Source organism: Salvelinus fontinalis, chromosome 33 (assembly GCF_029448725.1).
Source record: "Salvelinus fontinalis isolate EN_2023a chromosome 33, ASM2944872v1, whole genome shotgun sequence".
Classification (NCBI taxonomy): Eukaryota; Metazoa; Chordata; class Actinopteri; order Salmoniformes; family Salmonidae; genus Salvelinus; species Salvelinus fontinalis.
In genome coordinates this window covers 4,123,207-4,195,295 of record NC_074697.1, presented here as the reverse complement: position 1 = coordinate 4,195,295, position 72,089 = coordinate 4,123,207, and the positions used below count along the sequence as shown (strand labels likewise).

The 72,089-nt window shown below is 43.8% G+C and overlaps 2 protein-coding genes across 2 annotated transcripts in view; one reads left to right on the top strand and one right to left on the bottom strand.

Moving 5' to 3' along the window:
• Positions 1-3,194, bottom strand: part of LOC129831669 (extracellular calcium-sensing receptor-like) — a 3,526-nt gene extending 332 nt beyond the window's left edge. The window contains exons 1-6 of the mRNA XM_055895034.1: positions 2,983-3,194; positions 2,508-2,796; positions 1,568-2,326; positions 1,250-1,477; positions 736-859; positions 1-570 (exon numbers count right to left, since the gene is read on the bottom strand). The exon at positions 1-570 is cut by the window's left edge and continues 332 nt beyond it. Coding sequence (XP_055751009.1) covers positions 1-570; positions 736-859; positions 1,250-1,477; positions 1,568-2,326; positions 2,508-2,796; positions 2,983-3,194 — 2,182 coding nt within the window. The remainder of the gene's footprint in view (positions 571-735; positions 860-1,249; positions 1,478-1,567; positions 2,327-2,507; positions 2,797-2,982) is intronic.
• A 52,335-nt stretch (positions 3,195-55,529) lies between these two features.
• On the top strand, positions 55,530-69,270 carry LOC129831666 (extracellular calcium-sensing receptor-like). The gene is made up of 11 exons (XM_055895031.1): positions 55,530-55,759; positions 55,872-56,163; positions 56,346-56,588; positions 56,742-56,837; positions 57,005-57,320; positions 57,408-57,580; positions 57,755-57,985; positions 59,099-59,222; positions 60,361-60,554; positions 68,362-68,640; positions 68,758-69,270. Exons 1-11 carry the CDS (start codon positions 55,530-55,532, stop codon positions 69,184-69,186), a joined length of 2,607 nt encoding a protein of 868 aa, XP_055751006.1. The 3' UTR covers positions 69,187-69,270.
• Positions 69,271-72,089: the final 2,819 nt, after the last annotated feature.

The window sequence follows — 72,089 nt, the reverse complement described above, 5'->3', positions numbered from 1 at the left end:
CCACATCACACTCTAGAATGATCTTTTCCTTGTAGGTTTTCATATTATTGTAGGGGAAAGGAGGGGAGACTGTTAACCAAAGAGCACAGATCAGGACCTGTATGAGAGTGAAAGCCAGAACACTGAGTCTCTGCTGTGGAGGACCAAACCATTTCATGACATTACTGGCTGGAAGTGTAGCCCTGAAGGCCATCAACACCACTATTGTTTTCCCCAGAACACAAGAGATGCAGAGGACGAAGGTGATCCCAAACGCTGTGTGGCGCAGCATACAGGACCACTCAGAGGGCCGGCCAATGAAAGTAAGAGAGCACAGAAAACACAGAGTCAAGGAGAAGAGAAGCAGGAAGCTCAGCTCAGAGTTGTTGGCCCTGACGATGGGAGTGTCTTTCTTTATCAAGTAGAGAATAGCCACAAGCACAGTTAGAAACACTCCAAACAAGGAGAAAAACATAAGTACAATCCCCATGACCTCAGTAAAGGTCAGGAACTCAATAGCTTTAAATATACATTTGTCTCTGCCAAGATTGGACCAGTACACATCAGGGCAGTGTATGCAGCCATTAGAATCTGAAAGGAAATCATGATTAGTATGATGAGTAGTAAAGTAGAACACATGATGTCATAATCTAGACATTACATTGACCAAGGACTGAACTCTGAAAAACTGGATTAGGACACACATCGCGCAATTTGTGTAAGTTCTGTGTAGAATGAATGTTGGGCTTGTGGTACCTGTAGCGTTGCTGATCTCTCCCTCTGAACATGGGACACAGTCATAACAGCATACAGGCTTTCCTTTCTGTACAGCCTTACGAGTGCCTGGGGGACAGCTCTCACTACACACTGACAAGGGCATCTTTAGGGGTACAGAGAGCATACACGGTTTACTGTAAATGTTACATGTTTCACTCCAGCAGGGTTTGTTACGTAAATGTTTTCAATTGTAATAATGAGCCACGCAATAAGGAAGGAAAGGATGTTTTATATTCACGTTCACCAGATAGGTGGAGTGAAATGTGTTGTTTTACAGGGTCAGTCATAGTAGTACCGAGCCCCTGGAGCTAATTAGGGTGAAATGCCTTGCTCATGGGCACATCGACAGATATTTAACCTTGTACGCTTGGATTTCTGAACCAGCAACTTTTCAGTTACTGGCCCAACGCTCTAACCGCTAAGCTTCTGTTATTCAGAAACGTTGTGTTTGTAAATTAGTTCGTTTTACTCTGTTGGCACCTATTTACTGTACCTGTTGGAGCCCCCCAGGCCAAATTATGTCCTCTGTCCTGAGGACAAACTGTTGTCCAGGGGGTAGGGAGGCATCATAGTAGCCCACTGGTTTAAACTGGACCCCTCCGTCTGGCCCACGCTGCCAGTTCACCACCTCATACTTGGCTGCTGCAGCACCTGTACTGTCAAACCACACCTGGTCCCCTGTCTTTATGGTGAAATTCACCTGCTTCAGAGACTCCACTACCTGGGGAAAAAAGGAACAAGTATGAGCTTTTTTATTTTGACATATACTGGCAGTGAGGAATAGAGAATGGATGTTTTTAGTTGCTGTTACCTGCCAAGGTTCAGTTCTCACATTTTGATCACATCCGAGTCCCTCTTTGCACTTCAGCAAGCTGTGCATGGAGTGGGCCACTGCATATATGGCTTTATAGATATTACTAGAGTATCTGAGCTCTTCCACGTCTGCATTATAATCTCTCAGCTCTATCAGATCCTGATTCTCACTACAAGGACTACTCACTGTTGCATTCTCCTGGTGGCTTGTCTCTGTGCATTGAAAGGCCGTGTCCCAGAACTGCTTTATCACAAAGTCAGAGAAGCCGCTGATGTTGGCCTTCTGGACAGCGAACCCCAGTGAACCCCCCAGCACACTGTAGCTAGTAGGGGTGACCAGGCTGTCTGCAGTGATCCAGGCCTCCACACCAATAAACTGTAGGCCAGTGATGTTCTGCAGACTGAGCTCCTCCAGCAGGTTGTTCATCTCCACGTGGGCCAGAAAGCCTACGATCACCTTGGCCTTCCCACCTCGGATCACATTAACCACCTTTAACAGCTTCTCTGGCTCCGTCCGGCTGAACTTCTCTGAGTATTCCACACAGACACCCTCCTCCTGGGCTGAAGCCAGGAAGATAGCCATGCCGCTGTTGCCATAGTCACTATCACTGTTGACCGCTCCCACCCAGCTCCAGCCGAAGTACTTGACCAGCTGGGCCAGGGCTCTGCTCTGATAGAAGTCACTGGCGATGGTTCGGAAGAAAGAAGGGTACTCCTTCCTGCTGCTAAGGCACTCACATGTGGCAGAGTGGCTGATCTACAGAAGAGAGAGAGGACGAGAGAGACATGGAGAGAGAGAGAGAAAGGGAGAGAGACAGGGATTGGGAAAGAAAGAGAAAGGGAGAGACAGAGGGAGAGAGAAAGAGACGGAACTGAATACACTAATACAAGATAGATTTAAATTCTCGTATAATTGCTTGTCCTATAGGGCCACCTACCACAGGTATTTGGAATGGACCGGTGGTGCGTGACATCACTATAGTGGAGGAGGACTCTGACTCTCCGATGATGGCGTGAACTGCTGTTTGGCCGAAGCAGGTCTTTCCCACCGTCCTCTCCTGACCGTTCATCAGGGCCATGGCCGCACGTATAGAGTACAGAGTCGAGCCGCAGTTGTCATAAATACGATATCCAATAGAGACATTCGGAAGCAGAGTGTCACTGCTGTTGATCTCCTCGATGGCGAAGATCATGGTCTGAGCAAACCGGAACTCTCTGAGGTTTACACTAGAGGAAAGGTCAAGAAAGAGATCAGTTGAAGTTTTACCAATCATGAGCATACAACCACAAAAGTTGTGTTTAATTTGATAATTTTTTAAAAACTTACAATATTAAAATAGCCAAATATTCAATAAACTGTAACCAAGGAGGAGCTTGGAGAATTTGAGAGGTGGTGTCTGTGAAGGAGCTTACCTGGAGCAGGTGAGAGGGGGTGGTGTTTCTGTGAAGGAGAGTGGGGGCTGTGTGGTTTTGCTGTGGATGGAAAAGGCTCCTCCTATAGTCACGTCTCCTTCCTTGGACAGCAGAGGGAACTCTGGGCTCCCCAGCATCCGACAGACAGCCTCCGTTCCCTCTGCCCCAAAGACTCCTAACAACCCCACCACTACCACCCACAGCAGCTGCATCACACTCTATCACACACACTCTGAAGGGGTTTCACTCCCTGACCTGAGACCTGAGCAGACACCTACACTGAGTTTTATACTCACAAAGACAGCTGCAGGGCATGGTGGACTAGAGTTATCCAATCAGAGACAGGTGTAATGGGACGGTCTCTACGGGCCACTGTGGATATTATTGCCTCTATTGTAATAAGGTATCATCACTGTGCTGCTTTAAACACATGACAGCAGGATGATATTTCACTGCGCTGCTTTAAAGACAAGTTAGCAGGATGACATTTCACTGTGCTGCTTTAAACACATGATAGCAGGATGACATTTCACTGTGCTGCTTTAAAGACAGGTTAGCAGGATGACATTTCACTGTGCTGCTATAAAGACAGGGTGGCAGGATGACATTTCACCGGCCTGCTTTAAAGACAGGTTAGCAGGATGACATTTCACTGTGCTGCTATAAAGACAGGGTGGCAGGATGACATTTCACTGAGTTCAGCTGAGTGGTAGAGCTCCAGGGACTCAGCTGAGTGGTAGAGCTCCAGGACTTCAGCTGAGTGTTAGAGCTCCAGGACTTCAGCTGAGTGGTAGAGCTCCATGACTTCAGCTGAGTGGTAGAGCTCCAGGACTTCAGCTGAGTGGTAGAGCTCCAGGGACTCAGCTGAGTGGTAGAGCTCCAGGGACTCAGCTGAGTGGTAGAGCTCCAGGGATTCAGCTGAGTGGTAGAGCTCCAGGGACTCAGCTGAGTGGTAGAGCTCCAGGACTTCAGCTGAGTGTTAGAGCTCCAGGGATTCAGCTGAGTGGTAGAGCTCCAGGACTTCAGCTGAGTGGTAGAGCTCCAGGGATTCAGCTGAGTGGTAGAGCTCCATGACTTCAGCTGAGTGGTAGAGCTCCATGACTTCAGCTGAGTGGTAGAGCTCCAGGACTTCAGCTGAGTGTTAGAGCTCCAGGACTTCAGCTGAGTGGTAGAGCTCCAGGGATTCAGCTGAGTGGTAGAGCTCCAGGACTTCAGCTGAGTGGTAGAGCTCCAGGGATTCAGCTGAGTGGTAGAGCTCCAGGGATTCAGCTGAGTGGTAGAGCTCCAGGGATTCAGCTGAGTGGTAGAGCTCCATGACTTCAGCTGAGTGGTAGAGCTCCATTACTTCGGCTGAGTGGTAGAGCTCCAGGGACTCAGCTGAGTGGTAGAGCTCCAGGGATTCAGCTGAGTGGTAGAGCTCCAGGGACTCAGCTGAGTGGTAGAGCTCCAGGACTTCAGCTGAGTGGTAGAGCTCCAGGGATTCAGCTGAGTGGTAGAGCTCCAGGGATTCAGCTGAGTGGTAGAGCTCCAGGGACTCAGCTGAGTGGTAGAGCTCCAGGGATTCAGCTGAGTGGTAGAGCTCCAGGGATTCAGCTGAGTGGTAGAGCTCCAGGGACTCAGCTGAGTGGTAGAGCTCCAGGGATTCAGCTGAGTGGTAGAGCTCCAGGGATTCAGCTGAGTGGTAGAGCTCCAGGACTTCAGCTGAGTGGTAGAGCTCCAGGACTTCAGCTGAGTGGTAGAGCTCCAGGGATTCAGCTGAGTGGTAGAGCTCCATGACTTCAGCTGAGTGGTAGAGCTCCAGGACTTCAGCTGAGTGTTAGAGCTCCAGAACTTCAGCTGAGTGGTAGAGCTCCAGGGATTCAGCTGAGTGGTAGAGCTCCATGACTTCAGCTGAGTGGTAGAGCTCCAGGGACTCAGCTGAGTGGTAGAGCTCCAGGGATTCAGCTGAGTGGTAGAGCTCCAGGACTTCAGCTGAGTGGTAGAGCTCCAAGACTTCAGCTGAGTGGTAGAGCTCCAAGACTTCAGCTGAGTGGTAGAGCTCCAGGGACTCAGCTGAGTGGTAGAGCTCCATGACTTCAGCTGAGTGGTAGAGCTCCAGGACTTCAGCTGTGTGTTAGAGCTCCAGGACTTCAGCTGTGTGTTAGAGCTCCAAGACTTCAGCTGTGTGTTAGAAATCTTGGGCTTCAGCTGAGTGGTAGAAATCTAGGGCTTCAGCTGTGTAGTAGAGCTCCAGGACTTCAGCTGAGTGGTAGAGCTCTATACATAACTGAGTAACCTCTGGTGGCAGAACATTCCTTGATGAGATGACTCTATACATAACTGAGTAAACTCTGGTAACAGAGCATTCCATGATGACATGGCTCTGTACATAACTGAGTAACCTCTGGTGGCTCTGTACATAACTAAGCGACACATAAAATCTGTTTTTGGTTTGGGATCCGTAAAGAAACCCATAATGTCTTGTCTGGTGGGGTATATGCAGTATGTCTGTTTGAAGTGTATGCAAATAGATTCTACAAGTGGCGTAAAAAAATAAAACAAAGTTTTTTCTGAAGTGTCTATCCTATATACTGTTGAAGTCGGAAGTTGACATACACTTTAGCCAAATACATTTAATCTCAATTTATCACAATTCCTGACATTTAATCAGAGTAAGAATTCCCTGTCTTACGTCCGTTAGGATCACCACTTTATTTTAAGATCGTGAAATGTCAGAATAATAGTAGAGTGATTTATTTCAGCTTTTATTTCCTTCATCACATTCCCAGTGGGTCAGAAGTTTACATACACTATATTAGTGTTTGGTAGCATTGCCTGTATATCGTTTAACTTGGGTCAAACATTTCGGTTAGCCTTCCACAAGCTTCCCACAATAAGAGCAACAATGAGCTGGTGTAACCCAGTCAGGTTTGTAGGCCTCCTTGCTTGCACACGCTTTTTCAGTGCTGCCCACACATTTTCTATAGGATTGAGGTCAGGGCTTTGTGATGGCCACTCCAATACCTTGACTTTTTTGTCCTTAACCTGTCTAGGATGAGAGTGCCGCTAGCGGCACTCCCCCCCCACCCCCACTGAAAAACCAGTGCCGCGAAATTAAAAATATATTTTTTTTTTAAATATTTAACTTTCACACATTAAAGTCCAATACAGCTAATGAAAGACACAGATCTTGTGAATCCAGTCAACATGTCCGATTTTTAAAATGTTTTACAGGGAAGACACAATATGTAAAGATGTACATCTATTACCTAAAAACACATTAGCATAATCCACCATCTTTTATTTGTCCACCAACACCAGTAGCTATCACCAATTCGGCTAAACTAAGATATTTATAGCCCCTAACCAAGAAAAAAACTCATCAGATGACAGTCTGATAACATATTTATGGTATGGGATAGGTTTTGTTAGAAAAAAGTGCATATTTCAGGTAGATGGCATAGGTTACAATTGCACCCACCGTCACAAATGGAATAGAAAAACTACTTAGAGCAACGTGTTTACCTACTTACTAATCATCAAACATTTCGTAAAAATACACAGCATACACGAATCGAAAGACACAGATCCTGTGAATACAGACAATATTTCAGATTTTCTAAGTGTCTTACAGCGAAAACACAATAAATCGTTATATTAGCATAGCACATAGCACATAGGAGCCCAGCATTGATTCTAGCCAAAGTGAGCGATAAAAGTCAACATCGCCAAAATATATAAATTTTTTCACTAACCTTCTCAGAATTCTTCAGATGACACTCCTGTAACATCATATTACACAATCCATATAGAGTTTGATCGAAAATGTTTATATTTAGCCACAAAAATCATGGTTAGACAATGTGAAATGTAGCTCAGCTGGTCAGAAAATGTCTGTGCGCCACTTAGACAGTGATCGACTCTTATACATAAATACTCATAAACGTGACTAAAAAATATAGGGTGGACAGGGATTGATAGACAATTTAATTCTTAATACAATCGCGGAATTACATTTTTTAAATTATCCTTACTTTTCAATACAATTTGCGCCAAGCGAAGCTACGTCAAAAAACATGGCGTCCTAAGCCACTAACATTTTTCGACAGAAACACGATTTATCATAATAAAAATGTCCTACTTTGAGCTGTTCTTCCATCAGTATCTTGGGCAAAGGATCCTTTCTTGGGTCCAATCGTCTTTTGGTGGAAAGCTGTCCTCTTGCCATGTGGAAATGCCAACTGCGTTCGGGATGAACTGGAAGCGTGCCCAGCAATTCACAGCGTTTCAGAAATAAATGTCCCAAAATCGCACTAAACGGATATAAATTGCTATAAAACGCTTTAAATTAACTACCTTATGATGTTTTTAACTCCCATAACGAGTAGAAACATGACCAGAGTAATATTACTCCCTCCACTAATGCTTGGAACAAGTGCGGGTCGATGTCCTCCAGGCGCATTACGCAGCAAGAAAAGACTTGCTAGCTACAGTTTTTTTTAATTTATAGTGCCTGTGAACGCGCAATCGACCCCATTCAAATCGTCATCACGTAAAGACATCCAGGGGAAGACGTAAGCAGTGTCCGTATAGTCATAGCAATAACAGTGCCCTTTTAACTGACTCCAGAACAGTGGCCAAAATTTCTGAAATCTGACTCCATGTCAGGGAAATTGCTGTAGAATGGGCTCTGTTCCACTTAGAGACAAAATTTCAACTCCTATAGAAACTATAGACTGTTTTCTATCCAATAATAATAATAATATGCATATTGTACGATCAAGAACTTTGTGGGAAGCCGTTTCAAAAATTACACGATTAGCATAAATAGTCACAACAGCGCCCCCATCCTCAACAGGTTTTAAGCCATTTTGCCACAACTTTGGAAGTCTGCTTGGGGTCATTGTCCATTTGGAAGACCCATTTGCGACCAAGCTTTAACTTCCTGACTGATGTTTTGAGATGTTGCTACAATATATCCACATGATTTTCCTGCCTCATGATGCCATCGATTTTTTGAAGTGCACCAGTCCCTCCTGCAGCAAAGCACTCCCACAACATGATGCTGCCACCCCCGTGCTTCACAGTTGGGATGGTTTTCTTCGGCTTGCAAGCCTCCACCTTTTTCCTCCAAACATAACGATGGTAATTATGGCCAAACAGTTATATTTTTGTTTCATCAGACCAGATGACAATTCTCAAAAAAGTACAATCTTTGTCCCCATGTGCAGTTGCACACCGTGGCTTTTTCATGTTGGTTTTTGAGCAGTGGCTTCTTCCTTGCTGAGCGGCCTTTCAGGTTATGAAGATATAGGACTTGTTTTACTGTGGATATAGATACTTTCGTACCTGTTTCCTTCAGCATCTTCACAAGGTCCGTTGCTGTTGTTCTGATATTGATTTGCACTTTTCGCACCAAAGTACGTTCACCTCTAGGAGACAGAACACGTCTCCTGACTGAGCGGTATGACGGCTGCGTGGTCCCATGTTGTTTATACTTGCGTACTATTGTTTGTACAGATGCACGTGGTACCTTCAGGTGTTTGGAAATTGCGCCCAAGGATGAACCAGACTTGTGGAGGTCTACAATTATTTTTCTGAGGTCTTGGCTGATTTCTTTTGATTTTCCCATGATGTGGACGGCACTGAGTTTGAAGGTAGGCTTTGAAATACATCCACAGGTACACCTCCAATTGATTCAAATTATGTCAATTAGCCTATCAGAAGCTTCTAAAGCCATGACATATTTTTTCCAAGCCGTTTAAAAGCACAGTCAACTTAGTTAATGTAAACTTCTGACCTACTGGAATTGTGATACAGTGAATTATAAGTGAAATAATCTGTCTGGAAACAATTGTTGGAAAAATTACTTCTGTCATGCACAATGTAGATGTCCTAACCAACTTGCCAAAACTATAGCTTGTCAATAAGAAATTTGTGGAGTGGTTGAAAAACGAGTTTTAATGACTCCAACCTAAGTGTATGTAAACTTCTGACTTCAATTGTATGGGAACAGACAATGCATTTGCATTGCTTGCTGTTTTGGGTTTTAGGCTGGGTTTCTGTGTAGCACTTTGTGACATCGGCTGTGTAAAAATGGCTTTATAAATTCATTTGATTGAATTTGATTGACAATAGAAAGATCAGGAAACATTTGTCATTTTTTTGTACATGTATTTAACCCCTTATTTGTGACTCTTAACAGTCTCCATATATTCAGTACTTCTATAATTTTTTTCAACTGGTACCAGGGGACCTTCAGACAAGTCTTATGAGGCCTCCGGACGTCCTAGAGCAAAACAATGTAGGTGTTTGTGAGAGTCTCACCTTTCCACGGAGGGGTCATAGTGTTAGCCCAAACTGTTAGGAAGTTCGACTTCGACCTTAGGAGGTTAACCCTCCTGTTACGTTGTTGGTCAATTTGACCCATTTCCACTTTTGATTTGTCTAAAATACTAGTGAACCTCTTTTTCTCCATGAAAATAAATTACCTTTCCTCATTTAGGGTCATGAACCTGCACTACCATTCAAAAGTTTGGGGTCACTTAGAAATGTCCTTGTTTTCCATGAAAACATCCATGAAATGAGTTGCAAAATGAATAGGAAATACAGTCAAGATGTTGACAAGGTTATAAACAAGGATTTTTTATTAAAATAATAATTGTGTCCTTCAAACTTTGCTTTTGTCAAAGAATCCTCCATTTGCAGCAATTACAGCCTTGCAGACCTTTACATTCTAGTTGTCAATTTGTTGAGGTAATCTGAAGAGATTTCACCCCAAGCTTCCTGAAGCACCTCCCAAATGTTGGATTGGCTTGATGGGCACTTCTTACGTACCATAGGGTCAAGCTGCTCCCACAACAGCTCAATAGGGTTGTGATCCGATGACTGTGCTGGCCACTCCATTATAGACAGAATACCAGCTGACTGCATTTTCCCTAAATAGTTATTGCCTAGTTATTGCTGTGCTTTGGGTCATTGTCCTGTTGTAGGAGGAAATTGGCTCCAATTAAGCGCCGTCCACAGGATATGGCTTGTCGTTGAAAAATGGATTGATAGCCTTCCTTCTTCAAGATGCTTTTTACCCTGTGTAAATCTCCCACTTTACCACCACCAAAGCACCCCCAGACCATCATATTGCCTCCACCATGCTTAACAGATGGCGTCATGCACTCCTCCAGGATCTTTTCATTTTTTCTGCGTCTCACGAATGTTCTTCTTTGTGATCCGAACACCTCAAAATTAGATTTATCTGTCCATAACACTTTTTTCCAATCTTCCTCAGTACAGTTTTTTAAAAATGTTACCTTTATTTAACTAGGCAAGTCAGTTAAGAACAAGTTTGCTGTAAGTTTGCTGTAAGACAATGGTACAATGCTACAGTCTTGGTCTTCTTATTTTCAATGACACTCTAGGAACAGTGTGTTAACTGCCTTGTTAAGGCGCAGAACGACAGATTTTTACCTTGTCAGCTCGGAGATTCGATCTTGCAACCTTCCAGTTACTAGTCCAACGCCCTAACCACAAGGCTACTTGCCGCCCACAGTGTCTGTGTTATTTTCCCATCTTAATCTTTACATTTTATTGGCCAGGCTGAAATATGGCTTTGCAACTCTGCCTAGAAGTCCAGCATTCTGGAGTCGCCTCCTCACTGTTGACGTTGAGACTGGTGTTTTGCGGGTACTCTTTAATGAAGCTGCCAGTTGAGGACTTGTGAGGCATCTGGTTCTCAAACTAACAATCTAATGTACTTGTCCTCTTGCTCAGTTGTGCACCCGGGCCTCCCACTCCTCTTGCTATTCTGGTTCGAGCCAGTTTCCGCTGTTCTGTGAAGGGAGAAGTACACAGACAAAATAAAGTTTGGTCTGTTTTTACTTGATTCTTTGATTGTCTTGAATCGTGTTTTAAACTGTGTGGGTCAAACTGACCCATATCACAATGGACGTCATTTTTCAGCAAAGCACAAGAGTTAAAGGTGAGTCTAGACTGACTGATCTACAAATTACCTTGCATCATAAATGACTATTGAATAGTATGTGTAGAACAGTCAGGCAGTCACAATTGACCCATGATACATCACGGTTTAAACTGCTCTTGAACAGAGCCACTGTGTGTGAGTCCGTGCGTGAGTCCGTGCGTGAGGACTTGTGTGTGCACATGTTTGGCAGACAACTTATTTGTTTATGTTTGTGTGATTTTGGCAGATTGCTGTAATTTTAATTTGATGTATTCACTTCCATCATCTATCTTTACATAACCTCATTCTTCTGCAATTTAGGCCCATCATAATCATCTAGATGTGGGTATTAAAATCAGACTTTTGACAGCCACACTATGTAAACAATTCATTCAGTGTGCCTGATTTAGAGAGGCGTTGTCGCTGTGTTCAATGTGTTGTTATTATGTTTCCCTGCAGATGTTTAATGATCTTCTGATATTTAATTAAAACCTGTGTTGTTTGTGTTGTGTGTTTGTGCAGACGCCTGTCAGATCGTTTTCCAGGCGAGTGATCTTCTGAGGGCCGTCCATAGGGGAGTTAGATCTGAGCTCAGGAACACGTGTTGAGGAGCCTGAGGCCTGCCCCCTGGACTCCCGTGGTTCTTCCTGGTTTCCCTTTGTGTCTTGCACCGGGCTAACCTTCTGGCTCTGAGCTGATGAAAGCATGGCCTGCCCCCTGGACTCCTGTGGCGTTGAAAGTGGTCAACACAACCTGGCCAATAAAGAACGGACAGAGGAACAGCACTTTCTAATCACAAATGCAATGTTAACTTTCAAACGTTCAGCCTCCCTGCTAAATAACACTGAGCCCACTGTAAGGCTCACATAGAGTTGTAATACATAGAGTTGTAATACATAGAGTTGTAATACATAGAGTTGTAATACATTGAGTTTCAATACATAGTTTCAATACATAGATCTGTAATACATAGAGTTTCAATACATAGCGTTTCAATACATAGAGTTTCAATACATAGTTTCAATACATATAGTTTCAATACATAGAGCTGTAATACATAGAGTTGTAATACATAGAGTTGTAATACATAGAGTTTCAATACATAGAGTTGTAATACATAGAGTTGTAATACATAGAGTTTCAATACATAGAGTTTCAATACATAGTTTCAATACATATAGTTTCAATACATAGAACTGTAATATATAGAGTTTCAATACATAGCGTTTCAATTCATAGTTTCAATACATAGATCTCTAATACATAGAGTTTCAATACATAGCGTTTCAATACATAGAGTTTCAATACATAGTTTCAATACATATAGTTTCAATACATAGAGCTGTAATATATAGAGTTTCAATACATAGTTTCAATACATAGAGTTTCAATACATAGAGTTTCAATACATATTACCTCAATTACGTCGACTAACCGGTGCCCCTGCACATTGACTCTGTACCGGTACCCCCCTATATATAGTCTCGCTATTGTTATTTTACTGCTGCTCTTTAATTACTTGATACTTTTATTTCATATTCTTATTCATATTTGTTCTTCTTTTTTTATAAACTGCTTTGTTGGTTAGGGGCTCATAAGTAAACATTTCACTGTAAGGTCTACAGCTGTTGTATTCGGCAAATGTGACTAATAACATTTGATTTGATTTGATTTGAACACATAGAGTTTCAATACATAGAGTTGCGATATCTATAAAAAAAAATGATGTTTCCAGAATACTTTCCACAAGCACGTACTGTGGCTATGTCATCAGATAAGCAGATAACAGCAGATAACCTATTGGGACAGTCTTGGACTGCTGTAAGACAATTGGACAGTCTTGGACTGCTCTAAGACAATGGTACAGTCTTAGACTGCTCTATGACAATGGGACAGTCTTGGACTGCTCTGAGACAATGAGACAGTCTTGGACTGCTCTAAGACAATGGTACAGTCTTGGTCTGCTGTAAGACAATGGTACAGTCTTGGACTGCTGTGAGACAATGGGACAGTCTTTGTCTGCTGTAAGACAATGGGACAGTCTTGGACTGATGCGAGACAATGGTACAGTCTTGGACTGCTCTAAGACAATGAGACAGTCTTGGACTGCTGTGAGACAATGGGACAGTCTTGGACTGCTGTAAGACAATGAGACAGTCTTGGACTGCTCTAAGACAATGGTACAGTCTTGGTCTGCTGTAAGACAATGGTACAGTCTTGGTCTGCTGTAAGACAATGGTACAGTCTTGGTCTGCTGTAAGACAATGATACAGTCTTGGTCTGCTATAAGACAATGGGACAGTCTTGGACTGATGTGAGACAATGGGACAGTGTTGGACAGCTGTGAGACAATGGGGCAGTCTTTGACAGCTGTAAGACAATGGGACAGTCTTGGACTGCTGTGAGACAATGGGACAGTCTTGGACTGCTCTGAGACAATGAGACAGTCTTGGACTGCTCTAAGACAATGGGGCAGACTTGGACTGCTCTGAGACAATGGGACCGTCTTGGACTGCTCTAAGACAATGGGACAGTCTTGGACTGCTCTAAGACAATGGGGCAGACTTGGACTGCTCTGAGACAATGGGACCGTCTTGGACTGCTCTAAGACAATGGGACAGTCTTGGACTGCTGTAAGACAATGGGACAGTCTTGGACTGCTCTGAGACAATGGGACAGTCTTGGACTGCTCTGAGACAATGGGACAGTCTTGGACTGCTCTAAGACAATGGGACAGTCTTGGACTGCTGTGAGACAATGGGACAGTCTTGGACTGCTCTGAGACAATGGGACAGACTTGGACTGCTCTGAGACAATGGGACAGTCTTGGACTGCTCTAAGACAATGGGACAGACTTGGACTGCTCTAAGACAATGGGATAGTCTTGGACTGCTGTAAGACAATGGGACAGTCTTGGAGTGCTCTAAGACAATGGTACAGTCTTGGACTACTGTAAGAAAAGGACTCCTTTGTGGATGACTTCTCTATTGCCCAGTCCAAAATCAACCAATCAAATTGATGTGTGTGTTTTCTGTAATTTATATAATTCAGGGCTCATCTCTAATACCGATATTGGTCGCAGTGTGACTCCCTTGTAAAATAAAGGTTAAATACAAATAAATTAAAAACTCCTGCCACTATCCCTGGACTGTATGAAAGGAAAATAGATGAGGTATAAACAACATGAAATACCCTTCAGTAGGCCAGATGGAGATTCCACGATATTACTTATACCTAACCCATCCTTTCATATGTCCATTCTGGCATGGGCTAGGGGTTAGGTGTTGCTTTCAGAGTATGTGTCTCTCTGCCCAGACACAAGTGTTGACTACTAACTATCTCAGTGAGACAGAGAGGCACAGAGGGCCATGTCATGGACTCTGTCTCCCTCCACTGACTGTGTTGACTGAGAGCAACCTCGCTAGATCACTAGTAGTGAATGACAACATGCAGGAGCATCCTCTCTGTCAACACGATGTTGACTGCAGGTTGTGTTATATGGCATGTTATTCAACAGGGGTTGTATAGTTTCCTGATAGTGTGAGATTATTACTAACTTGACTATTCAAACAAATTATTATGTTCTCCCAGTGGTGTAGCTTCTCTAGATGGACTCTCATGTGTGCACCAGCATTCTCAACATTATTTGCCAAATCTCGTTTATTAAAGGGGAAATCTGCATTTGAAACGTCCATTTCTGAAATCATAATAATTGTAAATATTCTAAGGATGTATGATTCACCTATACACATTGGTCCCTGGTTCAAATGTTAAGATATGAGTGCATTGGGTCGTGGGGATCCAAAACTAATCCAAATGAAGCATGAATCAGTCAGAAAACCGATTCAAATGTTAAAATAGCTCACTTTTGTTTTTTTTTACTTATTTGTTTTATACCTCTTGTCTGTTGAAATGATGCGTTCTCTCCTTCAGTTCGGTAGCCTATCGAACTTTTATGCTTGTAACTGCATATGACTGTCAGATAGCAGGTGTGCAGGACACACAGCTGCTGGCGCCAAAGACAGGCATCACTGTTCTTCTAATAGGCTAGTCGTAAATCTGGCGCCTTCAGCATTCAGATGCTGCAAAATAGATTTTGCGATGTCAATTCATAGGCTTTATTAGTTGAGTGACAACCGGTGTAATTTGCTGGGTCCTTGTTACCAAATGTGCAGTAGAAAAGTGTGTTTTACAGGAGTTATGTAGCCTACCAGAGTGGACGCAACTCACATTTTCAGTCATGCAAACTTTATTTAGATTTTACAGGTTCACCGTAATAAATAGTTTGGCTAGTTTTGCTTAAACAGTCAGTGTATTTGGTAATTTTTTGATGAACAGGGTAATAGGGACAGCAATGATTTCGTATTTACTTGTCAAAGTGGAGAAGCTCTTCTTAAATTCCAAATGGGCTAAACCACTTGCTTTCGAGACGGGGGGGGGGGGGGGTAAAATTCTAAGCATGGCATTATATATTAATTGGCTGAATGCCAATGCTAATTTCTAAATATAAATATATACAGAGTACTAGCTCAAAACATTTTCAAATGTCCAAAAATGACTAACTGGGTAACTGAGTCCCCAACAACTGGATGGTCCAGCGATGAAGGGCAATGGAAAGACAGTTTGTGACGAGACATTAACGAGGCCACACTCCATTTTAACTCCTCCTCAACATCTACTGGATTGGTTGAACAATCTTTTTTTTTTCATTCTCGTCAAGACCAGTATGTTGAGAATCTAGTTCCAGGCCTTTCTTTTACACCTGCTACAATACGTTAATCAGTGGCTGATGGGGATTTCAGATCATATAAAGTGGGGGGGGGGGCATACATTTCCCCCCCACCCTAGTCTGATAGTGGGATGGTAGATTCTCAGGTAGCTGGTCTCAGCGCAGGTGCCTACACACCATTGACATTGTCACGCACGAATACACACACACACACACACACACACACACACACACACACACACACACACACACACACACACACACACACACAAACAGAGGGCCAGTCAGTTTAAAGAAGTAATCTCAGACAGACACAGCTCAGAGAGGCCCAGCTCAGACAGACACAGCTCAGAGAGGCCCAGCTCAGACAGACACAGCTCAGAGAGGCCCGTCTCAGACACAGCTCAGAGAGGCCCAGCTCAGACAGACACAGCTCAGAGAGGCCCAGCTCCACCAGCAGCAGACACGTATTTGAAATGGAAAATTAATGTGTTCATCCAAAACAAATCGTATCGAACCGTCGATTCGTTCTCTAATCAAACCGAATCACATCAAATCGTTTCAAAAACTAAAACTTATCGTTCCTGTATCGTGTCGGAGACCATGTATCCAGATGCGTGTTGAATCTTTCATGAAAGGAGAGACGCTAACATCACTAATATATACCCATTGATTGTTGAAGATTATAACTCAGAAATGCCTCAGGAGCTCAGTTCAACTGTCAAACTCCATCAGAACCCAAAATATCAACTTGTTTTACTCCAATGTTTGTAAACAAAGTAAAGGTTAAACAAACACTGTATAGCCTTAAAACATGGTTTGAACTAATATTTTTATATCATGGATGGTCAGTCCTTGCATCCATATTTCGGTCTATGAATTTGAGAGTGGTTATATTTCTCCAGACCTATCCCTCAACTTTTTATCAAAACAGAGGCGGGGTTCCCTCTTTGTTATTGCTTTAACTGCGGATTGGCCCTTTTAAGATAGAGTGGGCCAATTACTAACTAGATAAATTAGTGAGTAAATAATGTACTGATGTCAAGGGTAGATTTATTTGAAACTTTGAGATGTGTTCTGATACAGCAGGCTACGTCAGCCCATGTTGATTGTCCTGGATCCTGGAAAGACCCTATCTGTTACACAGGCCCATCTGTACATCAGCCTAGCACAGTCATTGTGATCGATCATTACACATCTGTGACTGTCATCCTCACAGTATTGTTCTATTAACGTTCAACATGTAAGGATAGGCTTATATCTATGTCTTCTGAAAGGTTTCACTTTATCTCTCCATTTCTACGGGACATATAACATTGTTTATTGTATTAATAGGTCTACTGTGGTCTGTGGTGTGCGCAGCCCTTCCCAGCCCATAGATAATAAGTGTTTTTTGATCATTGGACAGAGCCACAGTTACCCCTCTGAGTGCAGCTTGCCAGCCTGTAGCATCTCCTAATGCATCTCCTAATCACGTCCCCTTATCCCTCTGCCAGACCTGGAGACTAATTATGTTTCCACGCCACACCTGGTGAACTCTCGCCTCATCGCCTCCGGGTCCTGATGTCATCACCTGTGTATGAAACACCTACCTGCCCCCGCCTGCCCGCCCGGCCTCTCCGTTCCTCCTGCGTCCCCAGGGCTTACTGTAAATTGGCAGGTCTGGGGCAAGGTTTCCTCACCGTTGCCCATCCCTAAGCGCCACGTTAAACCGGTTCAGCGAGTCCTTGTCATGCTTCGTTACATCTGGTCTAAGATGGCTCGTTAAAACAGAGCTCCAGGCAAGGCTGGGACGTTGCGCAGGTGATTTTCCGGTGCTCTAAGTTCACAACAACCCTCCCTGTCTCCGGGGAAGTCTCTGTGTAATTGTTTTTCTTCGCCAGTCTGCTACAGTTAGTGGTGTTTTCCACTTCGAGGCACCTCAGCTGAAACTATGGGAGCTCAGGGAGAGAAAACACCCACATGCTTTTCATTAAACAGTAGGGGGCGGGGGGCCGGGGGCGGGGGGGGCGGGGGGGCGGGGGGCGGGGGGGGGGGGGGGTTGAACATTAAAAAGAATAATAGCTCGTCCATAAAATAAGTTGGGGCCTGTTTGACTACCTGTACTCTACAGCTAAACTATACAGCTGTATATGTACAGTGTATTGTACTGAAGTGAATGTACAGTGTTACAACGCAGTCTGAAAGAACTCCATATCCACAAAGAACATGACTATCATATGAATCACCCTACCTTCTCTCTCTCTGTCTGTCTCACTCTCACTCTCACTCTCACTCTCACTCTCTCTCTCTCTCTCTCCCACTCTCTCTCTCTCTCTCTCTCTCTCTCTCTCTCTCTCTCTCTCTCTCTCTCTCTCTCTCTCTCTCTCTCTCTCTCTCTCTCTCTCTCTCTCTCTCTCTCTCTCTCTCTCTCTCTCTCTCTCTCTTTTTCAAACTACTGAAAGAGCTGCTTCCCTTGAATAAGAGTTTCAAATTTGGGAAAATGACACTCTCTAATTGTTTTATATTTTTGCCATTTTGTCAGGAAATGCAGCTCCGTCTCAGGTTCTGCTGTTGTGCAGTGGTTGCACAGCCTTTCCTCTACAGGGAGCTCGGTTTTCCTGTGTCTACCCTTCTCAATGGCAAGGCTGTGCTCACTGAGCCTGTACTTTGTCAAGGTTTTTCTAAGGTTTTGATCAGTAACCATGGTCAAATATTTAGCCATGGTGTACTGTACTGTCGATTTAGGGCCAAATAGCACTGCATTTTTCTTTGTGTTTGTGCTTGTGTTTCCCAATAAGCAATATAGTTTTGTTTTGACTGTGTTGTAATTTGGTTTATAATGATTGATTGGATGTTCTGGTCCTGAGGCTTCAGTGTGTTAGTAGAACAGGTTAGTGAACACAGCCCCAGGACCAGCTGGATGAGGGGACTCTTTTCTTTGCTCAGCTCTTGGCATTTCAGGGCTTGGTAATGATATGAGAGGGGGTCACTGTATTTTAGATGTTTCCAAAACTTCATTGCTCTTTTTTTAGTTTTTATTATTAGTGGATATTGGCCTAATTCTGCCCTGCATGCATTGTTTGTAGTTTTCCTCTGGACATGTAGGAGAATCTTACAGAACTCTGCATACAGGGTTTCAATGGGGTGTTTGTCCCATTTGATGAAATCTTGTTTTGCAAGTAGACCCCACACCTCGCTGCCATAAAGTGCAATGGGTTCAATGACATATTTCAATTAGTTTTAGCCAAATTTTAATAGGTATTTCAATTTGCTTTTTAATGGTGTAGAATGCCCTGCGTGCTTTCTCTCTCAGTTCATTCACTGCCTCATTAAGGTGTCCAGTTGAGCTTATTTTTAAACCTAAGTAATTGTAGTGTGTACAGTACTCTATATATTTCGTACCAATAGAACTTTGGTCTAATTCTCTCTCTCTCTCTCTCTCTCTCTCTCTCTCTCTCTCTCTCTCTCTCTCTCTCTCTCTCTCTCTCTCTCTCTCTCTCTCTCTCTCTCTCTCTCTCTCCCTCGCTCTCTCTCTCTCTCTCTCTCTCAGACCATGAGGATGGCTTTCACTTCAGCAGTGATAAATTCATGAACTTCTTTGAGGAAAAGATCATGATCATTAGAAAGCAAATTAAATCTGAGTATTCCTCCAAAGCTCAGTTGTCCTGAGTTGGCACAACTCTGCCAGGACCTAGGATCAAGAGAGACACTCAAGTGTTTTAGTACTATATCTCTTGACACAATGATGAAAATAATCATGGACTCTAAACCTTCAAGCTGCATACTGGATCCTAATCCAACTAAACTACTGAAAGAGCTGCTTCCTGTGCTTGGCCCTCCTATGTTGAACATAATAAACGGCTCTCTATCCACCGGATGTGTACCAAACTCACTAAAAGTGGCAGTAATAAAGCCTCTCTTGAAAAAGACAAACCTTGACGCAGAAAATATAAAAAACTATCGGCCTATATCGAATCTTCCATTCCTCTCAACATTTTTAGAAAAAGCTGTTGCGCAGCAACTCACTGCCTTCCTGAAGACAAACAATGTATACGAAACGTGTTCGACAAAATAGAGATTCTTGTTCTAGGTCCCAAGAAACAAAGAGATCTTCTGTTGAATCTGACAATCTTGATGGTTGTACAGTCGTCTCAAATAAAACTGTGAAGGACCTCGGCATTACTCTGGTCTCTGATCTCTCTTTTGACGAACATATCAAGACTGTTTCAAGGACTGCTTTATTCCATCTACGTAACATTGCAAAAAACAGAAATGTTCTGTCCAAAAATGATGCAGAAAAATGTATCCATGCTTTTGTCACTTCTAGGTTAGACTACTGCAATGCTCTACTTTCCGGCTATCCGGATAAAGCACTAAATAAACTTCAGTTAGTGCTAAATATGGCTGCTAGAATCCTGACTAGAACCCCAAAAATGTATCATATTACTCCAGTGCTAGCCTCCCTACACTATCTTCCTGTTAAGGCTAGGGCTGATTTCAAGGTTGTACTGTTAACCTATAAAGCGTTACATGGGCTTGCTCCTACCTATCTTTCTGATTTGGTCGTGCCGTACATACCTACCCGTACGCTACGGTCACAAGACGCAGGCCTCCTAATTGTCCCTAGAATTTCTAAGCAAAGAGCTGGAGGCAGGGCTTTCTCCTATAGAGCTCAATTTTTATGGAATGGTCTGCCTACCCATGTGAGAGACGCAGAATCGGTCTCAACCTTTAAGTCTTTACTGAAGACTAATCTCTTCAGTGGGTCATATGATTGAGTGTGGTCTGGCCCTGGAGTGTGAAGGTGAACGGAAAGGCTCTGGAGCAACGAACCGCCCTTGCTGTCTCTGCCTGGCCAGTTCCCCTCTCTCCACTGGGATTCTCTGCCTCTAACCCTATTACAGGGGCTAAGTCACTGGCTTACTGGTGCTCTTCTATGCCGTCCCTAGGAGGGGTGCGTCACTCGAGTGGGTTGAGTCTCTGACGTGATCTTCCTGTCTGGGTTGGCGCCCCCCCCCCTTGGTTTGTGCCGTGGCTGAGATCTTTGTGGGCTATACTCGGCCTTGTCTCAGGATGGTAAGTTGGTGGTTGAAGAAATCCCTCTAGTGGTGTGGGGGCTGTGCATTGGCAAAGTGGGTGGGGTTATATCCTTCCTGTTTGGCCCTGTCTGGGGGCATCATCGGATGGGGCCACAGTGTCTCCTGACCCCTCCTGTCTCAGCCTCCAGTATTTATGCTGTAGTAGTTTATGTGTCGGGGGGCTAGGGTCAGTTTGTTATATCTGGATTACTTCTCCTGTCTTATCCAGTGTCCTGTGTGAATTTAAGTATGCTCTCTCTAATTCTCTCTTTCTCTCTTTCTTTCTCTCTCCCAGAGGACCTGAGCCCTAGGACCATGCCTCAGGACTACCTGGCATGATGACTCCTTGCTGTCCCCAGTCCACCTGGCCGTGCTGCTGCTCCAGTTTCAATTGTTCTGCCTGCGGCTATGGAACCCTGACATGTTCACCGTGCTTCACGTGCTACCTGTCCCAGACCTGCTGTTTTCAACTCTCTAGAGACCGCAGGAAAGGTAGAGATACTCTCAATGATCGGCTATGAAAAGCCAACTGACATTTACTCCTGAGGTGCTGACTGTGATTATTATTATTTGACCATGCTGGTCATTTATGAACATTTGAACAACTTGGCCATGTTCTGTTATAATCTCCACCCTGCACAGCCAGAAGAGGACTGGCCACCCCTCATAGCCTGGTTCGTCTCTAGGTTTCTTCCTAGGTTATGGCCTTTCTAGGGAGTTTTTCCTAGCCACCGTGCTTTTACACCTGCATTGCTTGCTGTTTGGGGTTTTAGACTGGGTTTCTGATGTAAGAAGGGCTATATAAATACATTTGATTTGATTTGATCACCTTTCATATATTAGATTCGTATCTCTCAGATCCCCATCTCTGTCACAAGGCAAGAAGTGCTATCATGTTATGGGACCTCTACACCAGGCGGTGTCAGAGGAAGGCCCTAAAAATTGTCAAAGACCCCAGACACCCCAGTCATAGACTGTTCTCTCTACTACCGCACGGCAAGCAGTACCGGAGTACGAAGTCTAGGACAAAAAAGTCTTCTCAACAGTTTTTACCCCCAAGCCATAAGACTCCTGAACAGGTAATCAAATGGCTTCCAGGACAATTTGCAATTTGCATAGTGATTGTGACGTTCAAGGTGCGGGTTATTGTCTGAGTTGTTGTCACTAGTGCTGGATTTTATGGGTTATTATCATGTCTATTGATAGTGATTGACGCCAGACTGGAAGTACAAGGTTTCCATCTAACCAGGTTTCCATCATCATGCAGATAACTTAAACATGAAAAAAGTAATGACATTGCTGCTGGAAACACGAAATCCCAGAACAATTTCATGAATGTCGAACAGACAATTTCTTCGTTGGACATGGTGGGGTGTTTTTGTGTCAGCAAAATGTATTATGCGAGTGTCACGCCTGCTCCCGCTCTTCTCCGTTTGAAAAATGTGCATATTGTTTTCATTAAGATTTTAGAATAATCACATAAAAAACTTCACCAATCACATCCCTCCCTCCTTCCTACAAACCTCTGGTGCTGGTGTTTACAGAACATTTGGTTTGGCTTCCTACAAACCTCTGGTGCTGGTGTTTACAGAGCATTTGGTTTGGCTTCCTACAAACCTCTGGTGCTGGTGTTTACAGAACATTTGGTTTGGCTTCCTACAAACCTCTGGTGCTGGTGTTTACAGAGCATTTGGTTTGGCTTCCTACAAACCTCTGGTGCTGGTGTTTACAGAGCATTTGGTTTGGCTTCCTACAAACCTCCGGTGCTGGTGTTTACAGAGCATTTTGTTTGGCTTCCTACAAACCTCTGGGGCTGGTGTTTACAGAACATTTGGTGTGGCTTCCTACAAACCTCTGGTGCTGGTGTTTACAGAACATTTGGTTTGGCTTCCTACAAACCTCTGGTGCTGGTGTTTACAGAACAATTGGTTTGGCTTCCTACAAACCTCTGGTGCTGGTGTTTACAGAGCAATTGGTTTGGCTTCCTACAAACCTCTGGTGCTGGTGTTTACAGAACATTTGGTTTGGCTTCCTACAAACCTCTGGTGCTCGTGTTTACAGAACATGTGGTTTGGCTTCCTACAAACCTCTGGTGCTGGTGTTTACAGAGCACTTGGTTTGGCTTCCTACAAACCTCCGGTGCTGGTGTTTACAGAGCAATTGGTTTGGCTTCCTACAAACCTCCGGTGCTGGTGTTTACAGAGCATTTTGTTTGGCTTCCTACAAACCTCTGGGGCTGGTGTTTACAGAACATTTGGTGTGGCTTCCTACAAACCTCTGGTGCTGGTGTTTACAGAACATTTGGTTTAGCTTCCTACAAACCTCTGGGGCGGGTGTTTACAGAACATTTGGTGTGGCTTCCTACAAACCTCTGGGGCTGGTGTTTACAGAACATTTGGTGTGGCTTCCTACAAACCTCTGGAGCTAGTGTTTACAGAACATTTGGTTTGGCTTCCTACAAACCTCTGGGACTGGTGTTTACAGAACATTTGCTGCGGCTTCCTACAAACCTCTGGGGCTGGTGTTTACAGAACATTTGTTTTGGCTTCCTACAAACCTCTGGAGCTAGTGTTTACAGAACATTTGGTTTGGCTTCGTACAAACCTCTGGTGCTGGTGTTTACAGAACATTTGGTGTGGCTTCCTACAAACCTCTGGGAATGGTGTTTACAGAACATTTTCTGCGGCTTCCTACAAACCTCTGGGGCTGGTGTTTACAGAGCATTTTGTTTGGCTACCTACAAACCTCTGGGGCTGGTGTTTACAGAACATTTGGTGTGGCTTCCTACAAACCTCTGGTGCTGGTGTTTACAGAACATTTGGTTTGGCCTCCTACAAACCTCTGGTGCTGGTGTTTACAGAACATTTGGTTTGGCTTCCTACAAACCTCTGGTGCTGGTGTTTACAGAACATGTGGTTTGGCTTCCTACAAACCTCTGGTGCTGGTGTTTACAGAGCATTTGGTTTGGCTTCCTACAAACCTCCGGTGCTGGTGTTTACAGAGCAATTGGTTTGGCTTCCTACAAACCTCCGGTGCTGGTATTTACAGAGCATTTTGTTTGGCTTCCTACAAACCTCTGGGGCTGGTGTTTACAGAACATTTGGTGTGGCTTCCTACAAACCTCTGGTGCTGGTGTTTACAGAACATTTGGTTTAGCTTCCTACAAACCTCTGGGGCTGGTGTTTACAGAGCATTTTGTTTGGCTTCCTACAAACCTCTGGGGCTGGTGTTTACAGAACATTTGGTGTGGCTTCCTACAACCCTCTGGTGCTGGTGTTTACAGAACATTTGGTTTAGCTTCCTACAAACCTCTGGGGCTGGTGTTTACAGAACATTTGGTGTGCCTTCCTACAAACCTCTGGTGCTGGTGTTTACAGAACATTTGTTTTGGCTTCCTACAAACCTCTGGAGCTAGTGTTTACAGAACATTTGGTTTGGCTTCCTACAAACCTCTGGGACTGGTGTTTACAGAACATTTGCTGCGGCTTCCTACAAACCTCTGGGGCTGGTGTTTACAGAACATTTTGTTTGGCTTCCTACAAACCTCTGGTGCTGGTGTTTAGAGAACATTTGGTTTGGCTTCGTACAAACCTCTGGTGCTGGTGTTTACAGAACATTTGGTGTGGCTTCCTACAAACCTCTGGGAATGGTGTTTACAGAACATTTTCTGCGGCTTCCTACAAACCTCTTGGGCTGGTGTTTACAGAGCATTTTGTTTGGCTACCTACAAACCTCTGGGGCTGGTGTTTACAGAACATTTGGTGTGGCTTCCTACAAACCTCTGGTGCTGGTGTTTACAGAGCAATTGGTTTGGCTTCCTACAAACCTCCGGTGCTGGTGTTTACAGAGCATTTTGTTTGGCTTCCTACAAACCTCTGGGGCTGGTGTTTACAGAACATTTGGTGTGGCTTCCTACAAACCTCTGGTGCTTGTGTTTACAGAACATTTGGTTTAGCTTCCTACAAACCTCTGGGGCTGGTGTTTACAGAACATTTGGTGTGCCTTCCTACAAACCTCTGGTGCTGGTGTTTACAGAACATTTGTTTTGGCTTCCTACAAACCTCTGGAGCTAGTGTTTACAGAACATTTGGTTTTGCTTCCTAAAAACCTCTGGGACTGGTGTTTACAGAACATTTGCTGCGGCTTCCTACAAACCTCTGGGGCTGGTGTTTACATAACATTTTGTTTGGCTTCCTACAAACCTCTGGTGCTGGTGTTTAGAGAACATTTGGTTTGGCTTCCTACAAACCTCTGGTGCTGGTGTTTACAGAGCATTTTGTCTGGCTTACTACAAACCTCTGGTGCTGGTGTTTACAGAGCATTTGGTTTGGCTTCCTACAAACCTCTGGTGCTGGTGTTTACAGAACATTTGGTTTGGCTTCCTACAAACCTCTGGTGCTGGTGTTTACAGAGCATTTGGTTTGGCTTCCTACAAACCTCTGGTGCTGGTGTTTACAGAGCATTTGGTTTGGCTTCCTACAAACCTCCGGTGCTGGTGTTTACAGAGCATTTTGTTTTGGCTTCCTACAAACCTCTGGGGCTGGTGTTTACAGAACATTTGGTGTGGCTTCCTACAAACCTCTGGTGCTGGTGTTTACAGAACATTTGGTTTGGCTTCCTACAAACCTCTGGTGCTGGTGTTTACAGAACAATTGGTTTGGCTTCCTACAAACCTCTGGTGCTGGTGTTTACAGAGCAATTGGTTTGGCTTCCTACAAACCTCTGGTGCTGGTGTTTACAGAACATTTGGTTTGGCTTCCTACAAACCTCTGGTGCTGGTGTTTACAGAACATGTGGTTTGGCTTCCTACAAACCTCTGGTGCTGGTGTTTACAGAGCATTTGGTTTGGCTTCCTACAAACCTCCGGTGCTGGTGTTTACAGAGCAATTGGTTTGGCTTCCTACAAACCTCCGGTGCTGGTGTTTACAGAGCATTTTGTTTGGCTTCCTACAAACCTCTGGGGCTGGTGTTTACAGAACATTTGGTGTGGCTTCCTACAAACCTCTGGTGCTGGTGTTTACAGAACATTTGGTTTAGCTTCCTACAAACCTCTGGGGCGGGTGTTTACAGAACATTTGGTGTGCCTTCCTACAAACCTCTGGTGCTGGTGTTTACAGAACATTTGTTTTGGCTTCCTACAAACCTCTGGAGCTAGTGTTTACAGAACATTTGGTTTGGCTTCCTACAAACCTCTGGGACTGGTGTTTACAGAACATTTGCTGCGGCTTCCTACAAACCTCTGGGGCTGGTGTTTACAGAACATTTTGTTTGGCTTCCTACAAACCTCTGGTGCTGGTGTTTAGAGAACATTTGGTTTTGCTTCGTACAAACCTCTGGTGCTGGTGTTTACAGAACATTTGGTGTGGCTTCCTACAAACCTCTGGGAATGGTGTTTACAGAACATTTTCTGCGGCTTCCTACAAACCTCTGGGGCTGGTGTTTACAGAGCATTTTGTTTGGCTACCTACAAACCTCTGGGGCTGGTGTTTACAGAACATTTGGTGTGGCTTCCTACAAACCTCTGGTGCTGGTGTTTACAGAACATTTGGTTTGGCCTCCTACAAACCTCTGGTGCTGGTGTTTACAGAACATTTGGTTTGGCTTCCTACAAACCTCTGGTGCTGGTGTTTACAGAACATGTGGTTTGGCTTCCTACAAACCTCTGGTGCTGGTGTTTACAGAGCATTTGGTTTGGCTTCCTACAAACCTCCGGTGCTGGTGTTTACAGAGCAATTGGTTTGGCTTCCTACAAACCTCCGGTGCTGGTGTTTACAGAGCATTTTGTTTGGCTTCCTACAAACCTCTGGGGCTGGTGTTTACAGAACATTTGGTGTGGCTTCCTACAAACCTCTGGTGCTGGTGTTTACAGAACATTTGGTTTAGCTTCCTACAAACCTCTGGGGCTGGTGTTTACAGAGCATTTTGTTTGGCTTCCTACAAACCTCTGGGGCTGGTGTTTACAGAACATTTGGTGTGGCTTCCTACAACCCTCTGGTGCTGGTGTTTACAGAACATTTGGTTTAGCTTCCTACAAACCTCTGGGGCTGGTGTTTACAGAACATTTGGTGTGCCTTCCTACAAACCTCTGGTGCTGGTGTTTACAGAACATTTGTTTTGGCTTCCTACAAACCTCTGGAGCTAGTGTTTACAGAACATTTGGTTTGGCTTCCTACAAACCTCTGGGACTGGTGTTTACAGAACATTTGCTGCGGCTTCCTACAAACCTCTGGGGCTGGTGTTTACAGAACATTTTGTTTGGCTTCCTACAAACCTCTGGTGCTGGTGTTTAGAGAACATTTGGTTTGGCTTCGTACAAACCTCTGGTGCTGGTGTTTACAGAACATTTGGTGTGGCTTCCTACAAACCTCTGGGAATGGTGTTTACAGAACATTTTCTGCGGCTTCCTACAAACCTCTTGGGCTGGTGTTTACAGAGCATTTTGTTTGGCTACCTACAAACCTCTGGGGCTGGTGTTTACAGAACATTTGGTGTGGCTTCCTACAAACCTCTGGTGCTGGTGTTTACACAGCAACTGGTTTGGCTTCCTACAAACCTCCGGTGCTGGTGTTTACAGAGCATTTTGTTTGGCTTCCTACAAACCTCTGGGGCTGGTGTTTACAGAACATTTGGTGTGGCTTCCTACAAACCTCTGGTGCTGGTGTTTACAGAACATTTGGGTTAGCTTCCTACAAACCTCTGGGGCTGGTGTTTACAGAACATTTGGTGTGCCTTCCTACAAACCTCTGGTGCTGGTGTTTACAGAACATTTGTTTTGGCTTCCTAAAAACCTCTGGAGCTAGTGTTTACAGAACATTTGGTTTGGCTTCCTAAAAACCTCTGGGACTGGTGTTTACAGAACATTTGCTGCGGCTTCCTACAAACCTCTGGGGCTGGTGTTTACATAACATTTTGTTTGGCTTCCTACAAACCTCTGGTGCTGGTGTTTACAGAGCATTTTGTCTGGCTTACTACAAACCTCTGGGGCTGGTGTTTACAGAGTATTTTGTTTGGCTCCCTACAAACCTCTAGGGCTGCTGTTTACAGAACATTTGGTTTGGCTTCGTACAAACCTCTGGGGCTGGTGTTTACAGAACATTTGGTTTGGCTTCGTACAAACCTCTGGTGCTGGTGTTTACAGAACATTTGGTGTGGCTTCCTACAAACTTCTGGGGCTGGTGTTTACAGAACATTTGGTGTGGCTTCCTACAAACCTCTGGGGCTGGTGTTTACAGAACATTTGGTTTGGCTTCCTACAAACCTCTGGGGCTGGTGTTTACAGAACATTTGGTGTGGCTTCCTACAAACCTCTGGTGCTGGTGTTTACAGAACATTTGGTTTAGCTTCCTACAAACCTCTGGGGCTGGTGTTTACAGAGCATTTTGTTTGGCTTCCTACAAACCTCTGGGGCTGGTGTTTACAGAACATTTGGTGTGGCTTCCTACAACCCTCTGGTGCTGGTGTTTACAGAACATTTGGTTTAGCTTCCTACAAACCTCTGGGGCTGGTGTTTACAGAACATTTGGTGTGCCTTCCTACAAACCTCTGGTGCTGGTGTTTACAGAACATTTGTTTTGGCTTCCTACAAACCTCTGGAGCTAGTGTTTACAGAACATTTGGTTTGGCTTCCTACAAACCTCTGGGACTGGTGTTTACAGAACATTTGCTGCGGCTTCCTACAAACCTCTGGGGCTGGTGTTTACAGAACATTTTGTTTGGCTTCCTACAAACCTCTGGTGCTGGTGTTTAGAGAACATTTGGTTTGGCTTCGTACAAACCTCTGGTGCTGGTGTTTACAGAACATTTGGTGTGGCTTCCTACAAACCACTGGGAATGGTGTTTACAGAACATTTTCTGCGGCTTCCTACAAACCTCTTGGGCTGGTGTTTACAGAGCATTTTGTTTGGCTACCTACAAACCTCTGGGGCTGGTGTTTACAGAACATTTGGTGTGGCTTCCTACAAACCTCTGGTGCTGGTGTTTACACAGCAATTGGTTTGGCTTCCTACAAACCTCCGGTGCTGGTGTTTACAGAGCATTTTGTTTGGCTTCCTACAAACCTCTGGGGCTGGTGTTTACAGAACATTTGGTGTGGCTTCCTACAAACCTCTGGTGCTGGTGTTTACAGAACATTTGGTTTAGCTTCCTACAAACCTCTGGGGCTGGTGTTTACAGAACATTTGGTGTGCCTTCCTACAAACCTCTGGTGCTGGTGTTTACAGAACATTTGTTTTGGCTTCCTACAAACCTCTGGTGCTGGTGTTTAGAGAACATTTGGTTTGGCTTCCTACAAACCTCTGGTGCTGGTGTTTACAGAGCATTTTGTCTGGCTTACTACAAACCTCTGGGGCTGGTGTTTACAGAGTATTTTGTTTGGCTCCCTACAAACCTCTAGGGCTGCTGTTTACAGAACATTTGGTTTGGCTTCGTACAAACCTCTGGGGCTGGTGTTTACAGAACATTTGGTGTGGCTTCCTACAAACCTCTGGGGCTGGTGTTTACAGAACATTTGGTTTGGCTTCCTACAAACCTCTGGTGCTGGTGTTTACAGAGCATTTGGTTTGGCTTCCTACAAACCTCTGGGAATGGTGTTTACAGAACATTTGGTGTGGCTTCCTACAAACCTCTGGGGCTGGTGTTTACAGAACATTTGGTTTGGCTTCGTACAAACCTCTGGGGCTGGTGTTTACAGAACATTTGGTTTGGCTTCCTACAAACCTCTGGGGCTGGTGTTTACAGAACTTTTGGTTTGGCTTCCTACAAACCTCTGGGGCTGGTGTTTACAGAACATTTGGTTTGGCTTCCTACAAACCTCTGGGGCTGGTGTTTACAGAACATTTGTTTTGGCTTCCTACAAACCTATGGAGCTAGTGTTTACAGAACATTTGGTTTAGCTTCCTACAAACCTCTGGGGCTGGTGTTTACAGAACATTTGCTGCGGCCTCCTACAAACCTCTGGTGCTTGTGTTTACAGAACATTTTGTCTTGCTTCCTACAAACCTCTGGGGCTTGTGTTTACAGAACATTTGGTTTGGCTTCCTACAAACCTCTGGTGCTGGTGTTTACAGAGCATTTTGTCTGGCTCCCTACAAACCTCTGGTGCTGGTGTTTACAGAACATTTGGTTTGGCTTCCTACAAACCTCTGGGGCTGGTGTTTACAGAGCATTTTGTTTGGCTCCCTACAAACCTCTAGGGCTGGTGTTAACAGAACATTTGGTATGGCTTCCTACAAACCTCTGGTGCTGGTGTTTACAGAGCATTTGTTTTGGCTTCCTACAAACCTCTGGAGCTGGTGTTTACAGAACATTTGGTTTGGCTTCCTACAAACCTCTGGGGCTGGTGTTCACAGAACATTTGTTTTGGCTTCCTACAAACCTCTGGAGCTAGTGTTTACAGAACATTTAGTTTGGCTTCCTACAAACCTCTGGGGCTGGTGTTTACAGAACATTTGGTGTGGCTTCCTACAAACCTCTGGTGCTGGTGTTAACAGAGCATTTGGTTTGGCTTCCTACAAACCTCTGGGAATGGTGTTTACAGAACATTTGGTGTGGCTTCCTACAAACCTCTGGGGCTGGTGTTTACAGAACATTTGGTTTGGCTTCGTACAAACCTCTGGGGCTGGTGTTTACAGAACATTTTGTGTGGCTTCCTACAAACCTCTGGTGCTGGTGTTTACAGAGCATTTTGTCTGGCTCCATACAAACCTCCGGTGCTGGTGTTTACAGAGCATTTTGTTTGGCTCCCTACAAACCTCTAGGGCTGGTGTTAACAGAACATTTGGTATGGCTTCCTACAAACCTCTGGGGCTGGTGTTTACAGAACATTTGTTTTGGCTTCCTACAAACCTATGGAGCTAGTGTTTACAGAACATTTGGTTTAGCTTCCTACAAACCTCTGGGGCTGGTGTTTACAGAACATTTGCTGCGGCTTCCTACAAACCTCTGGTGCTTGTGTTTACAGAACATTTTGTCTTGCTTCCTACAAACCTCTGGGGCTTGTGTTTACAGAACATTTGGTTTGGCTTCCTACAAACCTCTGGTGCTGGTGTTTACAGAGCATTTTGTCTGGCTCCCTACAAACCTCTGGTGCTGGTGTTTACAGAACATTTGGTTTGGCTTCCTACAAACCTCTGGGGCTGGTGTTTACAGAGCATTTTGTTTGGCTCCCTACAAACCTCTAGGGCTGGTGTTAACAGAACATTTGGTATGGCTTCCTACAAACCTCTGGTGCTGGTGTTTACAGAGCATTTGTTTTGGCTTCCTACAAACCTCTGGAGCTGGTGTTTACAGAACATTTGGTTTGGCTTCCTACAAACCTCTGGGGCTGGTGTTCACAGAACATTTGTTTTGGCTTCCTACAAACCTCTGGAGCTAGTGTTTACAGAACATTTGGTTTGGCTTCCTACAAACCTCTGGGGCTGGTGTTTACAGAACATTTGGTTTGGCTTCCTACAAACCTCTGGTGCTGGTGTTAACAGAGCATTTGGTTTGGCTTCCTACAAACCTCTGGGAATGGTGTTTACAGAACATTTGGTGTGGCTTCCTACAAACCTCTGGGGCTGGTGTTTACAGAACATTTGGTTTGGCTTCTTACAAACCTCTGGGGCTGGTGTTTACAGAACATTTTGTGTGGCTTCCTACAAACCTCTGGTGCTGGTGTTTACAGAGCATTTTGTCTGGCTCCCTACAAACCTCCGGTGCTGGTGTTTACAGAGCATTTTGTTTGGCTCCCTACAAACCTCTAGGGCTGGTGTTAACAGAACATTTGGTATGGCTTCCTACAAACCTCTGGAGCTGGTGTTTACAGAACATTTGGTTTTGCTTCCTACAAACCTCCAGTGCTGGTGTTTACAGAGCAATTTGTTTGGCTCCCTACAAACCTATAGGGCTGGTGTTTTCAGAGCATTTGTTTTGGCTTCCTACAAACCTCCGGTGCTGGTGTTTACAGAACATTTGGTGTTGTCTGATCAGGATATTAAGGGCTTCCAGTTAGACATGTTTTCAAGGTGATTGTGATGTATTCTATATGCCTAGTCCATATCAGTGTTCTGTTGATAATATGACATTCATGGTGTCTGATCAAGTCAAGTTCAGTTTTATCTAAAACTCTTATATCAGTATTCCGGGTTTAGACACAACAATATTGGCCCCCTTGCACTTTACAAAGCAGTGCAATGAAGTATAATGTTCTGTATAATGTTCTGTTTTCTATTTAAAACTGGTTGAATTACTATTTTTACCCTGTAGGCACCTGCAACTTCATACAGGTGAGTTAAATTACACAGAAAATGATCATCATTACCTCCAACCAAATTAATTCGAATTTTGAATAATTTAGTCCAGGCCAATTTAATTCATTTTAAAATAATTGTATTGGTCCTTTGCAGTTCTAAATCAAACAAATATATGTGTAAACACCACATGTTATTTTTTTTTCCATTGTCAACTTTAGAAGAAACAGTGAATCATGCAAGAGTGCCAATACACAAGTATTTGATTGCATTTGTACACTGCGTGATTAAATCTCTCCGCTCTGTGCCTCCTGTCTCTTCCCTGGAGGAGCTCATTGACACTGTAACTGTCTCAGTGTTGTTCTCTCTCATCATGTTGTCTTCATTATCACCTGAACAGGTCCTCCTCTGAGAGAGGTGCACCCTGGGACATCTTGTTATGACCCTACTTACTAAGCAGAGGTAGTCTCTCAGGGATGTATTAGAGGAGAGGAGGGGAAACTGTTGCCTGGAGCGCCACAACACACCTCTTTATTGCCCTCCTCCACCCCCCTCCCTCCCTCCCTCTTTCCATCCCTCCCCTTCCCTTTCCCACAAGGGGAGATATTAGTTAAGAGGAGACAAACTATAGCCTGGGGCAACATAACACTCATTCTGTTTATCTCTCTCTCTCTCTCTCTCTCTCTCTCACTCTCTCTCTCTCTCTATCTCTCTCTCTATCTCTCTCTCTCTCTGTCTCTCTCTCTGTCTCTCTCTCTCTCTCTCTCTCTCTCTCTCTCTCTCTCTCTCTCTCTCTCTCTCTCTCTTTCTCTCTCTGTCCTCATCTCTCATGTAGTCTGCAGCGTTCCCCAATGGCACTGCAGGTTATCACACAAAGTGGGCCTTTATGAGTCATTACTCCATAGGTTTACAGTAGAGTCATGTGTCTAGAGAGTTGGGCCAATAAGGTTTTCTGCATTATGATTCATTTGAATGACTACAACATTCTATGGCAGCCAGGCTAGCTCCCCGTTAACACTACATGGGGAATATTTCAACAATGTATTGTCACGGAATGTCTAGAAAAAGAACAATATTCAAAATGATAAAAGTTGGCTCAACTCTGTACATATATGATTCCCTTGTTCACAGCTGCATTACTCCACAAAGACACTGAGATCTGGCATGCAGGGAAAAGAGTAATACGGTGCCCTGAATGAATCCCCTACAACATGTATGTATATATTAAAACTTCTATACTGTACATCACATGGAAGACTTAGCTCTATACTGACCATTATGCTCATATTCTGCCCTGACAACAGCTTCCTTGAGGAGTGTGTAGATTAGAGGTCTGAGACTTACAGCAGGTACCTGTCTGCAAGGAGGTGAGCCCTCTGCCTCTTCACATCGTTGTAGGATGCGTTGGTGCTCCACTCAGGCAGAGTGGTGAGTGGTGTTAGTCGCCTGTCTCACTCCATTATGGTCCAATGTGCATGGCCGTTGTGTGTTGTTGTCACTGTGTTGCTGTGAAACTGGCAGATGCTCTCGACGTTCTATTGACCGGGATCCCGTGGGGAGATCGGACCTATCAGACAGGAGGTGATCTGAGAGGGTGGTCAGTCAGCTAGACAGCATGGAAAGAGGCCTCTTGCCTTGACCCAGAATGTGTGGGTGTGAGGGTCTACAAGCCCTACTGTCTGTGATTGTTCAGCATGGATGGATCTCTTTGGCAGTTGGACAGCTGTATTCTGGGACGAGGGCTTCATGAGGATATGGATTATGGTACAGTTCAGTAGGGTGTGCTTTCTAAAACTAGAGGCAACTCTCCTTATGTGGAACTTGAGGCAACATGCAGGTGGTGCAGTTTGTTAACACACTACACCACCCTGCATGTTATTACATCTACCACAAATCACTGTAGATGAAGGGGAAGAGACAGCATGAACGATTACTAATCAGCCTTCTGTGTACTGCTTGATTAATTCCAGTATTTACTTGTTTTACCAAGATGTGTGCAGATAAGTCAAATGTTAATACATAACTCCTCATAAAATCTCATGAAGATTGTCTGGTTTTATTTCAGAATAAAGAGTAACATGTATATGTATTCAGTTTCATATATTGTTATGCAACTTCTTCCTAACCTTAGATAAATATTTAACATATCATACATGGTCAATATTGCACATAACTCAGTGGCAAATATATTATAATCTTGTATCATTTTTATTACTAATAAAATAAACCATATATTAAAGAAGGATTTTTAAGCCTTGAGACAATTGAGACATGGTGTAACGATTCTCATCTGGTGAAGGAGAAGAGGACCGAAAATGCAGCGTCGTAAGTGTTCTGTCACGTCCTGACCAGAGTTCTTATGTGTTTTGCTTGTTTAGTGTTGGTCAGGACGTGAGCTGGGTGGGAATTCTATGTTGTGTGTCTAGTTTGTCTGTTTCTGTGTCCAGCCTAATATGGTTCTCAATCAGAGACAGCTGTCAATCGTTGTCCCTGATTGAGAATCATATATAGGTGGCTTGTTTTGTGTTGGGGATGGTGGGTGGTTGTTTCCTGTCTCTGTGTTTGTATTCTGCACCAGATAGGACTGTTTCGGTTTGCCACATTTTGTTATTTTGTTCGTTAAAAGTGTTCACTGTTTTTGTTTAATTAAACATGTTGAGCACTGGCTACGCTGCGTGTTGGTCCGATCCCTGTTTCACCCCCTCTTATAGTGAAGAGAGGGAAGGCTACCGTTACATGTTCGTCATAATTAAATTGAAAACTGAACACTACACAAAATAACAACGAGGAGAAAACGAAACAGTTCTGCAAGGTTAACAGACACTACACAGAAAATAAACACCCACAATCAAAAAGGGGAAAACAGGCTACCTAAGTATGATTCTCAAATCAGAGACAACGATCGTCAGCTGCCTCTGATTGAGAACCATACCAGGCCAAACACAGAAAATATAACAACATAGAAAAAAGAACATAGACTACCCACGCCAACTCACGCCCTGACCAACCTAACACAAAGACATAAAAAAGGAACTAAGGTCAGAACGTGACACATGGATTGTGTATGTTTGCCAATCAGAGGGTGAATGGGCAAGACACAATATTTAAGTGCCTTTAAACAGGGTATGGTAGTAGGTGCCAGGCGCACCGGTTTCAGTGTGTCAAGGACTGCAGCGCTGCTGGGTTTTTCATGTTCAACAGTTTCCTTTGTGTATCAAGAATGGTCCACCACCTAATGGACCTTCAGCCAATTTGACAGTCAACATGGGCCAGCATCCCTGTGGAATGCTTTCGAGTCCATGCCCATAGGCATTGAGGCTGTTCTGAGGGCAAAAGGGGATGCAACTCAATATTATGACGATGTTCCTAATGGTATATATTTGTCTAGGTTAATTTTTGTGACTGAGAACACATTCTCGATTACAGCTCATTTTGAATCTCATTTGACTTTGGAAATAACTGTCCACACTTTCTGCGCTTCTCCACAATCCAGTAGGCACATTTCAGCACACAAGCCTCCCTTTGTAATGCAGGAAACGTTGCATTACAGAGCTTGTAATGATAACTTTCTGAATAATCTAGCAAAATGTGAAAGGAGACATGTATCGCGCTAGTTACTTATTCTTGTCAATAGGGGGGGCGCTGTTTTCACTTTGGAAAAAATCGTGCCCAAATTAAACTGCCTCGTACTCTATTCTAGATCGTAAAATTGGCATATTATTATTACTATTGGATAGAAAACACTCTCAAGTTTCTAAAACTGTTTGAATTATATGTGTGAGTAAAACAGAACTCGTTTTGCAGCAAACTTCCAGACAGGAAGTGAAAAATCTGAAAACGAGTCTCTGTTTCAGGGCCTGCCTATCCAATTGCCTAATATTTATCGATATGTATGCACTTCATACGCCTTCCACTAGATGTCAACAGGCAGTGGAAGGTGGAATGGGGTGTCTAGTTTGATCTGAGGTCAAACAAGAGCTTTTGGAGTGGCAGGTCAGGAATTTCCTTTCTCTACCTAGGCGCGCGAAGCACCTCCATATTGTCTTCTGATAAGCGTTCGGTATACACGGCTAATATCTCCAGCTCTGATTTTATTTGATACATGTGATAATAACATCATAAAGTAGGTTTTTTCAACCGAGTTGTATCAGTTTATTCAACGTTTATTGGGACTTTTGGGTTTTTCCGTTCTTTGCGTCAAGAGAAGATGGACATGTTCACGCCACATGGCTAGCTAAGGTTGCTAATTCGACAGGAGAAAAGGACATTCTAAAACCAAACAACGATTTATTCTGGACCTAGGACTATGTCAAGTTTATGATGAGTTATTTGGTCAGATTAGGTGAGTGTCCAAAATAGCTCCGGACATTCTGGTGAATCGGTGCTACATATTCACAATGTATAACCACGGTTTGCAGCTCTAAATATGCACATTTTCGAACAAAACATAAGTGTATTGTATAACCTGATGTTATAAGACTGTATTCTGATGAAGTAGGTCAAGGTTATTAATTTTATATCTTTTGCTGGTTTTTGCGAATGCTATCTATGCGGTGAATGAATGCGGTTGTGTGTTTGGCTATTGTGGTAAGCTAATATAATGCTATATTGTGTTTTCGCTGTAAAACACTTAAAACATCGGAAATATTGTCTGGATTCACAAGATGTTTATCTTTCATTTGCTGTACACCATGTATTTTTCATAAATGTTTTATGATGAGTATTTAGGTATTTCACGTTGCTCTTTGTAATTATTCTGGCTGCTTTGGTGATATTTTTGAGGGTAGCTGCAATGTAAAACTATGATTTATACCTCTAATATGCACATTTTCGAACAAAACATACTTTTATTGTATAACATGTTATAAGACTGTCATCTGATGAAGTTGTTTCTTGGTTAGTGACTAATTATATCTCTATTTGGTCGGTTTTGTGATAGCTACCTATGCGGTAGAAACATGGTGGAAATATGCGGTTGAGTCTTTGGCTATTGTGGTTAGCTAATAGAAATACATATTGTGTTTTCGCTGTAAAACATTTTAAAAATCGGAAATGATGGCTGGATTCACAAGATGTTTATCTTTCATTTGTTGTATTGGACTTGTGATTTCATGATATTTATATGCTATTATTTACTTGTGGCGCTATGCTAGGCTATGCTATTCAGCTTTTACTGATGAGGATGCTCCCGGATCCGGGATGGGTGTTAAGTAAAGGTTAAAAAGTTAACATTTACATCAAAAGAGGTACGTGAAAAAATGTGTATCAAACAACTATTAATGGTTAGTTTTTCTTTACAACTATTAATGGTTATTAAAGACACAACCCAGTTTGTTTGACTGTAATTGAAGAAAATAATTAACCTGTCTAGGACAGGGGTTCCGCTAGCGAAACTCCTCCCACATTCCAGTGAAAAGGCAGAGCGCGAAATTCAAAAAATATTTTTTTGAAATATTTAACTTTCATAAATTAACAAGTCCAATACAGCAAATGAAAGGTTCCCATCTTGTGAATCTAGTCAACATGTCCGATTTTTTTAATGTTTTACAGCGAAAACAGCACGTATATTTATGTTAGCTCACCACCAAATACAAAGAAGGACAGACATTTTTAACAGCACAAGTAGCATGTACAAAGCCAACCAAACTAACCAAGAACCAACCAAACTAACCAAGAAACAACTTAATCAGATGACAGTCTTATAACATGTTACACAATAAATCTATGTTTTGTTCGAAAAATTTGCATATTTGAGGTATAAATCAGTTTTACATTGCAGCTACCATCAGAGCTACTGTCAAAAATAGCACCGAAGCAGCCAGAGCAATTATAGAGACCAACGTGTATTACCTAATTACTCATCATAAAACATTTCTTAAAAATACACAGCGTACAGTAATTGAAAGACACAGATCTTGTAAATCCAGACAATATTTCAGATTGTCTAAGTGTTTTACAGCGAAAACACAATATATCGTTATATTAGCATACCATATGTGCAAACATTACCCCAGCATTGATTCAAGGCAAAAATAGCGATAACGTTATCACCACCAAAATATATTAATTTTTTCACTAACCTTCTCAAAATTCTTCAGATGACACTCCTGTAACATCATATTACAACATACAACATACATTACAACATACATCGCTGTTGGCTGGGCTCCCTGCCCGTGCCATCAAACCCCTACAACTCATCCAGAACGCCGCAGCCCGTCTGGTGTTCAACCTTCCCAAGTTCTCTCACGTCACCCCGCTCCTCCGCTCTCTCCACTGGCTTCCAGTTGAAGCTCGCATCCGCTACAAGACCATGGTGCTTGCCTACGGAGCTGTGAGGGGAACGGCACCTCAGTACCTTCAGGCTCTGATCAGGCCCTACACCCAAACAAGGGCACTGCGTTCATCCACCTCTGGCCTGCTCGCCTCCCTACCACTGAGGAAGTACAGTTCCCGCTCAGCCCAGTCAAAACTGTTCGCTGCTCTGGCACCCCAATGGTGGAACAAACTCCCTCACGACGCCAGGACAGCGGAGTCAATCACCACCTTCCGGAGACACCTGAAACCCCACCTCTTCAAGGAATACCTAGGATAGGATAAAGCAATCCTTCTGCCCCCCCCCCCCCCCCCCCCCTTAAAAGATTTAGATGCACTATTGTAAAGTGGCTGCTCCACTGGATGTCATTAGGTGAATGCACCAATTTGTAAGTCGCTCTGGATAAGAGCGTCTGCTAAATGACTTAAATGTACATATAGAGTTTGTTCGAAAATTTGCATATTTAGCCACAAAAATCGTGGTTATACAATGAGAAAAGTAGCCAAGCTGGTCAGAAAATGTCGGGCGCCATCTTGAACAGTGATCTAGTCTAATGAATAAATAATCATAAACTTGACAAAAAAATACAGGGTGGACAGCGATTGAAAGACAAATTAGTTCTTAATGCAATCGCTGAATTACATTTTTTTAATTATCCAATTTTCACAGTCCAACCACTCATACATTCCTACCAGTCCACCAGTTCTCCCAGTACTACTGGTACTACAAGTCCTACCAGTCCTACCATTTCTCCCAGTCCTACCAGTCATACCCGCCCTACAATTCCTATCAGTCCTAAAATCCCTACCAATTCTCACAGTTCTACAAGTCATACCAGTCCTACCAATTATCCCAGTCCTATCAGTACCCCCAGTCCCACCAATTCTCCCAGTCCTACCATTCCTACCAATTCTCCCCGTTCTCCCAGTCCTACTGGTACAACCAGTCCTACCAGTCCTACCAGTCCTACCAGTTCTCCCAGTCCTACCAGTCCTACCAGTCTTACCAGTCCTACCAGTCCTACCAGCACTACCAATTCTTCCAGCTCTACCAGTCCAACCAGCCCTGCCAATTATTCCAGTTGTCCCAGTCATACCTTTACTACCAGTCCTACCAATTCTCCCAGTCCTACCATTCTTACCAGTCCTACCAGTCCTATCAATCATCCCAGTCCCACCTGTCCTACTGGTACAACCAGTCCTACCTGTCCTACAAATTATCCCAGTTCTACCAGACCTACCAGTCCTACCAATTCTCCCAGTTCTCCCAGTCCTCCTGGTACTACTAGTCCTACCAGTCCTACCAAATCTCCCAGTCCTACCAGTCCGATCAATTTTCCCTGTTCTACCAGTCCTACACATCCTAGCTGTTCTACATTTTCTCCCTGTCCTACCAGGTTTACCAGTCCTACCAGTCATATGAATTTCTTCAGTTCTCCCAGTTCAACCAGTACTACCAATTCTCCCAGTCCTACCAGTTCTCCCAGTCCAACCAGCTCTACCAGTTCAACCAAATCTCCCAGTCCAACAATTCCTATCAGTCCTAACAGTCCTAGCATTTATCCCAGCTCTACCAGTTCTACCAGTCCTACTGGTACAACCAGTCCTACCAAATCTCCCAGACCTACCAGTCCTACCAGTCCTACCAATTCTCCCAGTCCTACCAGTCCTATCAGTCCAACCAATTCTCCCAGTCATACCAGTCCTACCAGTTCTACCAGTTCTACCAAATCTCCCAGACCTACCTATTCTCCCAGTCCTACCAGTTTTCCCAGTCCTACCAGCTCTACCAGTTCTACCAAATCTCCCGGTCCAACAATTCCTACCAGTCCTACCAGTCCTACCATTTCCGCCGGTCCTAGTTGTTCTAACAGTCCTACCAGTCATACCAGTCCTACCAAATCTCCCAGTCCTACCAGTCCTACCAAATCTCCCAGTCTTACCAGTCCAACCAGTCATAACAAATCTCCCAGTCCTACCAGTCCTACCAGCACTACCAATTCTCCCAGACCTACCACTCCAAAAACTCCTACCAATTCTCAAAGTCCTACCAGCTCTACAAGTTCTATCAAATCTCCCGGTCCAACAATTCCTACCAGTCCTAACATTCCTACCATTTATCCCCGCTCTACCAGTTCTACCAGTTCCTCTGGTACAACCAGTCCTACCAGTTCTACCAAATCTCCCAGACCTACCAGTCCTACCAGTCCTACCAATTCTCCCAGTCCTACCAGTCCTACCAGTCCTACCAGTTCTCCAAGTCCTGCCAGTTCTCCCAGTCCTGCCAGTTCTCCCAGTCCTACCAGTTCTCCCAGTATTACCCGTTCTATCAGTCCTACCAATTCTCCCAGTCCTATCATTCTTACCGTGTACTACCAGTCCTATCAATTCTCCCAGTCCCACCAGTCTTACTGGTACTACCGGTCCTACCTGTCCTACAAATTATCCTAGTTCTACCAGTCCTACCAGTCCTACCAATTATCCCAGGTCTCCCTGTCCTACCAGGTTTACCAGTCTTACCAGTCCTACGAATTCCTTCAGTTCCACCAGTCCTACCAGTTCTCCCAGTATTACCAGTTCTCAAAGTCCTACCAGCTCTACAAGTTCTATCAAATCTCCCGGTCCAACAATTCCTACCAGTCCTAACAGTCCTACCATTTAGCCCCGCTCTACCAGTTCTACCAGTCCTACTGGTACAATCAGTCCTACCAAATCTCCCAGACCTACCAGACCTACCAGTCCTACCAATTCTCCCAGTCCTACCAGTCCTATCAGTACAACCAATTATCCCAGTCCTACCAGTCCTATCAGTCCAACCAATTATCCCAGTCCTACCAGTCCTATCAGTCCCACCATTTCTCCCTGTCATACCAGTCCTACCAGTCCTATCAGTCCAACAAATTCTTCCAGTCCTTCCAGTCCTATCAGTCCCACCATTTCTCCCTGTCATACCAGTGCTACCAGTCCTACCAGTTCTACCAGTTCTACCAAATCTCCCGGTCCTACAATTCCTAACAGTCCTAACAGTCCTACCAATTATCTCGCTTTACCAGTTCTACCAGTCCTACTGGTACAACAAGTCCTACCAGTCCTACCAAATCTCCCAGACCTACCAGTCCTGCAAGTCCTACCAATTCTCCCAGTCCTACCACTTCAAAAACTCATACCAATTCTCCCAGTACTACCAGCTCTACCAGTTCTAACAAATCTCCCAGTCCTACAATTCCTACCAGTTCTACCAGTCCTCCTGGTACAACCAGTCCTACCAGTCCTACCAAATCTCCCAGACCTACCAGTCCTACCAAATCTCCCAGTCCTACCAGTCCAACCAAATCTCCCAGTCCTACCAGTCCAACCAGTCATACCAAATCTCCCAGTCCTACAAGTCCTACCAGCACTACCAATTGATCCAGCTCTACCAGTCCAACCAGCCCTACCAATTCTCCCAGTTTTCCCAATCATAATGTTACTAACAGTCCTGCCAGTCCTACCAATTCTCCCTATCCTACCAGGTTTACCTGTCCTACCAGTCCTACCAATTCTCCCAGTTCTCCCAGTCCTACCAGTCCTACCAATTCTCCCAATTCTCCCAGTCCTACCAATCCTAGCAGTCCTTCCAATTATCCCAGTTCTCCCAGTTCTATCAGTCCTACCAGTCCTACCAGTCCTAACAATTCTCCCAGTTCTCCCAGTCCTACCAATCCTATCAGTCCTTCCAATTATCCCAGTTCTCCCAGTTCTATCAGTCCTACCAGTCCTACCAGTCTTTCCAATTATCCCAGTTCTCCAAGTTCTATCAGTGCAACCAGCACTACCAGTCCTACCAATTCTCCCATTCCTACCACTCCAAAACTCCTACAAATTCTCCCAGTCCTACCAGCTCTACCAGTTCTACCAAATCTCCCAGTACTATAATTCCTACCAGTCCTACCAATTCTCCCAGTCCTACCAGTCCTACCAGTCCTACCAGTACTACCAGTCCTACCAATTCTCCCAGTCCTACCACTCCAAAAACTCCTACCAATTATCCCAGTCTTACCAGCTCTACCAGTTCTACCAAATCTCCCAGTCCTACAATTCCTACCAGTCCTACCAGTCAAATCCAAATCTCCCAGACCTACCAGTCCTACCAGTCCTACCAGTCCTACCAATTCTCCCAGTCCTACCACTCCAAAAACTCCTACCAATTATCCCAGTCCTACCAGCTCTACCAGTTCTACCAAATCTCCCAGACCTACCAGTCCTACCAGTCCTACCAATTCTCCCAGTTCTACCAGTCCTACCAGTCCTACCAGTTCTCCCAGTCCTGCCAGTTCTCCAAGTCCTACCAGTTCTCCCAGTATTACCCGTTCTACCAGTCCTACCAATTGTCCCAGTCTTACCATTCTTACCGTGTCTTACCAGTCCTATCAATTCTCCCAGTCCCACCAGTCCTACTGTTACTACCGGTCCTACCTGTCCTACAAATTGTCCCAGTTCTACCAGTCCTACTAGTTCTACCAATTATCCCAGTTCTCCAAGTCCTACTGGTACTACCAGTCCTATCAGTCCTACCAAATCTCCCAGTCGTACCAGTCCGATCAATTTCCCCTGTTCCACCAGTACTACACTTCCTACCTGTTCTACCAGTTCCTACCTACAATTCCTACCAGTCCTACCAGTCCTACCAATTCTGCCGGTCCTACTTGTTCTAACAGTCCTACCAGTCATACCAGTCCTACCAAATCTCCCAGTCCTACCAGTCCTACCAAATCTCCCAGTCCTACCAGTCCTACCAGCACTACCAATTGTTCCAGCTCTACCAGTCCAACCAGCCCTACCAATTCTCCCAGTTTTCCCAATCATAATATTACTAACAGTCCTGCCAGTCCTACCAATTCTCCTAGTCCTACCAGTCCTACCTGTCCTACCAGTCCTACCAATTCTCCCAGTTCTCCCAGTCCTACCAGTCCTACCAATTCTCCCAATTCTCCCAGTCCTACCAATCCTAGCAGTCCTTCCAATTATCCCAGTTCTCCCAGTTCTATCAGTCCTACCAGTCCTACCAGTCCTACCAATCCTACCAGTCCTTCCAATTATCCCAGTTCTCCCAGTTCTATCAGTCCTACCAGTCCTACCAGTCTTTCCAATTATCCCAGTTCTCCAAGTTCTATCAGTCCAACCAGTACTACCAGTCCTACCAATTCTCCCATTCCTACCACTCCAAAACTCCTACAAATTCTCCCAGTCCTACCAGCTCTACCAGTTCAACCAAATCTCCCAGTCCTACAATTCCTACCAGTCCTACCAATTCTCCCAGTCCTACCAGTCCAACCAGTACTACCAGTCCTACCAATTCTCCCATTCCTACCACTCCAAAACTCCTACAAATTCTCCCAGTCCTACCAGCTCTACCAGTTCTACCAAATCTCCCAGTCCTACAATTCCTACCAGTCCTAACAGTCCTACCAATTTCCCCACTCTACCAGTTCTACCAGTCCTCCTGGTACAACCAGTCCTACCAGTCCTACCAAATCTCCCAGACCTACCAGTCCTACCAGTCCTACCAATTCTCCCAGTCCTACCAGTCCTACCAGTCCTACCAGTTCTCCCAGTCCTGCCAGTTCTCCCAGTCCTGCCAGTTCTCCCAGTCCTACCAGTTCTCCCAGTATTACCCGTTCTACCAGTCCTACCAATTCTCCCAGTCTTACCATTCTTACCGTGTCCAACCAGTCCTATCAATTCTCCCAGTCCCACCAGTCCTACTGTTACTACCGGTCCTACCTGTCCTACAAATTGTCCCATTTCTACCAGTCCTACTAGTCCTACCAATTATCCCAGTTCTCCAAGTCCTACTGGTACTACCAGTCCTATCAGTCCTACCAAATCTCCCAGTCGTACCTGTCCGATCAATTTCCCCTGTTCCACCAGTACTACACGTCCTACCTGTTCTACCAATTCCTAACTACAATTCCTACCAGTCCTACCAGTCCTACCAATTCTGCCGGTCCTACTTGTTCTAGCAGTCCTACCAGTCATACCAGTCCTACCAAATCTCCCAGTCCTACCAGTCCTTCCAAATCTCCAAGTCCTACCAGTCCAACCAGTCATACCAAATCTCCCTGTCCTACCAGTCCTACCAGCACTACCAATTCTTCCAGCTCTACCAGTCCAACCAACCCTACCAATTCTCCCAGTTCTCCCAGTCATAATGTTACTAACAGTCCTGCCAGTCCTACCAATTCTCCTAGTCTTACCAGTCCTACCTGTCCTACCAGTCCTACCAATTCTCCCAATTCTCCCAGTCCTACAAATCCTAGCAGTCCTTCCAATTATCCCAGTTCTCCCAGTTCTATCAGTCCTAAAAAGTCCTACCAGTCTTTCCAATTACCCCAGTTCTCCAAGTTCTATCAGTCCAACCAGTACTACCAGTCCTACCAATTCTCCCATTCCTACCACTCCAAAAACTCCTACCAATTCTCCCAGTCCTACCAGCTCTACCAGTTCTACCAAATCTCCCAGTGCTACAATTCCTACCAGTCCTACCAGTCCTACCAATACTCCCAGTCCTACCAGTCCTACCAGTCTTACCAATTCTCCCAGTCCTACCACTCCAAAACCTCCTACCAATTCTCCCAGTTCTACCAGCTCTACCAGTTCTACCAAATCTCCCAGTCTTACAATTCCTACCAGTCCTAACAGTCCTAACAATTATCCCCGCTCTACCAGTTCTACCAGTCCTCTTGGTACAACCAGTCCTACCAGTCCTACCAAATCTCCCAGACCTACCAGTCATACCAGTCCGACCAATTCTCCCAGTCCTGCCAGTTCTCCCAGTCCTACCAGCTCTACCAGTTCTACCAAATCTCCCAGTCCTACAATTCCTACCAGTCCTAACAGTCCTACCAATTATCCCCGCTCTACCAGTTCTACCAGTCCTCCTGGTACAACCAGTCCTACCAGTCCCACCAAATCTCCCAGACCTACCAGTCCTACCAGTCCTACCAATTCTCCCAGTCCTACCAGTCCTACCAGTCCTACTAGTTCTCCCAGTCCTACCAGTTCTCCCAGTCCTGCCAGTTCTCCCAGTCCTGCCAGTTCTCCCAGTCCTACCTGTTCTCCCAGTATTACCCGCTTTACCAGTCCTACCAATTCTCCCAGTCCTACCATTCTTTCCAGTCCTACCAGTCCTATCAATTCTCCCAGTCCCACCAGTCCTACTGGTACTACCGGTCCTACCTGTCCTACAAATTATCCCAGTTCTACCAGTCCTACCAGTCCTACCAATTATCCCAGTTCTCCCAGTCCTACTGGTACTACCAGTCCTACCAGTCCTACGAATTCCTTCAGTCCTACCAGTCCTACCAATTCTCCCAGTCCTACCTGTTCTCCCAGTCCTACAAGTTCTACCAAATCTCCCGGTCCAACAATTCCTACCAGTCCTAACAGTCCTACCATTTATCCCCGCTCTACCAGTTCTACCAGTCCTACTGGTACAACCAGTCCTACCAGTCCTACCAAATCTCCCAGACCTACCAGTCCTACCAGTCCTACCAATTCACCCAGTCCTACCAGTCCTACCAGTTCTACCATTTCTCCCGGTCCTACTTGTTCTAACAGTCCTACCAGTCCTACCTGTCCTACCAAATCTCCCAGTCCTACCAGTCATGCCAGTCCTACCAAATCTCCCAGTCCTACCAGTCCGATCAATTTTCCCTGTTTTACCAGTCCTAAACATTCTACCTGTTCTACCAATTCTCCCTGTCCTACCAGGTTTACCAGTCCTACCAGTCCTACGAATTCCTTCTGTCCTACCAGTCCTACCAGTCATACCAATTCTCCCGGTCCTACCAGTATTACCGGTCCTACCAGTCCTACCAGTCCTCCTAGTCATGCCCTTCCTACCAGTCCTACCAGTTCTCCCAATTCTCCCAGTCCTACCAGTCCTATCAGTCCGACCAGTTATCCCAGTTATCCCAGTCCTACAAGTCCTATCAATTCTCCCAGTTTTACCAGTCCTACCAGTTCAAATGTTGTCCTAATGTAACTTTCATATACTTTCAGAGCCTTTCAGAGCCTCAGTGTTCATCACAAGAGCACTAACGGTAAAACATCAAGGCCTTATTCAATCAGAAGTGTTATCTGGCGACAACAGACACCCACATTGCGGATGTTTTGGCAGTGTCGGAGATGGAACTGCGGTTGGAGCCGTCAAATCGGTGAGCATCTGCTCTTGTGATCTTTATCATGAAGCAGCACCCAACCCACTCACTTTAGAAGTTCCGAAAGAGAAAGTATTGGCTATATAGAAATAATGACGCTCAAATAGAAAAATCAATAAATTAAATAATGAGGATTTATTGTTATTTTTTGTTAGATTTTCTTTTATTGTTTTTTTAAAACAATACATGCATACAAATGACAACATACAGATGCACACAGACATCTACAACATCACCCCTGCCCAAACCCATCTGCTCACCCCTCCATCTCCAACGCCCACATCACTTTCCGCCACATGGCCTAAAACTTCACCATTTTGTTTCTCTCTGTCGCCCACACACTTTCCAGCATTTGACCTTTCCATTGTGTTAACGATGGATGATTGGTTGACTCCCAGTTTTTAAGTATATGTTTTTTCAATATGATTTACGAGAAAAGTATCGTCCAACCCATCAGGTATCTCACTGCACCCTCATATGTCATGTCTTGAAGTATGCAGACAGCTGGATTAAAAGTAAGTTTACATTGTAATACTTCTGACAGGCAACTTTCTAGCTCTGCAACTTCTGGACTTTATAGCATTCCCAGAAAGTAATTATTAGTTTTACACTTAAGACATGACCCTACTGTTGTGCTGTAGACTGTGTGAATTATGTCTCTTGTAATAAATGATATACAGTATACTGGATTAAGAGTACATTTTCGTTAAGTGTCATTTTGTTAGTTTATGTTCCAACATTCTCTCCATCTTGTGCTGATATCAGTTCTTTTTAAGTCTCGGTCTCCAGTAGAGATTGTCAGTTGGATAGGTTCTCTGCAAGGTTTTGTATATCTTCCCTATCATATGAGCATCCTTTATGATTCAAAAAGGATTCCCTCAAGACTGCTCTGATGTCCAAAATATTTCAAATCAACATTTTTTGATGTGAAACTTTTAATAAGTTGTATCCATTTGAAAATATCTACACTGGTCAGTCCAAAATTGCTTTTTAATTATGTCATGGAAATACATGTATTTCTTGTCACCAAATCATTTGCGATTTCTATGCCTTTAGTTTTCCATTTGGACCAATGTATCGGTGATTGGTGAATTCTGAAAAAGCTAATCAAGGATTGTCCTATAGGGTTGTGTTTTTAGGGAGTGGTATTGGTTCTTGCAGAATACGTTAATTTACTTCAATATTGTTGCAGTATTCTTAACTATGAAGTTGTTAATGTTTTGAACTTTAGCCTTAGGAAATAGACACGTACAAATATTCTGGGGATGAGCATGCGCATCTTCAATGTGTACCCATTCCTCTTTAGTGCATTTAACTTCATATCATAAGTAAAAGCCCTGGTTGGCGAGTTGATACAACTCCAAGTCTGGAAGGGCAAAACCACCCTGTGACTTAGGAAGATGTTAAACTTTCCTTTATATTCTATGAGTATTATTTGTCCATATAAAGTCTGTTATGACCGAGTATACTTTTTTAAAATAATGTCTTTGGTGGTGTGATTGGTATTACAGAGATTAAATTTAAAAAACTTTGGGAGCAATGCCATTCTGAAGAGGTTTATTCTACCTGTAAGATTTATGGGAACGATTGTTCCATTTAATTAGATCTGCTTTCATATTGTTAAATAATGGGATAAATTTGTTGAATTTTATTAAAAATAATAATTTTTATATATTTGTTGTTTGTTGTCACTTATTAAGCATCCTAAGTGTGGTACACTTTAACAATGAGGATTTCTATCAGCCTAGTCAAGGAGTAGATTACATCTCACATTCCAGTGTTCTAACTTGTAAACAAAGCTGCGTGGGATTTATGTTAATGATACTCTGTGCAGCCAATGGCAATGTCTGCTTTAGGTATAGTGCCAGGATTTGACAGCACTAAAACAGTTCCACCTCCGACTCCGCCAAAACAACCACCATGTGTATGCAGATCTGATTGAACAGAGCCCTAACAGTATACACACAAACAGTGGAGGTGTACACATACTCTGCAAAGGGAAGTGAAACTTTCAAACCAAACTTTGAAGGCACAAACGAGGCACAGATGTGTTGCTCCACAAAACCCAGACCAGGTCTTTAACCTCACAACTGACCCGAGTCTTGTCAGCTAACACAACCTTCGACACAGAAACAACCTTCTTAAAGAATATTCCAGTATATAATATCCCAGCCTGCGAAGGAAGTATCTAAAATACAAAGTATATAAACTACACCTAGTATCTTGGTGTATCGGTATATAACTTGACATGAACTAAGTATCTAACACATCTCTCCCGCAGAACAACTCCACTAGAGAGTTTAGTCTAGTTTTCAAAATAAAGTTAATCAGCTTACGTCTGAATATGAGAAACTTCACAAGCTGACAAAATCAATAGAATGATGCAAAACTAGCCCTCTAAAGCATTAACCCCCACGCAAACTCAGAACTAGCCCTCTAAAGCATTAGCAACCACCCAAACTCAAAACAAGCCCTCTAAAGCTTTAGCCCCCACCCAAACTCAAAAGTAGCCTTCTTAAGCTTTAGCCCCTACCCAAACTCAAAACAAGCCCTCTAAAGCTTTAGCCCCTACCCAAACTCAAAACTAGCCCTCTAAAGCTTTAGCAACCACCCAAACTCAAAACTAGCCCTCTAAAGATTTAGCCCCTACCCAAACTCAAAACAAGCCCTCTAAAGCTTTAGCCCACACCCAAACTCAAAACAAGCCCTCTAAAGCTTTAGCCCCCACCCAAACTCAAAATTAGCCCTCTAAAGCTTTAGCAACCACCCAAACTCAAAACTAGCCCTCTAAAGCTTTAGCCCCCACCCAAACTCAAAATTAGCCCTCTAAAGCTTAGCAACCACCCAAATTCGAACAATTTTACTCGCCCTAGCAGAGCTGGTTAGGCTGTTTTTATGTTATCCAGAGAGTTGGCGATTGCAACTGTTGTCACGCCCTGGCCTTATTATTCTTCGTTTTCTTTATTATTTTAGTTAGGTCAGGGTGTGACATGGGGAATGTTTATGTTTTTGTTGGTTTTGGGTGTTTATTTGGTAAAGGGGTTATGGGGTGGAGTATATGGTTTTGTGTTGAGTGTATATGTCTAGCGTTGTCTATGTTGGTTAGTTATCTAGGAGAGTCTATGGTTACCTGAATGAGTTCCCAATTAGAGACAGCTGATTTCGGTTGTCTCTGATTGGGAGCCTTATTTAGGGTAGCCATAGGCTCTCATTGGTTGTGGGTAATTGTCTATGTAGAACGTTTGTAGCCTGTATGTATGTGCACAACGTTTGTAGCTTCACGGTCATTTTGTTAAAGTGTTTCGTGTTTATTGTTTGTCATCTTTTAAAATAAAAGAAGATGGCTTATTTTCCAACTGCTGCATTTTGGTCCGTCAATCCGCCACACGATCGTGACAACTGTACTGCTGGTAACAATTTAATGACGCTTTTTTTGCCAACGTTTACTGAGAACGGCCAAATTCAACAGGTGTTCAGCGTTTGTAAATTCGTCCGTTTTTTTCTGCGCTCTGGCACACTCAGACGCGTGCTCTGAAGTCGGAGATACTTGCATAGTGGATTATTTTGTTTAGACATGTAGCTAGCTATTTATCTAAACCATTAACCGTAATCCTGACTCATAACGTTACTACCCTGCATTCATCTTCAGATAGCTAACCAACCAGGTTCAATGTTAGCTAGCTAGATAACATTAGGCTATAACTAGCAATGCAAAGAGCTCTGAGATAATAATAATATTTCTACACAGATCATACACGTAACATTAGCTAGCAAGCCAGCCAGCTAATGTTAGCTAGCTGACTAACCGGATGCTTTAACTTGAAATGAAAACGACTTTCGGACAAAATTAGAAACGTGTAATAACGGAAAATTAAGCTATCTAAACTATTTTACCCATATACATGGATGGACACTTCTCCCTCTCTATTTTACTAGGCTAGTCAGTTAAACTTCTTATTGCTGCAATCCCGGTAACGGGATCGATAAGACAACAGCCAGTGAAAGTGCAGGGCGCCAAATTCAAACAACAGAAATCTCATAATTAAAATTCCTCAAACATACATGTTTCTTATACCATTTTAAAGGTAATCTAGTTGTTAATCCCACCAAAGTGTCCGATTTCAAATATGCTTTTCAGCGAAAGCACTACAAACAATTATGTTAGGTCACCACCAAACCACAATAAGCACAGCCATTTTTCCAGCGAAAGATAGCAGTCACAAAAAGCAGAAATAGAGATTAAACGAATCACTAACCTTTGATGATCTTCATCAGATGACACTCATAGTACTTCATGTTACACAATACATGCATGTTTTGTTTGATAAAGTTCATATTTATATAAAAAAATCTGAGTTTACATTGGCAAGTTACATTCACTAGTTCCAAAAACACCAAGTGATTTTGCATAGTCACATCGTTTCAACAGAAATACTCATCATAAATGTAGATGGTAATACAAGTTATACACATGAAATTATAGATATACATCTCCTTAATGCAACCGCTGTGTCAGATTTCCCAAAAACTTTACGGAAAAAGCAAACCATGCAATTATCTGAGATGGCGCTCAGAACAATAGCCAAATTAGCCGCCATGTTGGAGTCAACAGAAACCAAAAAATACATGATAAATGTTTCCTTACCTTTGATGAACTTCATCAGAATGCAGTCCTAGGAATCCCAGGTCCACAATAAATGCTTGATTTGTTCGATAATGTCCGTTATTTATGTCCAATTAGCTACCTTGGTTAGCGCATTTGGTAAACAATTCCAAAGTCACAAAGCGCGTCCACTATAACGTGACGAAATGACCAAAAGTTCCGTAACAGTCAGTAGAAACATGTCAAACGATGTATTGAATCAATCTTAAGAATGTTGTTAACATACATCTTAAATAACGTTCCAACCGGAGAATTACATTGACTTCAGTTGAACGATGGAACGGAGCTGCCCCCCACGTGAACGCGCGTGGTCAAAGCGTAGTCACCTCATGGCAGTGTTGAATCATTCCTGTCTCCTTCGGCCCCCCTTCACAGCAGAGTCATCAGACAAAGTTCTATTCAATGAGAGCTTGGTTGAAAAACTACCAGCCTCAGAAAAATTCCAAACAGGAAGTGGAACTTCTCAGGTGTTTGCCTACCATATGAGTTCTGTTATACTCACAGACATAATTCAAAAAGTTTCAGAAACTTCAGAGTGTTTTCCATCCAATACTACTAATAATATGCATATATTAGCAACTATGACTGAGGAGCAGGCCGTTTACTCTGGGCACCTCTGTGCACCTTTCATCCAAGCTACTCAATACTGCCCCTGCAGCCATAAGAAGTTAAGAAAAAAACATTATTTTCAATGGCGGCCTAGGAACATTGGGTTAACTGCCTGTTCAGGAGCAGAACGACAGATCTGAACCTTGTCAGCTCGGGGATTTGAACTTGCAACCTTTCGGTTACTAGTCCACCGCTCTAAAAACTAGGCTACCCTGCCACCCTATCCCTCTTTCACAGATGCCACGGTTGCCTTAGTTTGAAGATGTAATCCAGAGACAGGTGTTTTATACAACAGCCTTCTGTGTATTCTCTTATCAACTCCGTCTGCATATTTGCAGTCAAATGCCAGATTTTGGCTAGCGGGAAGATTCCTGACTTTTTCTAGGCTCATAATAGGCTCATAGGCTCATAATTTAACAATTGTATTAGTATTTACAGATGGCATACAAGTTTGTTATTAAGGCACATGAAAGTTCACATGTTCCAGAAGGCATTTCTGCCAAAAAGTTTATGTTCAAATGGCTCTCCTGTGAAGTAGTGACGAGCGACATATGCCTAGTTTCCTGAAATGAGTCACATTTACATAAGAATTCAGACTCTTTACTCGGTACTTTGTTGACGCACCTTTGGCTGCAATTAAACCCTCGAGTCTTCTAGGGTATGATGCTACAAATGTGGCACACCTGTATTTGTGTAGTTCTTCCCATTCTTCTCTGCAGATCCTCTCAAGATCTCTCATGTTGGATCGGGAGCGTCGCTGCACAGCTATTTTCAGGTCTCTACAGAGATGTTCAAGTCTGGACCCTGGCTGGGTCACTCAAGGACATTATGAGACTTGTCTCAAAGCCTTGTCTTGGCTTGGCTCTCCAGAGATGTTCGATCGGGTTCAAGTCCAGGCTCTGGCTGGACATTCTGAGACTTGTCCCGAAGCCACTCCTGTGTTGTCTTGGCTGTGTGCTTAGAATCATTGTCCTGTTGGAACGTGAACCTTCCTCCAGTCTGAGGTCTTGAGCGCTCTGGAGCAGGTTTTCATCAAAGATCTCTCTGCTCCGTTCATCTTTCCCTCAATCCTGACTAGTCTCCCAGTCCCTGCCTCTGAAAAACATGATGCTGCCATCCCCATGCTTCAACATAGGGACGGTGCCAGGTTTCCTCCAGACGTGACGCTTGGTATTCAGGTCAAAGAGTTCCATCTTGGTTTCATCAGACAACAGAATCTTGTTTCTCATGGTCTGAGAGTCCTTTAAGAAACTGACTGACTTTAAGTGTGTGCATCTACGTGACCTTTGACATTTAGGTCTGAAATCATGGGCATAAAACTTTATTGTGCATTATCCTACTTACTACTGACAGAGCTACCCCTACAGGGACATCGCAGTCAACGCAGAGGAAATGAATGCATACCAGAATTTCCCGCTACAGCAGAGCCATCAAACAGACAAATAAATAATACCGGAATAAGGTGGAATCCTATTATATCAACAAAAAAATCAGCCCAATGGCAAAATGTGTTAATTTCAAGGAAGATCACTTGAAAGTGCAATTTGTTCTCTTTGCCGCCAGGAGGGGGGCCACTAAAATGTTTTGCATGTGAGGTGGGCAAAATTTCCTTCAGTGGGGAGGCGGGGGATATTTTCATGGATATTCATGAGTCTCGACATAGAACATGTCAGGTGATTGGTTGAGCCTTTTTGAATGCGTGATGTCACTTTGAGCCCTTACCAAAACAAAAAACAAGGCGGACAATATCTCTAATAGTAACCAACAACTTCAATGACAGTTAATATAAAATCTAAATACAAATCTGACATTCCCGCGCCCCAAAAACATTGTCGCCGAGGAGCTTGCTACAGTGTTTAATTCATATCAGCAGTTCTCTTATAAAACAGCTCAGCTAGCAAGCAAAATGCAAATTCCTGACGCTAGCTAGCTAACGTTAGCTAGCCTCGGGATCTCATGGGAACATAAGCTTCAGGAGCGATGGTAGCTATCTTCTAAATGCGAGGGTCACAGGAAAAACTATCCATGAGTTGAGCATATTGGCTGGAGACGAACCAGTAGCCAGTGTTTATGGTCTAACTCCTGGTGGAATCATATCCAACCCACTGTCAGATATGATTCCTGGTGGAATCATATCAAACCCACTGTCAGATATGACTCCTGGTGGAATCATATCAAACCAACTGTCAGATATGATTCCACCACATAAACTGCCTACTATATGTGTGATGTCATGCACTCAAGAAGGCTCAACCAGATTAATGAATATTCAGGAAACCCCCCCAACTAATTGTGTGCGAGGTGGGGGGCTCCCTCCCCAAAAATATTGCTTAGGGCCCCCAAAAGGCTAAAGCCTGCCCTGCATATGTGTGTATATTGTACAATCAGATAGTGAGAGAGAGACAATAATATCAGATTGATTTGTATATCCACCGTCTACTTGAATCACGGCAAAGTTGGTTCCTGTTTCAGTCATGTCTTTGGTCACATTCACGTCAAACAAAACAAACAATGATTGGTTGACGATAGAGCCTCCCTCTATGCAGGTGATGGTTGCAGGGTGACGTTGGTGAAGAGCAACTGCAGAAACTTGCAGATGACTACAGTAAATACGTTATGACCTTTATTTTATGATTTTTGTAAAATTCATGTTGTCGACAAAAATGTTAATGTAACACACTAAAAGACGGTCTCTCTCTCTCTCTCTCTCTCTCTCTCTCTCTCTCTCTCTCTCTCTCTCTCTCTCTCTCTCTCCCTCTCTCTATCTCTCCACCCGTCCCTTTCACCTTTTTTTCTGCAGTGGGCTAAATCGGGGTCGTACAAAGTGTTTCTTAGAGTGTTTCTTAGTCTTAAAACAAATCTACTTTGGGACACAAGTATACATCGACATACACATTGTTATGGGCTCCTGTACCATGTCAGATATAGAGTTGAAATGAATTCCACTTTGAGTTTGCATCCCAATATTAAACTTTATATGCATCACAGAAGACTGAAATTAAACGAAACCATTTGACATTTAAAAAAAATGATTTTCGGCAGCTTTTTATTTGTGAAACTGTGAAAAATATGAATAACATTCCACCCATGAGGACACTAGGTGACTTGACAGCAGGAATGGGCGACTCCATTAGGTCACATGTATTTTATTAAGACAATCATTCGTTAGAATGAATAAAGTATGATGTAAATACTAAAATAACTTTGCTATTATTTAAGTTATGATGTTGTTGAAGAACAGACGCTGATTCTCCTTTTACTACTACATTACCTTCAATAACATCACCCTCATAGGCTTTCTCCAATTACCCTCAATTACCTGTTCCCCAAGTTATCATCCAATAACAAGCCCCAATTAACCCCCTCCTGCCCCACCCGTCCCTACAAGCACCCCCTGGTGGCTGTGTGCCTGTTTTTTAGCCGGGGGCTCATTTCTCCCTATATCAGCATCTCCCCTTCTCTCCTCTTCCTCTCCCTCTTTCACTCTCTGCAGGAGATGCTAGACTGACAGACACACATCCTCTCTGTCTGTCTGACTGTCTGTCTGACTGTCTGTCTCTCTCACCAGGATAAGGTTTACTATTGATAGGTAGGGCAGAGATGGAACATATATTTTTTGTGTGTCTATCACTGTTGTTTCATACAAATGTCTGGTTACAGGTGTCCGTGGTGTATCTCTTTATTGATAGCGTTTTTTTGTTCATGTCATTCTATTTACTCAGTGTTCTGTCTGTAAGATCTTGGTTTGATCTCTCTCCTCCAGGTGACGGACTTTCCCAGTCCTCGACCTTGTCTCTATCCAGGTGATGTGCCTCTGTGGCTGGCTGTGGCTGCTCTGCTGCCTCCATATCCCTGGGTATGTCTGGGGTCAGTCTGGAGGTGGAGGGGGGGCCTGTCGGCTGATGGCTAACCCCATCTCAGGCAGTGTTTATCGGGCAGGAGATGTGGTCATTGGAGGCCTGTTCCCCGTCCATGTGGAAGCCCCTCCCCAAGAGCAGGAGTTCAGGAGTATTGAGGGAAATGTGACATGTACTATGTACGCAACTCTGAAGTATTGTGTGATGACAGCTTTGTGTCATTGTTTTCATGTGTAAAGTGTTTTCAGTTACCTCCTCTCTACCTGTCTCTTCCCTTCCTCCATCTGTCAGTTTCTACCAGCGTGCTTACCGCTGGCTCCAGACTATGATCTTTGCGGTGGAGGAGATTAACCGTGACCCAGTCCTCCTTCCTAACCTCACCCTGGGGTTCCTGGCTGCTGACACATGCCTGGCAGAGGGTACAACTCTGGGGGCAGCTCTAGCCATGGTGACCGGCCAGGAGGCCTCTGTGGCGGACACAGAGTGTGGAGCAACCCCTGAGGTGCCCGTCATCATCGGTGATGCCCGCTCCTCAGCCTCCATCGTGGTGGCACAGACCCTCGGGCCGTTTGATTTACCCATGGTGAGGCATGGGGTTAGAGTGCAGACTGGGATGGAGAGATGATGACTCTCTTACAGATTACATTCAAATATCTATCTAAATGAATTTCTTACACATTCAATTTAAATATCTATCTTGATGACTCTATGTTCACTTTTTTTCTTATTCTCCCTGACTCTCTCTCTCTCTCTGTTCTCTCCCAGGTGAGTTATTTTGCCTCCTGTGCGTGTTTGAGTGACAACTGGAGGTACCCGTCGTTCTTCCGTACGATACCCAGCGATGCTTTCCAGGCTCGGGGCATGGTCAGGCTGCTGCATCAGCTGGGCTGGGAGTGGGTGGGGCTGGTGTCAGGGGATGATGACTATGGGAAGTTTGGGGTTCAGATGCTTCTCCAAGATCTCCAAGGATCTGGGGTTTGTGTCGCCTACGCAGAGGTCATCCCCAAGGTACGACCTCACTCTGATGATCTGACAATAGACTCTATCTTTCTATCTCTCTTTTACTCTGCTTCCCCCCCTGTCCACTAATCTAAAATAGAAACTCTCTCTCTGATTTTCTCTGACTCTCTTCCCTCTCTCTCACTGATGGTCATCCCCAAGGTACCATCTCAGAGACGGATGAAGCACATCGTGGACACCATCAGAGGATCTACTGCCAGAGTGGTGGTGACATTCGCTATCTCTCAGGATGCACGGGTAATCAGTTACTGGTCAGAGTATTGTTAAGTATTTGTTACACAACTGTATCAGAGTGTTTTTGTCCTACCATGTCTTGATGCCCTTTATAGACACAAGTTTTTCTAATTGATAATAATGTATGTCAACTTGACTATCTTGATCTTTTCAACCATCTCATTCTCCAGGCCCTGATGGAAGAGGTTGTCCGTCAGAACATAACAGACAGGCAGTGGATCGCCTCGGAAGCCTGGGTCACCTACTCTACTCTCTCTTCCCCAAAAAACCTACCCTCTCTTGCCGGGACTATTGGATTTGCCCTGAAGAAAGCTGTCATTCCCAGCCTGGGCCCTTTCCTAACACGCCTCCGGCCTGATGGGGACTACCAGAAATCCGACCCCTTCCTGAGGGAATTGTGGGAGGAGATTTTTGGGTGTTCTCTGGGGATTGACCTCAGCATGACCCCGTCGTCCCGGCGACAGTGTACTGGTTCAGAGGTCATAGGTGAGAGAGAGTTTACAACTAATGCTCTGTTTTTGTGTCCTGATCCTTTCCCGATGTTGTCTCAGTAAAATAAAGTGTCAATCCTAGCTGAGGGGGAGAGCCAGTATGCTGACGTGTCTCAGCTGAGAGCCAGCTATAATGTGTACAAGGCTGTGTACGCCATCGCCCACGCCATTCAGGACATGGTGACCTGTCGACCAGGGGAGGGACCCTTTAATAGTGGACAGTGCCCTGATATCAGGAAGCTTCAGCCCAGCCAGGTGACAATAGCATGTTGATCTGTTTTCAGGATAACAACACTAATGTTTCCAGTCAGGATACAGTGGAAACACTTTACTGGTGTTACTAGTGAACACTGTTTTAGTACTAAAGACCCAAAGCCACAACTGGTTCTAACTCTTAATCCTGTTTCAATAAACCTTTTTGTCTTTGAGATTGTTCATTATCTGAGGGGAGTGAACTTCAGTACTCCTGTGGGGGATTTGTTCCACTTCGACATGAATGGTGATCCGCCTGCCTCTTATGACATCATCAACTGGCATGTGACCCCCGAAGGGAAGGCAGAGTTTGTCCAGGTCGGCCATTTTCTGTCTTCAGTGGGAGTGGACGACCAGTTTCACATCAATATGGAGAATGTGGTGTGGGGAGGGGGCAGCGGAGATGAGGTGAGTACCATTTAGCTTGGTTTCTCTGAGGCAGAGAGGAGTCTGTCTGTCTGTCTGTCTGTCTGTCTGTCTGTCTGTCTGTCTGTCTGTCTGTCTGTCTGTGTGTGTGTGTGTGTGTGTGTGTGTGTGTGTGTGTGTGAGAGAGAGAAAGAGACTTGTTTAGTTTCTCACCCTGAGGCAGACATACAGCAAAGAGAAAGACAGAAAAAAACACCAAATAACAGGTGAATATTAGGTCAGACAGGAAGCTCTGTCATCAACGTGATACTGAATGTTAGGTCAGACAGGAAGCTCTGTCATCAACATGATACTGAATGTTAGGTCAGACAGGAAGCTCTGTCATCAACATGATACTGAATGTTAGGTCAGACAGGAAGCTCTGTCATCAACATGATACTGAATGTTAGGTCAGACAGGAAGCTCTGTCATCAACGTGATACTGAATGTTAGGTCAGACAGGAAGCTCTGTCATCAACATGATACTGAATGTTAGGTCAGACAGGAAGCTCTGTCATCAACATGATACTGAATGTTAGGTCAGACAGGAAACTCTGTCAACAACATGATATTGAATATTAGGTCAGACAGGAAGCTCTGTCATCAACATGATACTGAATATTAGGTCAGACAGGAAGCTCTGTCAACAACATGATACTGAATATTAGGTCAGACAGGAAGCTCTGTCATCAACATGATACTGAATGTTAGGTCAGACAGGAAGCTCTGTCAACAACATGATACTGAATGTTAGGTCAGACAGGAAGCTCTGTCATCAACATGATACTGAATGTTAGGTCAGACAGGAAGCTCTGTCATCAGCATGATACTGAATGTTAGGTCAGACAGGAAGCTCTGTCAACAACATGATACTGAATGTTAGGTCAGACAGGAAGCTCTGTCAACAACATGATACTGAATGTGAGATATTTATGTGGTCAGATTCCTCACATAGTCCCAAGAGGGGCCCAGCAAACCTGTGTGTGTGTGTGTGTGTGTGTGTGTGTGTGTGTGTGTGTGTGTGTGTGTAATAATGGTGATAATAGCGAAGATGATGATGATGATGATGATGATGATGATGATGATGATGACTGCATCCTCCCCACCATCTGCTAGGTCCCTGTGTCTATATGCAGTGCTGCCTGTCCCCCTGGTACCAGGCATGCGGTACAGAAGGGGAAGCCTGTGTGCTGCTTCGACTGTCTGTCCTGCGCTGAGGGAGAGATCAGCAACACAACAGGTAGTCTATCAACTTTTCTCATTCCAATTCATTTTTTGACTCAATCCTGACTGGTTCTGAATCTGACTGGTCCTCATTCTGACTGGTCCTCATTCTGACTGGTCCTGATTCTGACTGGTCCTCATTCTGACTGGTTCTGAATCTGACTGGTGCTGATTCTGACTTGTCCTGATTCTGACTGGTCCTGATTCTGACTGGTCCTGATTCTGACTGGTCCTGAATCTGACAGGTTTTGATTCTGACTGGTCCTGATTCTGACTGGTTCTGAATCTGACAGGTTCTGAATCTGACAGGTTCTGAATTTCACAGGTTCTGAATCTGACTGGTCCTGATTCTTACTGGTCCTGAATCTGACAGGTTCTGAATCTGATGGTCCTGATTCTTACTGGTCCTGATTCTTACTGGTCCTGAATCTGACAGGTTCTGAATCTGACAAGTCCTGATTCTTACTGGTCCTGAATCTGACTGGTTCTGAATCTGATGGTCCTGATTCTTACTGGTCCTGAATCTGACAGGTTCTGAATCTGATGGTCCTGATTCTTACTGGTTCTGAATCTGACAGGTTCTGAATCTGATGGTCCTGATTCTTACTGGTCCTGAATCTGACAGGTTCTGAATCTGATGGTCCTGATTCTTACTGGTTCTGAATCTGACAGGTTCTGAAATTGACAGGTTCTGAATCTGACTGGTCCTGAATCTGACAGGTTCTGATTCTGATGGTCCTGATTCTTACTGGTCCTGAATCTGACAGGTTCTGAAATTGACAGGTTCTGAATCTGACTGGTCCTGAATCTGACAGGTTCTGAATCTGACTGGTCCTGAATCTGACAGGTTCTGATTCTGACTGGTCCTGATTCTGGCTGGTTCTGACTGATCCTGACTCTGACTGGTCCTGAATCTGACTGGTTCTGAATCTGACTGGTCCTGATTCTGACTGGTCCTGATTCTGACTGGTCCTGAATCTGACTGGTCCTGATTCTGACTGGTCCTGAATCTGACTGGTCCTGATTCTGACTGGTCCTGATTCTGACTGATCCTGATTCTGACTGGTCCTGATTCTGACTGGTTCTGATTCTGACTGGTTCTGATCCTGACTGGTTCTGATCCTGACTCTTGATTTCTGTTCCTTCTCTGTCAGGGTCAGTTGAGTGTATCAGGTGTCCAGAGCGGTTCTGGTCCAACCCTGATCGTACAGCCTGCGTCCCACAGCTGGTGGACTTCCTCTCCTACAGCGACACCATGGGCGTCATCCTGTCCATCATCTCAGTTTCCGGGGCAACGCTCACAGCTGGTGCACTGGCCACCTTCTTCTACCACCGCCATACGCCCCTGGTGAGTAGAATCATATGATCATAGAAATATAATGAATAGAACGGGCATCCCCATTAAAGTCAGTGATGCGTTCATAAATTCACTCTGGCTAATCTACTCCGATATCAGAGCAATCTCCTCTGATTCTAAATAGCTTAATTCAAGTGTGCCAGCAACCCAGTTGTAGTCACCAACGCGCTGGATAACATGAAAGCAGCCTAACCAGCTTTGCTAGGGCAAATAAAATGGTCAGAGTGAGGTGATCTCTCATTTATGTCTGGAAGTAGCTAGCAAGCTAGCTAACGTTAGCAAGTTTTCTTGAGTGCTTGACTGCCTTTGTGAGGTCAGAATGCTCGATCAACACTACTCCTAGGCCAGAGCGTCCAGTGTGTTCTCTAAACGCTCCGGGAGCGAAAACCATCTGAATTTACCAAAGGACAATCTGACAATGCTCTGAATGTAAGAACGCCCAGATCGCACTCTGCACGCTCTCTGGCACTCCAGAGTGAATTTACAAACAGATCCTTTGAGTGTACCAATGCCAGGAAGTAAAAGCTGGAAGTGTACCCTTCAATCTGTGCTATGATTTGTTGAGTCAACTCAACTGACGTTGCAAACAATCCATTCCATTGCGTGAGCCACATCAGTTGGTATATATTTTTTTAAATATATATAAAAAATGTTTACCTTTATTTATACAGGTTAACTCATTGAGATAACGTGTATTTTTCAAGAGAGACAACCTGTGGTTCATTGACTGACAGGAAATAGTTTAACTTTTTCAAACACAATTTTATTGTGGTCTGCTTGTTTTTAGTCAATTTCAAAACTACATTAAAGAAAACTACAACATGTATACAGATTACTTTTCAACATTGTATGCTCCGGAACATTCTCACTATTTCGAAAAGTGTAATATTGTAGGGCTTCCCTCATGCCCCTTTTCATGACGATGAAGGCAGCCACTAGCTAGCTACCGCCCGGAAACATTAAGCTAGCCAAGACCAACAACATATACAAACAGACTATACAACTACAAGTAGTGAGTGGAGTTACTAACAGACTATACAGCCACAAGTAGTGAGTGGAGTTACTAACAGACTATACAACTACAAGTAGTGAGTGGAGTTAATAACAGACTAGACAACTACAAGTAGTGAGTGGAGTTACTAACATACTCTACAACTACAAGTAGTGAGTGGAGTTAATAACAGACTTTAAAGCTATATGTAGTGAGTGGAGATACAAACAGACTATACAACTACAAGTAGTGAGTGGAGTTACTAACAGACTTTACAGCTACAAGTAGTGAGTGGAGTTACTAACAGACTATACAACTACAAGTAGTGAGTGGAGTTACTAACAGACTAGACAACTACAAGTAGTGAGTGGAGTTACTAACATACTCTACAACTACAAGTAGTGAGTGGAGTTACTAACAGACTAGACAACTACAAGTAGTGAGTGGAGTTACTAACATACTCTACAACTACAAGTAGTGAGTGGAGATACTAACAGACTATACAACTACAAGTAGTGAGTGGAGATACTAACAGACTATACGACTACAAGTAGTGAGTGGAGTTACTAACAGACTATACAACTACAAGTAGTGAGTGGAGTTACTAACAGATTATACAACTACAAGTAGCGAGTGGAGTTACTAACAGACTATACAACTACAAGTAGTGAGTGGAGTTACTAACAGACTATACAACTACAAGTAGTGAGTGGAGTTAATAACAGACTATACAACTACAAGTAGTGAGTGGAGTTAATAACAGACTTTAAAGCTATATGTAGTGAGTGGAGATACAAACAGACTATACAACTACAAGTAGTGAGTGGAGTTACTAACAGACTTTACAGCTACAAGTAGTGAGTGGAGATACTAACAGACTATACAACTACAAGTAGTGAGTGGAGTTACTAACAGACTAGACAACTACAAGTAGTGAGTGGAGATACTAAAAGACTATACAACTACAAGTAGTGAGTGGAGTTAATAACAGACTATACAACTACAAGTAGTGAGTGGAGTTAATAACAGACTTTGCAGCTATACGTAGTGAGTGGAGATACAAACAGACTATACAACTACAAGTAGTGAGTGGAGTTACTAACAGACTTTACAGCTACAAGTAGTGAGTGGAGATACAAACAGACTATACAACTACAAGTAGTGAGTGGAGTTAATAACAGACTATACAACTACAAGTAGTGAGTGGAGCTACTAACAGACTATACAACTACAAGTAGTGAGTGGAGCTACTAACAGACTATACAACTACAAGTAGTGAGTGGAGTTACTAACAGACTATACAACTACAAGTAGTGAGTGGAGTTACTAACAGACTATACAACTACAAGTAGTGAGTGGAGTTACTAACAGACTATACAGCCAAAAGTAGTGAGTGGAGCACATCTCCACTTGGCTCAATGCCCACTATAGCCCGTCACAGGCGTACTGAACAGTCCCAGCGCACCGGAGACACAGTGCGCAGAGCTGGCGCAGGATACCCTGGGGCGAAACGACGCATCGGAGACCAAGCGTACTGAACTGCCACAATCCGCCCTGCCTGGATGCCCACTCTCGCATGGCAGTTACAAGGGTCTGGCATATAGCGCTCTGGGCTATGAGCGCGCACTGGAGACACCGTGCGCTTTACCGCATAACACGATGCCTGACCAGTACCACGCTGCTTCCGGTAAGCACGGGGAGTTGGCTCAGGTTTATCGCCTGACTCCGCCAACCACCCCGTGTGCCCCCCCCAAAAAATTGGGGGGCTGCCTCTCGTGCCTGCTTCGCTGACTTGCCTCATATCGCCGCCTCTCAGCTTTAGCTGCCTCCAGTTCCTTTTTCGGGCGGCGATTTTCCCCAGCCTGTCTCCAGGGTCCCTTTCCGTCCAATATCTCCTCCCATGTCCAGGAGTCCTGAACCCTCTGCTCCTCTATACCACGATGTTTGGTCCGCTTGTGGAAAATAACTACCCACAAAGCATAGGTGGGGAAAAGCTACGAAAGTATGGTTCCCAATCAGAGACAACAATAGACAGCTGTCCCTGATTGAGAACCACACCCGGCCAAAATAAAGAAATGCAAAACATAGAAAAAGGAACATAGAATGCCCACCCAAATCACACCCCGACCAAACCAAAATAGAGACATAAAAAGCTCTCTAAGGTCAGGGCGTGACAGATATTTATCAGATGTTATTTGTCACATATTTATCAGATGTTATTGGTCACATATTTATCAGATGTTATTGGTTACATATTAGCCAGATGTTGTTGGTCACATATTTATCAGATGTTATTGGTCACATATTAGGCAGATGTTATTGGTCACATATTTAGCAGATGTAATTGGTCATATATTTAGCAGGTGTTATTGGTCACATATTTAGCAGATGTTATTGGTCATATATTTAAAACTTCTTATGGCTGCGGGGCAGTATTGAGTAGCTTGGATGAAAAGGTGCTCAGAGGTGCCCAGAATAAAATGCCTGCTACTCAGTCCCAGTTGCTAATATAAGCATATTATTAGTATATTTGGATTGAAAACACTCTGAAGTTGCTAAAGCTGTTTGAATGATGTCTGTGAGTATAACACAACTCATATGGCAGGCAAAAACCTGAGAAAAAATCCAACCAGGAAGTGGGAAATCTGAGGTTGCTCGATTTTCAACTCAGCCCTTATCAAATACACAGTGGGATATGGGTCATTTTGCACTTCCTAAGGCTTCCACTAGATGTCAACAGTCTTTAGAACCTTGTCTGATGCTTCTACTGTGAAGTGGGGCCGAATGAGAGGGGATTGAGTAAGGTCTACCATGACCTGGACATGCCCTTACCATGCGCGTTCATGTGAGCGCAAGCTCTGTTCTATCGCTTTTCTGAAGACAAAGGAATGTCCGGTTGGAACATTATTGAAGATTTATGTTAAAAACATCCTAAAGATTGATTCAATACATCGTTTGACATTTCTACTGACTGTAACGGAACTTTTTGACATTTCATCTGCTTTTAGTGAACGTGCTTCGTGACTTTGGATTTGTTTACCAATTGCGCTAACAAAAGTAGCTATTTGGACATAAATGATGGACATTACCGAACAAATCAAACATTTATTTTGGAACTGGGATTCCTGGGAGTGCATTCTGATGAAGATCATCAAAGGTAAGTGAATATTTATAATGTTATTTCTGACTATGGCGGATATATTTTTGTCTTGATTGGGCTCTGGGCGCCGACCTCAGATTATTGCATGGTTAGCTTTTTCCGTAAAGCTTTTTTGAAATCTGACACAGCGGTTGCATTAAGGAGAAGTGGATCTAAAATTCCATGTGTAACACTTGATCTTTGATCAACGTTTATGAGTATTTCTGGAAATTGATGTGGCTCTCTGCAAAATCACCAGATGTTTTTGGAACTACTGAACATAACGCGCCAATGTATACTGAGATTTTTTTATATAAATATTAACTTTACCAAACAAAACATACATGTATTGTGTAACATGAAGTCCTATGAGTGTCATCTGATGAAGATCATCAAAGGTTAGTGATTCATTTTATCTCTATTTCTGCTTTTTGTGACTCCGGTCTTTGGCTGGAAAAATCGCTGTGTTTGTGGTGCTTTCGCTGTAAAGCCTTTTTGGAATCAGACACTGTGGTGGAATTAACAACAGGATTACCTTTAAAATGGTATAAGATACAGTACTTGTATGTTTGAGGAATTTTAATTATGAGATTTCTGTTGTTTGAATTTGTCGCCCTGCACTCTTACTGGCTGTTGTCATATCGATCCCATTAACGGGATTGCAGCCATAAGAAGTTGTTATTGGTCACATATTTAGCAGATGTAATTGGTCACATATTTAAAACTTCTTGTCAATAGGGGGGCGCTGTTTTCACTTTGGAAAAAATCGTGCCCAATTTAAACGGCCTCGCACTCTATTCTAGATCATGCAATATGCATATTATTATTACTATTGGAAGGAAAACACTCTCAAGTTTCTAAAACTGTTTGAATTATCTGTGAGTAAATCAGAACTCATTTTGCAGCAAACTTCCATACAGGAAGTGAAAAATCTGAAAACGAGGCTCTGTTTCAGGGCCTGCCTATTCAATTGCCTTATATTTATCGATAGATAGAAAACACTCTCTAGTTTCTAAAACCGTTTGAATTATATCTGTGAGTAAAACAGAACTGGAGTTAGAGCAATTTTCCTATGCGGATGTGAGAATGCTGAAATCTGCCGGCTGTTCTGAGATCCGTTTATAAATCTGCCTGTCTTCTATTGGTTGAGATGCACTGCATACGCCTTCCCCTGGATGTCAGCGAATAGTGAGAATTGAAATGGTGTTGCTAGGCAGATCTGAGAGCTTATAAATGGGCTGGGAACGTGGGGTCCGTCCTTTGTTCACTTTGTCAGGACGCAGAAAGGACCTCTGGCTGTCGTTATAGAAAGCTCCCTTTATAGCCCTTAGATATATCCGGCTCTGTTTTTATTCGATATAGGTGTTAAAGACATCATAATGTTGTTATTTTAAACCGAGTTATATCAGTTTATATCATTATATTGCAATTTTCTGATATTTATTTATGCTGCATTTAAGTGAGTTGGGCACGTCTTTGCCACATGGCTAATGTTTACTACTAATTCCAACGTTGAAGGCGACAATCTACAACCGAGCAACGATTCTTTTGGACAAAGGACACCTTGCCCAAGATGCTGATGGGAGCTCATCAAATAGTAAGAACTATATATGATGTTAATTCGTTGTTCTGTTGAAAAATGTAAAAGTCATATTCCGCCATTAATCTCAGTGCGGTCTCGCTTTAACGCACGCTGTATGGTGGGGAAAAAATGGTGGGAAAAAAAAGTTGTGTCTTTTGCTATCGTGGTTAGCTAATAGATTTACATATTGTGTCTTCCCTGTAAAACATTTTAAAAATCAGAAATGATGGCTGGATTCACAAGATGTGTATCTTTCATCTGGTGTCTTGGACTTGTGATTTAATAATATTTAGATGCTAGTATTTACTTGTGACGCTATGCTAGGCTATGCTAGTCAGCTTTTTTACTGATGGGGGTGCTCCCGGATCCGGGATTGTGATGAAGTAGAAGATAAATGTATTGTATAACATGATGTTATAAGACTGTCATCTGATGAAGTTGTCCTAAGGTTAGTGATTTAATTTTATATCTTTTGCTGGTTTTTGAGAAAGCTACCTCTGCGGTGAATAAATGCGTTTGTGTGTTTGGCTATTGTGGTAAGCTAATATAATTCTACATTGTGTTTTCGCTGTAAAACACTTAAAAAATCAGAAATATTGGCTGGATTCATTTCCTGTACACCATGTATTTTTCATAAATGTTTTATGATGAGTATTTATGTATTTCACGTTGCTCTCTGTAATTATTCTGGCTGCTTCGGTGCTATTTGTGATGGTAGCTGCAATGTAAAACTATGATTTATACCTCAAATATGCAAATTTTTCGAACAAAACATAAATGTATTGTATAACATGTTATTAGACTGTCATCTGATGAAGTTGTTTCTTGGTTAGTGACTAATTATATCTCTATTTTGTCGGTTTTGTGAAAGCTACCTATGCGGTGGAAACATGGTGAAAATATGCGGTTGTGTGTTTGGCTATTGCGGTTAGCAAATAGAAATACATATTGTGTTTTCGCTGTAAAACATTTTAAAAATCGGAAATGATGGCTGGATTCACAAGATGTTTAACTTTAATTTGCTGTATTGGATTTGTGATTTCATGAAAATTATATTATATGATATCCCTGTCCCGTTAGGGTAGGCTATGCTAGTCAGCTTTTTTGATGAGGAGGATCCCGGATCCGGGATGGGTATCACTGAAAGTTAACAGATGGTATTGGTCATATATGTAACAGATGTTATTGGTCATATATGTAACAGATGTTATTGTTCACATATTTAACATATGTTATTTGTAAAATATTTAACAGATGTTGTTGGTCACATACACATATTTAGCAGATGTTATTGGTCACATGTTTAGCAGATGTTATTGGTCACATATTTAGCAGATGTTTTTGGTCACGTATTTAGCAGATGTTATTGGTCATATATTTAGCTAATGTATTTGGTCATATATTTAAAAGATGCTATTGTTCACATATTTAGCAGATGTTATTGGTCACATACACATATTTAACAGATTCTATTGCGGGTGTAGTTAACTGCTTGTGGCATAGCGAAATGTTACCGAACTGTGTCACATAAGGTGTCAGGACACGTGTGAGAAACAGTCACTAATAGTCGGCAGAACCCAGAAGATGAGGCAGACACAGCAGTACTAGAGACGGTGGTTTAATCAAGGTAAAAGATCTTCAGGCAAAAAGTATAAATCCACAACGTCAAAAGTAAAGCCAAGAAAAAAATTGATATCCTCCAAAATACAATGAAAATCCACAAAGTGGTAAGAACAGCAGGGAAAAAACAAACCTCAAAAGACTAATCAAAAATAAACAAGAACAAAACCAGAGTACCTCTGGAAAATCCAACAAGAAAAATATATGTTCACAGCATGGCTGGGGCTGGGTGCTAACATACAAACACAGAGCAAAGAACTGAGGGACACTAATGGTTTAAATAACTACAAGGAAATGAGGCACAGGTGAAAACAATAACTAGAAGGGGAAAAAAACACAAAGGTTCAAAAAGGCGCAATGGGGACATCTAGTGACCAAAACCTGAATAGTCCTGGCCAAAACCTGACAGAAGGATGAGATTTATGATGTTACTCAGTCTAAATTTTAATTCTCTGTCTCATTTCAGGTGAAAGCCAACAACTCTGAGCTCAGCTTCCTGCTCCTGCTGTCACTGAAGCTCTGCTTCCTGTGTGCACTGGTTTTCATTGGCCGGCCGAAACCATGGACGTGCATGCTGAGACACACCCTGTTTGGTATAAGCTTTGTGTTCTGCATCTCCTGTCTGCTCAGCAGGACTGTGGTGGTGCTGGTGGCCTTCAGGGCCACTCTGCCTGGAGAGAACCTGATGAGATTCTTCAGCCCCACCCAGCAGAGGATGGGTATCTCCATCTGTACACTCATCCAGGTGAACGTCTAGTTTTTACTGTAGTCTAGTGGAATTGATTTATTTCCTTCACTGACCATATTATGTTGTTATGGTAACTGTGCTTGCTTTTTCCATCCAAACTCCTCCCTTCCACAGGTGCTGATCTGTGTGCTGTGGCTGATCCTAGCTCCACCCCGGCCGGCTGAGAGGGGCGGCAGAGAGGGTCGGGGGCCGAGGGTGGTCCTTGAGTGTGAGGTGGGCTCTGTGGTCGGCTTCTCTCTGGTGCTGGGCTACATAGGCCTGCTGGCCTCCCTCTGTCTCCTCTTAGCCTTCCTGGCCAGGAAACTCCCAGACAACTTCAACGAGGCCAAGTTCATCACCTTCAGCATGCTGATCTTCTGTGCTGTATGGATCTCCTTCGTCCCTGCCTACGTCAGCTCTCCTGGGAAGTACACTGTAGCTGTGGAGATATTCGCCATCTTAGCTTCCAGCTTTGGGCTGCTGTTCTGTCTGTTCGCCCCAAAGTGTTTCATCATCCTCCTGAGACCAGAGAGAAACACCAAGAAACACATGATGTCCAAATAGAAACCACCAACAAACACATGATGGTCAAGTAGGAAACAAAAAGAAACACCTCTATTGACCACAGGAGTGTGTTGTTGTGCCTTCTCAAAGTCAGTTATTATAATAAAAGATCCTCCATCTTACATTGATCCTTACTCAGCTTGTCCTCTTTAAACCTCTCTCAGCTTGTCCTCTTTACACCTCTCTCAGCTCGTTGTAATGTTTGACAGGTATCCTAATGAAATCGAATGAAACGAGAGTGTTCTCTCACTGCAGGCCCACAAGCTTTCATTCTACTTTTCTTTCAGTGCTCAGTCAGAAATCAAACCCCTGTCTGCCTCCTAGCCCCTAGCCCTTAGCCCCTAGCCCCTGATTTGATAGGATTTGATGGGTTTAGGAAACCTAGCACTAACTTCACCCAGCTCTCTGGTAGGATATCTCTTCTCACAGAGCCCTCTAACAAGGAGAGAGGATCAGAGAGAGGCTCGGTCACTAGAGGCCTGGCGAGGCTGTATAAGCTGTAGCCCTGCAGGCTAACACAGGCCAGAGTGATGAGAAAGGCCAGAGTGATGAGAGGGACCAGAGTGATGAGAGGGACCAGAGTGATGAGAGGGACCAGGGTGGTGAGAGGTACCAGAGTGATGAGAGGTACCAGAGTGATGAGAGGGACCAGAGTGATGAGAGGTAGCAGAGTGATGAGAGAAGCCAGAGTCTCAGGGCTCTCTGAGGTGACAGGCTGTCTTTGGATCGTTCAACTCTCCTCTTTTGAAACTCTAACAAACCTGTACCATATTAACACGCCTGGATGTCCCTGCAAAAACAAACTAGAATGTCAGCCCTTTTTCTACTTGGACGCTGCCGCCCCACTGCCGCCCCGCTCAATAGCAATTGATCTGTTGCTATTCCTGCTGAGGCACTCAGGCAAGATGGAAGGATATGGGGCTCCGCAGAGAGAAAGGGGGGGGGGGGGGAGGGTCCTGTTATGGAAGGATATGGGGCCTTGCACAGAGGGGGCGGGGTCCTGTTATGGTTACATAATGACACAACACATGTTTGATGATACTCTGACCATGTGTGACTGAATTTGTCACTCACTCACTCTCTATTGTTGCATGCCTGGGCCTCCCCAAACAAGTCCCAGAGAGGGTCCTATTGTTGCATGCCTGGGCCTCCCCAAACAACTCTCAGAGAGGGAACGAGGGCCCTATTGTTGCACGCCTGGGCCTCCCCAAACAAGTCCCAGAGAGGGCCCTATTGTTGCACGCCTGGGCCTCCCCAAACAAGTCCCAGAGAGGGTCCTATTGTTGCATGCCTGGGCCTCCCCAAACAAGTCCCAGAGAGGGCCCTATTGTTGCATGCCTGGGCCTCCCCAAACAAGTCCCAGAGAGGGAACGAGGGCCCTATTGTTGCACGCCTGGGCATCCCCAAACAACACCCAGAGAGGACCCTATTGTTGCATGCCTGGGCCTCCCTAAAACAACTCCCAGAGAGGGCCCTATTGTTGCATGCCTGGGCCTCCCTAAAACAACTCCCAGAGAGGACCCTATTGTTGCATGCCTGGGCCTCCACAAACAAGTCCCAGAGAGGGCCCTATTGTTGCACGCCTGGGCATCCCCAAACAACTCCCAGAGAGGACCCTATTGTTGCATGCCTGGGCCTCCCCAAACAACTCTCAGAGAGGGAACGAGGTCCCTATTGTTGCATGCCTGGGCCTCCCCAAACAAGTCCCAGAGAGGGTCCTATTGTTGCACGCCTGGGCCTCCACAAACAAGTCCCAGAGAGGGTCCTATTGTTGCACGCCTGGGCCTCCACAAACAAGTCCCAGAGAGGGCCCTATTGTTGCATGCCTGGGCCTCCCCAAACAAGTCCCAGAGAGGGCCCTTTTGTTGCATGCCTGGGCCTCCCCAAACAAGTCCCAGAGAGGGCCCTTTTGTTGCATGCCTGGGCCTCCCCAAACAAGTCCCAGAGAGGGCCCTTTTGTTGCATGCCTGGGCCTCCCCAAACAAGTCCCAGAGAGGGTCCTATTGTTGCATGCCTGGGCCTCCCCAAACAAGTCCCAGAGAGGGCCCTTTTGTTGCATGCCTGGGCCTCCCTAAAACAAGTCCCAGAGAGGGCCCAGTGTATACTTGTGGAAAATAACTACAATGACAAACTGTGTATTCATTACAAGGGCTTGTAAGTCAGCATTTCACTGTAAAGTCTACTATACCTGGCACATATGACAAATACATTTTGATTTGAACATTTGATTTGAAACTGTATGCATGTCCTGGAATGAGTTGTTTTACACTGGGCTACAATGATGGATATTTATGGTGTGAAGGTTTATTGGTAAAAAAATGTGCAGAATGTCAAAACCTTTTGTTTATGTCCTAGGAGTGCTAGATTAAATTGACTGAAAATAGCTTGGTTGTGTTCCAAATGTAGAGATGAAAATTACTAACCGGGGTTTCTGATACCATTTTAGTTGATGCATGGCACGAATACGCTACGCAAGTCATAGGCAGCGCACGTCCTCCTGCACTGTCGCGCAGAAGAAATGCCAGGCATAAGAGATTGAACTTTGCCCCATTAGTGTTCACTGTATAGATCAACGTTTTTTCAGTGATCGGATCAACTTTATATCAGCCCTTTTTCAATGCAGCAAACCAAAACAAATCTAACTATGTCACACCATGATCTTTTCCAACCCCCCAACAGGTGTCTCCTATTATCCCCCATTATCCCCTGTGTATTTATATCTGCATTTTCTGTTTGTCTGTTGCCAGTTCGACTTGTCTTGTCTAGGTTGTCCCAGCGTGTTTTTCGTGTGTTACCGACTCTCTAGTTCTTGTTTTCTAGTCTTCCTGTTTCCAACCTTTCTGCCTGTCGTTCTGTCCCTTTTGCCTCTGCTTTGGACTACAAACCTCTGCCTGCCTTCGACC

Excerpts from the sequence above, each read along its gene's own strand:
- LOC129831666 (XM_055895031.1), top strand. The coding sequence starts at position 55,530 with ATGTGCCTCTGTGGCTGGCTGTGGCTGCTCTGCTGCCTCCATATCCCT. Across the intron at positions 56,838-57,004 it reads CTATCTCTCAGGATGCACGG|GCCCTGATGGAAGAGGTTGT; the intron begins GTAATCAGTTAC and ends CTCATTCTCCAG. Across the intron at positions 60,555-68,361 it reads ACCACCGCCATACGCCCCTG|GTGAAAGCCAACAACTCTGA; the intron begins GTGAGTAGAATC and ends GTCTCATTTCAG.